Below are 71,159 nucleotides of genomic sequence, written 5' to 3'. Positions count from 1 at the left end.
AGATGCAGGTTGGATCCCTGGGTCGGGAAGATCCCCTGGAGAAGGACATGTCAACCCACTCCAATATTCTTGCCTGGACAATCGCATGGACAGAGGAGCCTGGCAGGCTGAGGTCCATAGGGTCATATAGAGCTGGACACGACTGAAGCAGCTTAGCACGCAGGCATGCACCTTGCTATAGAAACTGTGGGTCCCAAGGGTCAAGGTGTAGCTTTGCATGGTTGCACAACTCTTGGGACCCCATCATGTGGTGACCTGCTGAAAATGGAACTCATTGCAATTGTTTAGTGCGTGTGTGTGGTCCTGTGGAATAGCATTTTTCTACATTTTATTCTAGGTCTCCTCTCTGTTCTCTCTCTACTTCAGTGTGTATATGTCTATGTCTGCATCTCTGTGTCTCTCTCACTTATCTCTCCATCTCTTTGGAAGTCTCTGTGAGTGCAGATCTCTCCGTGTTGTTTTCTCTTCTTTTAGTTTTTCAATTTTGACTCATCCTTGCTTCTTTAGCCTCTTAATTTCTCTAAATTGTTTCCTATCTCCTGGATTCTTCTCTTAACCCTCTGTTCTGTTTCTACTTGGAGAAAGATTGGGAGAGCTACCTCTATGCTGTTGTTCATCTGGCAAGCAGTGTGACCACAGCCAAGTGACAAACTCCTTGAATTTCAGATTCCCTCCCCATAAAAATAGGATAATGATCCTCTTCTAGAACCTTTCTCCCCGAGCTTCCTTGAGAAGGATACAGTGGGATGGCAATAGCAATACTAATGTCTGTCATTGCTGACATTTACTATATATCAGGTACATTATATCCATCACTTCACTTATCTCCCAAATTTTCTATGTGGAGGGTGGTAATCATTATATTTCACCTTTTTACCCAGGAGTAAGCTGAGAGTCCAAATGGTCTTACACAATGTTACACAACACAACCTGTATTCAAACCTACATCTTTGAAATGGCATTTGCATGGCATTCCGATAACAAGGTGACGCTCATAAAAACGCTGGAAAATCCACAGTGCCATTACAATGACAGTTATACCTTAACACGGACAGCTAATCGTATCTTCTCCTTTGTTTCTTTTCCTAATCCTCGGTGAAAGTTTGCCTCTAAGGAAAGTGAAGACTTTGCGAGAAACCCTGAGGGAAAAAAACTTGCTGAACAATTTCCTGGAGGGACAAGCTTACAGACTGTCCAAGAGAGACACCGAAATAGCCACTCACCCCCTGAGGAACTTTCTGGATGTGAGTTTGTTGGGAGGATGGTTCTCCTCACCGCCCCCTGGTGCTCTGGGCTAGCACTGCTACCTCTTCTGGCCATGGCAGGTGGGAATTTTGGGCTGGGGCTCCTGCAGGAGGCAGAAACACTGGGCAACAGGGACCCCATTCCAGAGGAGAAGGCATTCTCATCCTCAGCTCTTGGTCTGTGGTGACTGGGCCCAGCAATGACCAGGTGGCAGATAAACATCCATTTCTGTGTCAAAGATGTGTCGTTAGTCTGACAGAGATTGTTCCTTCTGAAATAAGTGAGCCACTCAGTTACAGATGAAGGGTGAGCCATCTCTGGTCAAAGGATAAAGCCAACTGCAAAGCAAGAGTGAATCCCCAGGCAAAAGAATTCAGCTTCCACAGATGCAAGAATCACAGCAGTAAAAAGTCACTGACTGCCTAATCCATGTAAGGCATAAGAATCTGACAATGTGGTTATTCTTATTAGATTACAAAAAAGGGCATATTTTGTCTTCAAGATTGTGCAGGCTAGCCTGAGAGAAAGGCAAAGAGTAAGTATATGTCAGATGAAAGGGTCAGCTGTGTGGTGTTGATTGGATGTGTCCTGAGTTTAGAGGGAGTGGCTGGGATTGATCAAGGAGGACCTCCTGGAGAAGGAGGTGCTCAGGCTGGGTTTGAAGAGACTAGAGAGCTTCTCAGATGAAGGCACTAGGACTTCCCTGGAGGTCCAGTGCTTATGACTCTGGGCTTCCAATGCAAGAGGTACTTTTTCAACCCCTGGTCATAGAGAGAATATCCCAGATACTGTGTAGCACAGGGAAAAATATCAAATCCTCAGAGAACAAAGGCTGTGAGCTGCATGGTGGTTGGAAAGTGATCTCAGGAGACATGTGACACCCAGAGGGAGGCAGCAGTGGGGGAATCGAGGGGAGCCAGATCTGCACTAACCCACCCCTCCTGGTTCCCATAGATTGCCTACGTGGGGACCATCGCCATTGGAACACCCCCTCAGGAGTTCCAGGTCATCTTTGACACAGGCTCAGCTGACTTGTGGGTGCCTTCCATCACTTGTGAAAGTCCAGCCTGTAGTGAGTACAAACACCCCCCAACCCACCCACCCTTTCCTTGCCCTGACTCTCCCTTCTCCACCCTTGGCACCTGACTGACACTCATTTCTTGTGTCTGCAGAAACACACAAAACCTTCAATCCTCAAAATTCTTCCAGCTTCAGGGAAGCAGGCCAGCCTGTCACCATCGTCTATGGAACTGGGCTAATTCAGGGATTTCTTGGCTCTGATACCGTTCGGGTAATGTGGAAACAAAAGCTGAGTCAGGACTGACTATGGAGTGACCACTGCTTTCAAAACAGATACAGGACCAGCTGGCAGGACCATCCTACCCTAACTCCCATAGACATTGGCCATCTTACCCACAGGATCCTGTCCCTGGGGAGACGTCTCCATAGTGACACACAAACAAATGGATTAGCTAACCCAGAGAGTGGCTCGGGCTGTGGACTTGCAGCTCCTCTGCCCATGAGCAGCTCAGGGTTCATTTTGCTGGGAGCCAGAAGAGGGGGAGAGAAATCACCGGCTTTTATATTCTCAGACTGTGCCGGGCACTGCCGTGGTAATAACTTGCTTAAAGCTTCAAAAACCACACACAGCAGATGCATTGATTAGCTAATGATACAGATGAGGAAACTGAGGTGCAGACAGCAAGAGCCTTGCTGAGATCACACCTGTGGTAAGCAGTGGAGAAGGGCTGGCTTGTCAGGACTGAAGCTGGTGGTGGGTATTTGGGGAAAGGAAAATACTGATCAGGGGACCCTGGGTGAAGTCAGGAATTTCAGATATCCAGTGCAGATAAGCAGGAGGCCAGAGATGTAGGGGGGCCTGATAAGTGTGTTCTCAAAGTATGGGCCCTTTGGAAGTCTAATAAAACCTATGGCCTTCCTCCCCCAAAGTACCTGAGTAGTTCGCCTCTCTCTCTTATTCTCTCTCTCATACACTCTCACACAAACACACAGATACCCCCAAAAGGGTATTTCCCAGGCAGGAATTTCACAAGAACCCTGCCAGAAACATTGTATAATGGACTTCTGTATTTCTGGCCAGATGCAGAATCCAAAATATGTTACCATCAATCCAGTCCATTTCTGTCATCATTTCATAGAGACGCCAGAGAATGCTCTCTTGTTCTTTACTCATTTTGTCCATAAGGGGGCACCATTGGGTCCTGGCGGGACTTTGGCTGTCCCACTGGTACAGAAGCCTTGAGGCCAATTTGACTCATTCAGAAGGTGTTTTTGAGAGGGGCAGAAGTTTTAAAATCCATGGACCCACATAAATGGAACCCAAATTCCCCTCCCAGCTCGGTCTAACCATCTGAGGTCTACCAAGGACACAGAAAGTCCTCACAGAAAGTTCTCTGCAGAGCTAATGGCATTTCTTCCTCAGCCCAAGCCTAGGCCCACTTACCAAACGTTTATGTGAGAACACTCTTCTCGCCCACAGATCGGGAACTTCGTTAGCCTTAATCAGTCATTTGGCCTAAGCGTGGTGGAATTCGGGTTTGATGGTGTGCCCTTTGATGGCGTCCTGGGCTTGGCCTTCCCCTCCATCAGCATCAAAGGTGCCATCCCCATCTTTGACAACTTGTGGTCCCAAGGTGCCTTTTCTGAGCCTGTCTTTGCCTTCTACTTGAGCAAGTAAGTCTGAGCTGGAAAATCCCTCTCTCCAAATTAGTTGTCAAATCCTTTCAGTTGTATGAAAATGATGCAACAATTGATACAGAAGTATCCTGGGAGATAGACTAACCCAGGATAACTATGGCCCCAGGTCCCCACCTGGCTTCACCACTGGCTTTTATAAATAAAGTTTTATTGGAACACAACCATGCTCCTGAGTGCAAGAGCCAGGGCTTGGTGTAGGGGTTGAGTGAAAAGGAAGACTAATGCAAGGTGTCAGGATATGAGTTGGAAGAAAAGGCAACAGGATATGCTGATGAATTTGACATGGAAGGCAAGAGAGGGATGGTGGAAATCTTTCCTTCCTCACTAACATTTCACTGAGCACCCAGGACCAGCTACACAATTTGCAGGAGCCAGTGCAAAAAGAAAGTGTGGGATCCAAAACAAAAGTGTTGGACTCCATTTTGAACAAGTATTGGGAATTTCAAGACAACGAGAGCAGAGGTGGGGGCCCTGCTGTGTGTGGGGCCCAAAGGACAGCACAGGTCACAGGCCAGTGAAGCCAACCCTGTGTGACTTGAAGCCACACCCTTAGTGCCTCAGGCCTTGATGTTTCTGAAAAAATACAGGCTGGACAAGGGGGAAGCCAAAACCCTTCAGCACACTGTCTTCTGAGGGTATCTCTGAGCACTGAGGTCACAGGAGGTCCAGGGCCTCTTCTGAAGACTGAGTGGGTGGAGCCCGGCCAGGTGGCCCAGCTCCTCTGTGCCACTCATTAGCCAGTGACCGACCTTGGTCTGGTTCTCAATCACTCCTAGCCTCGATTTCTGCATATGTAGATGGGGACCTTATTAGGGCCTTGATGGTGGATAAGCACAGCTCTCAGACAGTGCTGTTGTTACTGTCCTCTAAGGATCCCCCTCCCTTCTCTCTGCAGAAGCAAGCCGGAGGGCAGTGTGGTGATGTTTGGTGGGGTGGACCACCGCTACTACAAGGGAGAGCTCAACTGGGTACCAGTGTCCCATACTCGCCACTGGCAGATAAGCATGAACCGGTAAGCCTCTCCCTCTGAAGGTCATCCCAAATGATGCTCCCCTATCTGTACACAGACACAGGCAGACACACAAATGCACTCCCAGACACACAGTCAACAGGCATACACACCACCCACAAGGACACAGACAGACACACAGACACTCATGCAAAGATACAATAGGCACAGATAAACATGCATACCCAGCTAGAGACACGAGTACACACAGAGCCACGTATTAACACACGCATAAACAAACACAGAAACATATAGACCCACAAACCACACATGGGTTCATAATCAGCCCAGGCCTGCTGACCAGGTCTCTGAACAGGGTCCCTCACAGGGTCCAGAGAGGCCTGTGCAGCTGCGGGAGGACTGCACCCCTGAGTGTGAGGTGGGAGGCATAGTTATAGGACTTTACAGGGTGGTGAAAAGAGGATCAGGAAGAATTTCCTCAGCCTGAACAGAGCTGTGATAAGATGACCAACTGTCCAGGGCAACAAGGGACCAAGGAAGTTCTCAGTATAGAGAAATGTCAGTTTAAAATCAGGGAAAGTACTGAAGAAATGGGGAAATCTGATCTCCTTAGGGAGAAGCTAGCCAGCAGTGGAGACAGGATGGCCACAGTCTTGGGACCTGAATGCCACTCATAAAAAGAGACACGCCATGTCCCAAGGCACACAGTGGGGCAGAGGCTATAACTGAGAGAATTGGGAAGGTGGGATCCAGGAGTGGATTGAGAACAAGAGGCAATTATTGATGAGATTCTGTGTTCTACCCTCAGATAAAATCTTACCTGTCCTTTGAGGTTCTGTGTCTAGTCAGGTATTGGCTGATCAGGGTCTCAGTGTCTGAACCCAGGGAGGGGGTGCTGCTCAGAGACACCCTCTCCCAGGGCAGCCGGTCTCTCCCACCCTTATGAGAATCTGCTGCCGCAGGAACCTCCATCTTCACTGTGTGTTTGACCCATTGTTGGTGAGACATCAGATATACCTGTCTGGATGGTCTCCATTCATTATTTTCACAGTCTTCTTTCACTCATCCAACAGACAAATATTGTGCATCCACTGTATGCCAGGCACTTTAGGGACGCGATGAGAATAAATCTCGCCCTCACATCTAAGAAAGCAAATTGCAAGAAATGACACACAAACATAGTGAATTGTCAGTTTGGTACATGCTAGACATGAGCAAGGGTCTACAAAGAGTGACCAAGACAGGAGACTGATACAAACCGGGGGAAAGACATCCCTGAAACCATGACAGTTAAGCTGGAATCTGGAAGATGAGGAGAAATTAGCTAGTTAAAGGGGAGGGTGCTCTTCTAGGAAGGAAGACCAGCTTGTGTCAAGGTACAAAAGAGCCTCGAGTATTCAAGTACTGCTCAAGGATATCAAAAAAGGTGCTGTGATCAGAGAAAAAGAAAAGTCAGGGCAAGAGATGAAGCTCTGTTCAGGAGACAGTCAGGGAGGGGGCAGCTGTGAGGGAGGGAGCTCACAATTTCTTCAAGGAGGGAACGTTCTGCATGACCCTGATGCCCGCTTTGTCCTACTGTCTCTCAGCACCACCATGAACGGGGAAGTTGTTGCTTGTTCTCGTGGATGTCAGGCCTTTGTGGACACCGGATCAGCATTGATCTGTGGCTCAACAGAAATAGTCACCAACATCCACAAACTCATGAACGCCAAGCCCGAGGGTTCTGAGGTGAAGGGTCATGCCACAGGGTCACTCCCAGTCTCCCCACATAATAAGGATCCTCTGGGCCAACCTCTCTCCTTCTCTCTAACAGTATGTGGTTTCATGTGATGCAGTCAACACCCTGCCTCCTGTCATCTTCAACATCAATGGCATCGACTATCCACTGCCCCCTGAAGCCTACATCATCAAGGTGAGCGGCCACCCCTGAGGGCTGGATCTCTAAATTGGGGTTTGCAGGAACCCTTGGGCTACTGCTGGGAGGAGGGCACCCTCGGCAGTCCAAGCCACACCATTGCAGATGCCACTGAGCCCCTCTGGCTGGGCCAGCACCTCCCACAAAATCAACCGCTTGAGAGTGGAGGACGGTCTGGGATATCCGTCCTCCTGAAATAAATGTGGAGATACCACTCCATGCTGGCATGGTGGGAGTCACAGGGAGAGGGGAACACTAAGGTCTTCTGCCCTCATAGATGTTCAGTTCAACTAGAGCCCTCAGATGCAGGAACACGGAAAGTCAGCTCTAGTGATCCCTAAAATAGGACATGTGACGAGGGGGCTTGGCTGGTGGCGGTGCTGTGTACTGTCCCACCATAATGATTAACAGTCTCCCTTTCCTTCTTGAAATTTTCCCGGTTACAATAAATTACATGGCTACCTTAGATGTTGACTGCAACTTCCCCTTGCTAAGCCCCAGTTCCCCCTCTGTGAGTCGGGCTGCCCGACCCTTCTGTGGGGAGGTTGGATGCTAAGGTGAATAAAGGGCACACAGTGCCTGCTCAGACCTGACACAGGGTGGAGGCTTCACGCCAGCTCCCTCTGGGAGTTCAGAGCAGGCTGTCGGGCTCAAAGACGGCTTTGAGGAAGAGAGGGAATTGCAGTAATTCTAAAACCCCTGATTCATGGCTCCATAGGGAGACCTGCTTGGGTCTAGGCAAATCTGCCCTGGATTCCATGCAAATGGAAACCCACGGTGCTCTGCAAAGGGACCCTGGGGACTTATTAGGGGTGATGAGGGCTATGAACCGACCAGTGGGGATGGAGACCTGAATAAGTCACCCAGCCAAGCCTGGACTGGCTGAAGGGTGAGTGTCAGTCCAAACATGCTTCTCAGAGGGCCTGAGCGACGTCTTAAAGAATGTGTTGTGAGCACTGCTTTGAATATATTTAACAGGCATAACCAACAGGGAGCTACTGTATAGCACACGGAACTCTGCTGAATGCAAGGTCCAGCCTGGATGGAAGGGCGGTCATTGGGACAAATATACATGTATATGAATGACTGAGTCCCTTTACTGTCCACCTGAAATTCAAAATATTGTTTATCAGCTATACTCCAAAGCAAAATTAAAAGTTAATAATAAAAAAAAAAGAACAGGTTTTGGGGATCCAGGAGAAGAACAGGCATTCTCTGCAGAGAAAATGAGGAGCAGGAGTCAGAAGGAAAGAAACAGAGAGTGTCAGGGGAACCAGGGACGCTCTTGTTCTTTTCTGGAAAACAGTATTGCAGTATGGCTGATCGGTGTTGCCTTAAGTTCTGCTGCACAGATAAGTGCTTTAGCTGTACATATACAAATATACACATTCTTTTTCATTAGTTAATCAATAAATATTGAATATCGTTCCTTGTGCTATAAGTAGGACTTTGTGGCTTATCATTCCTCTGTATGTTACTTTGCATCTGATCATTCCAAACTCCCAATCCTCCCCTCCCCACACTCCTGCCATATGGAAACCACACGTCTTGGCCCTTTTTGTTTTTGGATGAACCCTCATATCCCAAGGTGCTGAGAAAATCACCTGATACATACCAAAAGAGGGAAATGAAACCAAGAAGTGTGCTAGGACTGGATATTGAGGAGGGGGTTGCAGGTAAGCTCACAGGCTGACTGGTGTGTGTTTCTACCTCCCCCAGGAAAAAAGCTCCTGCGTTAGTGCCTTTTACGGGGGTCTAGAAGCTATCTCTCCAGACAACTGGCTCCTGGGTGACGTCTTTCTGAGGCAGTACTTCTCGGTTTTTGATCGAAAAAATGAAAGGATTGGTTTGGCTCCGGCAGTGTAAATGCGTGGACTGGTTCAGGAATCAGTCAGGCCTCTCCTAACACACACTCACTCACACAAGGGCACTCCTGCCCAGCAATGCTGGTGAACTGTGTTTGGTGCTCTGCAAACCCTAGTCTCAGCAATGAATAAAATGTTTCACTCTTAATGGTGCTAAAACAAATGGGTGCCTCTTTTTGGGTCTGGGAGCTGCATCATAATCAGGCAGGATCTAGAACCAAGTCTGAACCACTAGGGAGAGGAGCTCAACTCCAGCTGGTTTCAAGGAAAGGGGAGACTTTTCAGAAGAACACTGGAGATCCTGTACATAGGAACCAGAGCAGGTAGAAAGATCTCAATGACTGGACCCAAAAAATCAGAAGTCATCAGTTCTCTCTCACCCTCGCTCCTTCCCCTCTCTCTTCTTTGATTGTCTTAGCCCGACAGCTTTCTTCCTTAAGGCTTCTACACCTACTGAGGGAGACCAGGGCTACCTGCCCTAGGGTTTTATATCCCTAAGGCACCTAACCCATAAGGGAAGTAGCTCAGAGACTTGAGGGTTCAAGGGAGAGCTCTGACTAGTCCACCTCAGATGACATATTTGTATGGTATCTCCCATTTTCTTGAAGAGATGTCTTGTCTTTGCAACCTATTGTTCTCCTCTGTTTCTTGCACTGTTCACTTAAGAAGGCTTTCTTATCTCTCCTTGCTGTTCTCTGAACGTCTGCATTCCTTTGGTTTTAACTTTCTCTTTTGTGTTTGCTTTCACTTCTCTTCTTTTGTCAGCTATTTGTAGCCATCCTCAGATAACCACTTTGCCTTCTTGCATTTCTTTTTCTTGGGGATGGTTTGATCACTGCCTTCTGTACAATGTTACAAACCTCCATCATTAGTTCTTCAGGCACCCTGTCTACCAGGTTTAATCCCTTGAATCTATTTGTCACCTCCACTGTAAAATCATAAGGGATTTGGTTTAGGTCATACTTGAATGGTCTAGTTGTTTTCTCTAGTTTCTTCATTTTAAGTCTGGATATTGCTTGCTTCTCCCTACACAATTAGTAGCAGATCACCACCCTCCATCCCTGGTCGAAGCAGAGCAAAACCACACAATTTGGGAACTGATATCCTGAGTTTCCGCTTTGACTCCTCATATCCCGAGTCATGTGACCTTGATCAAGTCCCTTAACCTCAGTTTCCTCATCTGGAAAGTGGCCATCATGATGATAATTCCACCTTGGAGACTGTATGTGTGCCTGGGAGGAGCGAGTAGCCGTGAGAAGGCTTTTTGAATTCCTGAGTCTGGAACAAATATGAATTATGCTGCCTCTTGTGCTGGCACTCTTCTGTTTAGAGACAACTCCCGCCATGCCCAGGGCTCAATGTGAGTCAAGCAAAATGACTGCTTTTCTGAACGAAGACAGGGAACTCTGACTGAGCCAGCACTTCTGTTTTCCTGGCTCCACCAGGAGCTAAAGAGCTGGCTCGCTTACTCCCCTCCTCATACTTACCAGCCAACCTTTCCTTGCCAAATACTTCTAGCCTAAAATCACACGGCAACGAGTGCTGTAAAGGCTTTTGGTCTCCTGTCAGTTCCCCACATCTCCTAGGTAGCACAGGAAGCTGTTACTTTGGCAACCTGCAAAGTCCAATCTCAACCTGTTAAATGGAAGTGTCCCCATTCGGCCCCTCATGTCTAGAACACCGGCAGTTACCTTAGAAACCTTCCAACGCCTGCTGGTTAGTGAGGAAATACGTGTGAACCTGAACTAGCTTTCTTTTCCAAGGGTGATTCCAAACATGCAATGAAGTAACCAGATAGTTAGTCATCTAACTACCCACAGGACTTATCAAAAGCAAAGCACCCATCATGCATTTGTCACTTGCCTCAAAACATCATTGAAATGATCTGCTGCAACAATTTGAAACACTGGCATGTACACTCCAGAAGGAAGACTGTTTTAGATTTCTTTCTTTCTAAGGAGTTTCTGGGGTTGGGATTGCAATTGGAAATCTCACCACACCCCAGTGCTAAATAGTTAACATGGCATGAAAGACAGAAAATCTCATTCAAGGCTTCAGAACTCATATTCTGGATTGAAACCCAAGGTTGACCTTTTACTAGCTACAGGACCTTGGACAAAGTATTCAGCCTCTTAATTTGTTTCTTAGTGATAAAATGGGATTAATTCTGTAACAGAATTCGCTCTTTCACAGACCTTAGCAGGTGGCCATTGCTGTGCACCATTGGCCCTCACCGTGTTACCAGGCAACTGTTGCCCCAAGACCATTAGTGATCTTGCTCTGCCATTGGTTGGTGCTGCAAGTGGCCCCTCCCCAAACAACCAGCTGTCTATGAACATTGCTTAATTAATTCAGCCTACAGTGGATGGAGAGTTGGTTCTCAGGCTAAAGTGAGATAAGAGTTGGATCCCATTCTTTACCTGGGACCCTCCAGCCTCCCTGGCCTTGGGCCAATGGGTTAGCTGCGGTACACAGGGAACCAGCTTGGGGGTATCCTACAGGGCTCCAGAGTCCTCACCAAGGTCACCCTTGGTCCTGAGTCTGGCCACAAGACAGTGGTGAACATCTCCCCGCTTCCTGTCTCGGGAACCTAAGAGCAGTGGCAGTCTGCCTGGGTCACAGTCTGCAGGACTTGCCCATCCTGCAGACGGGCAGGCGGTGGAGCTTGAGGGTCAGTTGGGTCCTGGGAGCCTGGCTCTGTCAGCAATAGCAGCTGGGCACATATGGGGATGTAGCCCTGAGGGAGCAGAAAATTAGGATCTGGTTCCTCTTAACTAAGACCGGGACCTTAGAAGGAGAAAACTGTGCCTTGGGACCATGCCCTTTCATTTCACAGTGGAGAACATTTGTTTGGTAGAGATTTACAGGGACATCATTACCTGCCCAAGACCTGACCTCAGGAACAAAAGATATGACACCAAGAAGTTTGCAACAACTAATCATACCACAGAAAATAAGAAACCAGTCCAGAGCTTCCTCAGATCTACTCTTGACTCTGGCGGGAATCTACAGAGGCCATCACCACACAGGTGAAAGGTGGCAGTACACTTTTAGTGCCACAGTGAGCTCTTGATTCATTTCCTTCCTAGTGCAGGATGCCCACCAGGCCCTCCAGCAGCTGCCTGCCTGACTTTTGCAGACTCAGCCCTCTCCAGGTCTCTTCCACATCCCACAGTAAAGTCTAGAGAACAAACACAGTCAAAGCTCTCATATCCTCCCAAAAGCAGTTTGTTTGCTGTTTTTTGTTTTTTTTCAAACAGTCTTTGGTAACATGTTCAAAATCTTGAGTTCTTTGGTTTGGGACTGAAGGATCTGTACCAGAGAACCGGGAACCTCCCCTTCCAGCTAAATCTTTCTCCACTCCCACATGAACGACAGGCTTCACTGGACACTCTGTTCTCACTGTTGTTGTTCAGTCACTAAGCCGTGTCCAACTCTTTGTGATTCCATGGACTGTAGCACGCCAAGCTTCCCTGTCCCTCATTGTCTCCCGTAGTTTCCTCAGACTCATATCCATTGAATTGGAGATGCCATCCCACCATCTCATCCTGTCACCCCCTTCTCCTGCCCTCAATCTTTCCCAGCATCAGGGTCTCTTCCAATGAGCTGGCTCTCCCATCAGTTGGCCAAAGCGCTGGAGCTTCATCTTCAGCATCATTCCTTCCACTGAATATTGTTCTACAGCTCCCAAAACAGCACTCATGTTTCCAATCACCTGATAAATATTAAACATGGATAAAGATGAATAGGAATGGGATCTTGTCCTCTGGAACTCCCAACACTGCTGCTCCGGCCTTTGCTGCTACCATTCCCTCCCCTTGGCCTAGAATTTCTTCCCAGTACCTTCTTCAGGTTGAAATGGCCTGCTGACCCATCCCTGTTAGCTATCCAGGAATTGTTCCTTCCTCATTCCCTAAAGATGTCTTCCTGTTCTCTGATGGTCCTCGGTGTAAACACATTCCAACTACTATGTAGGAATCAGCATGTTTCTCCAGAAAGACGGGGGCTCCCCAAGGACCCAACCCATTTCCCCCATCATGTCTACACCCCTGCATGGAGGTCAGTGCCTAGCATGCACAAGGGACTCAGTGAGTGCTGACTGCAAGGGGACCTCCATTTTGGCAGACTTAGAGGAGCAAAGACCGTATTTATCCTCTTGCCTCAAACAACTCCAAACCAGACAAACTGAAGCGTTAGCTGTTGTACATCAAATGTCAGGCAGCAGAGAATGGATTCCTGAGACGGGGAAGCAACTGAGGTGAGCCTTCCAATTGCTCCAATGCTAGACAGAGTTTCCAACACATGCCACAGGGAGGGGGTATCCAGGAAGAGCCAAACAGTCTCCCCAGATTTGGAAACAAAGAGTTGGGACTCTAGTTAGTTAGAGTTCATAGGAGAAAGCATGCAAAACAAACCATAAACTTTTTAAAAACACAGTGGGAAAAAATGAATTTTGTGTCAGAGAGCTTTGAAACAACTTTAAGAATCCTATAATACATGCAACTGGAACCCCACAGGAAGTTAAAGATAAGAGAATAAAGAAAAGAACTGCAAAACTATTGGCCAAAAATTTTCCATATATGATGAAAGCTTTAAACCCATAAACACAAAAACTCAATTAACTCAAGTACAAGAAATATGAGAACTACACCAAGGCACATCATAATTCATTCATTTAAAACAGGCAATGAAAGAAATGTAGCCAGAAGGAAAAAGAGATACATAATAAAAAATAAATAAATAAATAAGAATGACAGCAGATTAGGCACATGAAACAATGTTAGTCAGAAGGTACTGGCACCACATTTTAAAATGCAGACAGATACACAATTGATTCAGAATTCTATACCCAAGAAAGATCCATTTCAAACACAAGATAAAATAAAGACTTTTGCAGACCCAAAAGCTGCAAGAATTCTTCACCAACAGACCAATGTAATAAGAAATGTGTTTAAAAGGCCTCAAGTCAGAAGGACTTTAAAAGGTAGTGGAAATCTGAATCTATGGAGGAATGCAAAGCACGTGAAATGATAAATATGTAACATATATTTAAAAGTATATATATATATATATATATATATATATATATATATGGATTTCCCCAGAGGCCTAGTGGTTGGGAATCTGATTTGCAATACAGGGAACACTGGTTCAATCCTTTCTCAGAGAATTAAGATCCCACATGCGACTGAGCAAGTAAGCCTGCATGTCTCAAATAGAGAGTCTATGTGCTGCAACTACTGAGCTTGCCCTCCTCAAGTACAGAGTCCCTGTTTTACAAGGAAGATTCTGCATGCCATAGCTAAGACCCAACACAGGCAAATAAAGGAATAAATCATTTTTTAAAAGAGATTTTTCTTATTCTACATGTAAAGTAATAGATCACTTGATGATAGACTGTGGCAAGGTAAAGAGACATTGAGTGTGAAAGTGTCTATTAGTCGTGTCTGACTCTTTGTGATCCCATGGACTATAGGCCACCAGGCTCTTCTGCCCATGGGATTTCCAAGGCAAGAATACTGGAGTGGGTTGCCATTTCCTTCTCCAGGGTATCTTCCCAACCCGGGGATCAAATTCAGGTCTCCAGCATTAGAGGAAGATTTGTTTTACCATCTGAGCCATCAACTAGAGCCTGAGCCATCACCTAGAGCCAGACATCCTGGAATGAGAAGTCAAGTGGGCCTTAGGCAGCATCACTACGAACAAAACTAGTGGAGGTGATGAAATTCCAGTTGAGCTATTCCAAAGCCTAAAAGATGATGCTGTGAAAATGCTGCACTCAATATGCCAGCAAATCTAGAAAACTCAGCATTAGCCACAGGACTGGAAATGGTCAGTTTTCATCCCAATCCCAAAGAAGAGCAATGCCAACGAATGTTCAAACTACCACACAGTTGCTCTCATCTCACATACTAGTAAAGTAATGCTCAACATTCTCCAAGCCAGACTTCAAGAGTACTTGAACCATGAACTTACAGATGTTCAAGCTGGTTATAGAAAAGGCAGAGGAACCAGAGATCAAATTGCCAACATCTGTTGGAATATTGAAAAAGCAAGAGAGTTCCAGAAAAACATCTATTTCTGCTTTATTGACTATGCCAAAGCCTTTGACTGTGTGGATCAAAACAAACTGTGGAAAATTCTTGAAAAGATGGGAATACCAGATCACCTGACCTGTCTCATGAGAAATCGGTATGCAGGTCAGGAAGCAGAGATTAGAATGGTACATAGAACAACAGACTGGTTCCAAATAGGGAAAGGAGTTCATCAAGGCTGTATATTTTCACCCTGCTTATTTAACTTATATGCAGAGGACATCATGAGAAATGCTGGACTGGAAGAAGCACAAGCTGGAATCAAGATTGCCGGGAGAAATATCAATAACCTCAGATATGCAGATGACAGCACCCTTATGGCAGAAAGGGAAGTGGAACTAAAGAGCCTCTTGATGAAAATGAAAAAGTTGGCTTAAAGTTCAACATTCAGAAAACTGTCATCATGGAATCTGGTCCCATCTCTTCATGGCAAATAGGTGGGGAAACAGTTGAAACAGTGAGAGACTTTATTTTGGGGGGCTCCAAAATCACTGCAGATGGTGAATGCAGCCATGAAATTAAAACATGCTTGTTCCTTGGAAGAAAACTTATGACCAACCTAGAGAGCATATTAAAAAGCAGAGACATTACTTTACCAACAAAGTTCCATCTAGTCAAGGCTATGGTTTTTTCCAGTAGTCATGTATGGCTCTGAGAGTTGGATTATAAAGAAAGCTGAGCACCAAAGAATTGATGTTTTTGAACTGAGGTGTTGGAGAAGATTCTTGAGATTCCTTTGGACTGCAGGGATGTCCAACCAGTCCATCCTAAAGGAAATCAGTCCTGAATATTCATCGGAAGGACTGATACTGAAGCTGAAACTCCAATACTTTGGCCACCTGATGCAAAGAACCAACTGATTGGAAAAGACCCTGATTCTGGGAAACATTGAAGGCAGGAGGAGAAAGGGAAGACAGAGGGTGAGATGGTTGGATGGCATCACTGACACAATGGACACGAGTTTGAGTAGGCTCCAGGAGTTGGTGATGGACAGGGAAGCCGGGCATGCTGCCGTCCATCAGGTCTCAAAGAGTCAGACATGACTGAAAGACTGAACTGAACTGAACTGAGCCATCAGATGAATAGCATGAATTTTTAAAACTACAATAAAAAAAAGTCATAGCTAATTAACTGATAAAGCATATAAAGGTATACAAGGAACTTCCCAGGTGACTCAGTGGTAAAAATCTGCCTGCCAGTGTTGGATATGTGGGTTCCATCCCTGATCCATGAATATCCCACCTGCAATGGAGCAGTTACACCCATGTACCACAGCTATTGAGCCTGTGCTCTAGCGTCTGGGAACTGCAACTACTGACTCCACCTATCATATAGCCCATGCTTTGCAACAGGAGAAATTAAAGCAATAAGAATCCTGCACACTGCAATGAAGAGTAGCCCTGGCTCATTGCAACTCGAGAAGCAAAAAATAAATAAATAAAACTATTTTTAAAAATAAATAGAAAATAAAAAGTGGACTGGATGGAAAGAATTGCAGATTAGACACTACATAGAAAAAAAATATCAGTGTACTTGAAGAAGCAACAGCAGAAACTATGCAAAACAAACCCTAAATTAAAAGAAGACTTGACGGGGTGAAAAACTAGTTATGTGTCAAGAGAGCGTTGAAATAATTTGAAGAATACTAAACTACAGGTAACTGAAGCCCCACAGGAACCTCATTTCCATTCCTTTTAATTTCTTTAGAAAATAACTGACTGTTTAAAGCAAAGATTGTAACAATATATCATGTGATTTATAATGGATGTAGAAGTGAAATGTGTGACAACAACAGCAAAAAGGCCAGGAGGGAGGGAATGAGAGTATTGCATGATTACGTTCTTATTCTACAAGTAAAGCAATAGAAGATCACTTGATGATCGACTGGCAAGGGAAAGATGCATGCCATGAATCTCAATACAGCCACTTCATAAAAAAGAGTTACAGCTAATAAACTGACAAGCGATATAAAAGGGAATCATAAAAACTACTCAAAGCAAAGCAGTCAGGGGGAGAATGAAAAATGGGAAGAAAGAACATGGGACAGATTGAAAACAAACAGCAAGATGATAGAATTAAACCCATCTAAAGCTAACCCCACAGATGCGAATGCAGATTGAAGACATAACCCAGGCCCCAGACGACAGCCGATCCCCATACACTGCACTCTAGAGCAGAAACAGAACCTGCCAGATACCGAGGCCCATGTGCCTGGGCACGTAACGGCAGAAAAAGTTTATATGGAACAGTATGTTAGAAGAATTCTATCATACAAAGAATACTCTCTGTTTATAAAGAACTTAAATTAGAAATCAGTGTTCACTGGACAGCAGAAGAATAAGGTGATAGCATAGTGCCGACCTTCCCTCTTTTACTACCCTAATTCTGCCCAGGAGGGAGCACATAAATTGGCAGAACTTACACATCTTCAGTACTAGACATACCTGACTGGCGTTATTTGTTTGATTTTCATGTTTCAGTCTCCCTTCTCCTCTCCTGTCTGCCCCATCTTAAGCCGCAGGGGCTACTCTTCTAAGCCACAGCTAAGTCACTCCATACAAATCTGTACGGTGTTTGCTGAGTCTCCCATAAACCAGTAAACCTTGTTTCTTCCTATTTTGTACTTCTGGTTCTTTTCTGCCAACCCTGGCTCTTGTCCCACCTCCTGGGATCCTGGTCTCTGTCACTTGCAGCTATGTTCCCATACACCAGGCCTCGATTACACCCAATGGCATTCCTTTTCAGAGTGGCCATCATACATGCAAAAAGAGAAAGACCAGGCAGCTCCTTACTCTCTTCTCTTGTTCGTTCACAACATACATTCACTGAAAACATGAGTAGCAAGTCTGTTATTTACACACCTTCAAGTTGAGGACTTTCAAAGACGTGAAAGTGCATTTGAATGTCCAAACACGTCAGTTAGTTCACAGGCCTGACACACATCGTTTTGGTTACATCCCTGACAAGATACTATGCTTTTATGTACTTTACTGCATAGAACTATATGGGGTAGAGTAGTACAGTATCATTCTTTCAAACCTACAATGTCTGAAAGGCCAGTTTTGAACACCCTTTGAAATGGAACTTGTTCATATATAGGGGACTTACTGTTCTGTAAGATGTGTGGATACAAAAGTGAACACACCATCTCCAGGTCCAAGGAAGTCACATTCCTGGTTGGCATATTCGGGGAAATATGAGTGCTCCCTACTCCAATACATCTCAGTCCTTCAGATGACCTTGATCAGGAACAAAAAATATTAAAATAGTAATAATCATCTTGCTCTTACCTGCTTCTAAAAAGTGTTGTTTAGCTGCTCAGTACTGGATTTTGTTATGCTGGTGGACTGGATGGCAAAGTGATGTGAACAGGAGTAAGGAAGGTGAGAGAAGGTCGGTCAAAATGTGAGGTAACAAAGGCAAGATATTTAAGAAGCTGAAGAATTGAGAGAGGTTTGGCCCTGAGTTGGAAAAGCAGTTTTCAAAACAAATTGGGTCATGTGATATGTATAATACCCAATTCAATCCTTAGAAGAGCTCTAGTGACGAGTTTGTCTTCTTCTTCTTTTTTTTTTTTCCTGGAATGCTGCTTGGATCATCAAGTAGTTTCTCACTTCTGCTCCTTCCTCTTGGCTCCCACATTATGCCCAGCAGTTCAGGCTGATCCATCCAGAAAGGTTTTGTTCTTTTAGGCAGGAGCCTAAAAACTGCCTAACTGTAACTGCCTACAAAATACTCTATTATCTGTTTTTCTTTCAAAACCAAATGTATTTTGTTATTAGGCAATGTGCCCAGTAGCTAAAAGACTGCATTTCCTAACTGCCAGTGCTCTTAGTCATGACTGGTGACTTGTGATATAGCAGACATGTAAGAGCGATTTCTTGGAAGGCTGCTTTTTCAAGGAGCTGATTCAGCTGGGAGACGAGTCTCTTTCCTTCCCTACCTTCTAGCTAAAGGCTGTCTTGTTTCCAGATGTGATGGCTGGAACTCTTGAAGCTGCTTTGGACCAATAAGTAACCTTGAAGATGGATACCATTCAAGGTCTGGCTGGCCCACCTCCCGATTTATTTCAGTGGGAGAAAAAAACATCAAGTTTATCTTGTTAAAGGTATGATTGTTTTAGTTTTTTGCAATGTGCATCCAAACTTAATCCTGATACTAGTATGTTTAGCCTTATTATTTTGTTGGGTTTAGTGATTGCATTTATATTTTGAATTTGTCTTATTTTTTATTTTGAGGATTGGTTCATAAAGTGCACATATACCTAAGTAGTATAAATGCAAAATTATTGTTAAAAAATTTTCTTACAGACTTTGTAAGAATCTGGATATGTCCCCTTCCTTTAAGGGCATAACCTTTGTAAGAATCTGGATATGTCCCTTTCCTTTAAGGGCATAACCAGAAGTTATAAAATTACTTTCACTCATTTCTCACTGGCTACAATGAAGTCAGAGAAGCATTTTTAAGTGAAAGATAAGCTAGGAAATGAACAATAAGCTGGGTGGTTCTAGACTAGAAATTTAGTTATAGTTTTGTTACTAAATGAAGAAGGAGACAATTAAGAGTTCGAGTTATATTCCCCTCTTTCAGTGGAGAGAAAGTTACAGTATGAAAACATAAAATGCCCAAATCTCAATGTCTTAATAACTAAGATTTATTTCTCACTCACATCTGAGCTTAGTAGACAGGGAACTCTGTTCAACACTTACTTTCAGGGACATAAGTTGATGGAGGTTCCCTCCGGATGCAGGGGAAGGGAGTGTGAGGCCAGTTAGGCTCTGGTTCTTAAAGACTTCCATTTTGAAGTGATATGTCATCTCTACTCAAACTCCACTGGCCAATGGAACTTCCATGGTCATAACAAACCTGCGGGTGATGGGTATACAGAAGGGCAGGAGAATGTGATCCTACTGCAGAATATTCATGGTGAGTAACAAGGGCCACCAGCCTTCACTCATGTACCTGTGCTTTGCTCTTCTTTGGTTCTCCCCAGCCTGTTCCTTCATCACCTTTGGCCTGTTAATAGGGATTCAGACGAGATTAAAAGAGAGGACATATACTAGGCTACACAAATGTGGGGAAAACCAGAAAGGAAAGAAGAAAAGAAAGAATAAAAATTCAAACTCTGTAACAATATTTTTTTAACAGTAATTTTGCATTTATACTACTTAGGTATATGTGCACTTTATGAACCAATCCTCAAAATAAAAAATAAGACAAATTCAAAATATAAATGCAATCACTAAACCCAACAAAATAATAAGGCTAAACATACTAGTATCAGGATTAAGTTTGGATGCACATTGCAAAAAACTAAAACAACCATACCTTTAACAAGATAAACTTGATGTTTTTTTCTCCCACTGAAATAAATCGGGAGGTGGGCCAGCCAGACCTTGAATGGTATCCATCTTCAAGGTTACTTATTGGTCCAAAGCAGCTTCAAGAGTTCCAGCCATCACATCTGGAAACAAGACAGCCTTTAGCTAGAAGGTAGGGAAGGAAAGAGACTCGTCTCCCAGCTGAATCAGCTCCTTGAAAAAGCAGCCTTCCAAGAAATCGCTCTTACATGTCTGCTATATCACAAGTCACCAGTCATGACTAAGAGCACTGGCAGTTAGGAAATGCAGTCTTTTAGCTACTGGGCACATTGCCTAATAACAAAATACATTTGGTTTTGAAAGAAAAACAGATAATAGAGTATTTTGTAGGCAGTTACAGTTAGGCAGTTTTTAGGCTCCTGCCTAAAAGAACAAAACCTTTCTGGATGGATCAGCCTGAACTGCTGGGCATAATGTGGGAGCCAAGAGGAAGGAGCAGAAGTGAGAAACTACTTGATGATCCAAGCAGCATTCCAGGAAAAAAAAAAAAAAAAAGAAGAAGAAGACAAACTCGTCACTAGAGCTCTTCTAAGGATTGAATTGGGTATTATACATATCACATGACCCAATTTGTTTTGAAAACTGCTTTTCCAACTCAGGGCCAAACCTCTCTCAATTCTTCAGCTTCTTAAATATCTTGCCTTTGTTACCTCACATTTTGACCGACCTTCTCTCACCTTCCTTACTCCTGTTCACATCACTTTGCCATCCAGTCCACCAGCATAACAAAATCCAGTACTGAGCAGCTAAACAACACTTTTTAGAAGCAGGTAAGAGCAAGATGATTATTACTATTTTAATATTTTTTGTTCCTGATCAAGGTCATCTGAAGGACTGAGATGTATTGGAGTAGGGAGCGCTCATATTTCCCCGAATATGCCAACCAGGAATGTGACTTCCTTGGACCTGGAGATGGTGTGTTCACTTTTGTATCCACACATCTTACAGAACAGTAAGTCCCCTATATATGAACAAGTTCCATTTCAAAGGGTGTTCAAATCTGACCTTTCAGACATTGTAGGTTTGAAAGAATGATACTGTACTACTCTACCCCATATAGTTCTATGCAGTAAAGTACATAAAAGCATAGTATCTTGTCAGGGATGTAACCAAAACGATGTGTGTCAGGCCTGTGAACTAACTGACGTGTTTGGACATTCAAATGCACTTTCACGTCTTTGAAAGTCCTCAACTTGAAGGTGTGTAAATAACAGACTTGCTACTCATGTTTTCAGTGAATGTATGTTGTGAACGAACAAGAGAAGAGAGTAAGGAGCTGCCTGGTCTTTCTCTTTTTGCATGTATGATGGCCACTCTGAAAAGGAATGCCATTGGGTGTAATCGAGGCCTGGTGTATGGGAACATAGCTGCAAGTGACAGAGACCAGGATCCCAGGAGGTGGGACAAGAGCCAGGGTTGGCAGAAAAGAACCAGAAGTACAAAATAGGAAGAAACAAGGTTTACTGGTTTATGGGAGACTCAGCAAACACCGTACAGATTTGTATGGAGTGACTTAGCTGTGGCTTAGAAGAGTAGCCCCTGCGGCTTAAGATGGGGCAGACAGGAGAGGAGAAGGGAGACTGAAACATGAAAATCAAACAAATAACGCCAGTCAGGTATGTCTAGTACTGAAGATGTGTAAGTTCTGCCAATTTATGTGCTCCCTCCTGGGCAGAATTAGGGTAGTAAAAGAGGGAAGGTCGGCACTATGCTATCACCTTATTCTTCTGCTGTCCAGTGAACACTGATTTCTAATTTAAGTTCTTTATAAACAGAGAGTATTCTTTGTATGATAGAATTCTTCTAACATACTGTTCCATATAAACTTTTTCTGCCGTTACGTGCCCAGGCACATGGGCCTCGGTATCTGGCAGGTTCTGTTTCTGCTCTAGAGTGCAGTGTATGGGGATCGGCTGTCGTCTGGGGCCTGGGTTATGTCTTCAATCTGCATTCGCATCTGTGGGGTTAGCTTTAGATGGGTTTAATTCTATCATCTTGCTGTTTGTTTTCAATCTGTCCCATGTTCTTTCTTCCCATTTTTCATTCTCCCCCTGACTGCTTTGCTTTGAGTAGTTTTTATGATTCCCTTTTATATCGCTTGTCAGTTTATTAGCTGTAACTCTTTTTTATGAAGTGGCTGTATTGAGATTCATGGCATGCATCTTTCCCTTGCCAGTCGATCATCAAGTGATCTTCTATTGCTTTACTTGTAGAATAAGAACGTAATCATGCAATACTCTCATTCCCTCCCTCCTGGCCTTTTTGCTGTTGTTGTCACACATTTCACTTCTACATCCATTATAAATCACATGATATATTGTTACAATCTTTGCTTTAAACAGTCAGTTATTTTCTAAAGAAATTAAAAGGAATGGAAATGAGGTTCCTGTGGGGCTTCAGTTACCTGTAGTTTAGTATTCTTCAAATTATTTCAACGCTCTCTTGACACATAACTAGTTTTTCACCCCGTCAAGTCTTCTTTTAATTTAGGGTTTGTTTTGCATAGTTTCTGCTGTTGCTTCTTCAAGTACACTGATATTTTTTTTCTATGTAGTGTCTAATCTGCAATTCTTTCCATCCAGTCCACTTTTTATTTTCTATTTATTTTTAAAAATAGTTTTATTTATTTATTTTTTGCTTCTCGAGTTGCAATGAGCCAGGGCTACTCTTCATTGCAGTGTGCAGGATTCTTATTGCTTTAATTTCTCCTGTTGCAAAGCATGGGCTATATGATAGGTGGAGTCAGTAGTTGCAGTTCCCAGACGCTAGAGCACAGGCTCAATAGCTGTGGTACATGGGTGTAACTGCTCCATTGCAGGTGGGATATTCATGGATCAGGGATGGAACCCACATATCCAACACTGGCAGGCAGATTTTTACCACTGAGTCACCTGGGAAGTTCCTTGTATACCTTTATATGCTTTATCAGTTAATTAGCTATGACTTTTTTTTATTGTAGTTTTAAAAATTCATGCTATTCATCTGATGGCTCAGTTCAGTTCAGTTCAGTCTTTCAGTCATGTCTGACTCTTTGAGACCTGATGGACGGCAGCATGCCCGGCTTCCCTGTCCATCACCAACTCCTGGAGCCTACTCAAACTCGTGTCCATTGTGTCAGTGATGCCATCCAACCATCTCACCCTCTGTCTTCCCTTTCTCCTCCTGCCTTCAATGTTTCCCAGAATCAGGGTCTTTTCCAATCAGTTGGTTCTTTGCATCAGGTGGCCAAAGTATTGGAGTTTCAGCTTCAGTATCAGTCCTTCCGATGAATATTCAGGACTGATTTCCTTTAGGATGGACTGGTTGGACATCCCTGCAGTCCAAAGGAATCTCAAGAATCTTCTCCAACACCTCAGTTCAAAAACATCAATTCTTTGGTGCTCAGCTTTCTTTATAATCCAACTCTCAGAGCCATACATGACTACTGGAAAAAACCATAGCCTTGACTAGATGGAACTTTGTTGGTAAAGTAATGTCTCTGCTTTTTAATATGCTCTCTAGGTTGGTCATAAGTTTTCTTCCAAGGAACAAGCATGTTTTAATTTCATGGCTGCATTCACCATCTGCAGTGATTTTGGAGCCCCCCAAAATAAAGTCTCTCACTGTTTCAACTGTTTCCCCACCTATTTGCCATGAAGAGATGGGACCAGATTCCATGATGACAGTTTTCTGAATGTTGAACTTTAAGCCAACTTTTTCATTTTCATCAAGAGGCTCTTTAGTTCCACTTCCCTTTCTGCCATAAGGGTGCTGTCATCTGCATATCTGAGGTTATTGATATTTCTCCCGGCAATCTTGATTCCAGCTTGTGCTTCTTCCAGTCCAGCATTTCTCATGATGTCCTCTGCATATAAGTTAAATAAGCAGGGTGAAAATATACAGCCTTGATGAACTCCTTTCCCTATTTGGAACCAGTCTGTTGTTCTATGTACCATTCTAATCTCTGCTTCCTGACCTGCATACCGATTTCTCATGAGACAGGTCAGGTGATCTGGTATTCCCATCTTTTCAAGAATTTTCCACAGTTTGTTTTGATCCACACAGTCAAAGGCTTTGGCATAGTCAATAAAGCAGAAATAGATGTTTTTCTGGAACTCTCTTGCTTTTTCAATATTCCAACAGATGTTGGCAATTTGATCTCTGGTTCCTCTGCCTTTTCTATAACCAGCTTGAACATCTGTAAGTTCATGGTTCAAGTACTCTTGAAGTCTGGCTTGGAGAATGTTGAGCATTACTTTACTAGTATGTGAGATGAGAGCAACTGTGTGGTAGTTTGAACATTCGTTGGCATTGCTCTTCTTTGGGATTGGGATGAAAACTGACCATTTCCAGTCCTGTGGCTAATGCTGAGTTTTCTAGATTTGCTGGCATATTGAGTGCAGCATTTTCACAGCATCATCTTTTAGGCTTTGGAATAGCTCAACTGGAATTTCATCACCTCCACTAGTTTTGTTCGTAGTGATGCTGCCTAAGGCCCACTTGACTTCTCATTCCAGGATGTCTGGCTCTAGGTGATGGCTCAGGCTCTAGTTGATGGCTCAGATGGTAAAACAAATCTTCCTCTAATGCTGGAGACCTGAATTTGATCCCCGGGTTGGGAAGATACCCTGGAGAAGGAAATGGCAACCCACTCCAGTATTCTTGCCTTGGAAATCCCATGGGCAGAAGAGCCTGGTGGCCTATAGTCCATGGGATCACAAAGAGTCAGACACGACTAATAGACACTTTCACACTCAATGTCTCTTTACCTTGCCACAGTCTATCATCAAGTGATCTATTACTTTACATGTAGAATAAGAAAAATCTCTTTTAAAAAATGATTTATTCCTTTATTTGCCTGTGTTGGGTCTTAGCTATGGCATGCAGAATCTTCCTTGTAAAACAGGGACTCTGTACTTGAGGAGGGCAAGCTCAGTAGTTGCAGCACATAGACTCTCTATTTGAGACATGCAGGCTTACTTGCTCAGTCGCATGTGGGATCTTAATTCTCTGAGAAAGGATTGAACCAGTGTTCCCTGTATTGCAAATCAGATTCCCAACCACTAGGCCTCTGGGGAAATCCATATATATATATATATATATATATATATATATATATATATACTTTTAAATATATGTTACATATTTATCATTTCACGTGCTTTGCATTCCTCCATAGATTCAGATTTCCACTACCTTTTAAAGTCCTTCTGACTTGAGGCCTTTTAAACACATTTCTTATTACATTGGTCTGTTGGTGAAGAATTCTTGCAGCTTTTGGGTCTGCAAAAGTCTTTATTTTATCTTGTGTTTGAAATGGATCTTTCTTGGGTATAGAATTCTGAATCAATTGTGTATCTGTCTGCATTTTAAAATGTGGTGCCAGTACCTTCTGACTAACATTGTTTCATGTGCCTAATCTGCTGTCATTCTTATTTATTTATTTATTTTTTATTATGTATCTCTTTTTCCTTCTGGCTACATTTCTTTCATTGCCTGTTTTAAATGAATGAATTATGATGTGCCTTGGTGTAGTTCTCATATTTCTTGTACTTGAGTTAATTGAGTTTTTGTGTTTATGGGTTTAAAGCTTTCATCATATATGGAAAATTTTTGGCCAATAGTTTTGCAGTTCTTTTCTTTATTCTCTTATCTTTAACTTCCTGTGGGGTTCCAGTTGCATGTATTATAGGATTCTTAAAGTTGTTTCAAAGCTCTCTGACACAAAATTCATTTTTTCCCACTGTGTTTTTAAAAAGTTTATGGTTTGTTTTGCATGCTTTCTCCTATGAACTCTAACTAACTAGAGTCCCAACTCTTTGTTTCCAAATCTGGGGAGACTGTTTGGCTCTTCCTGGATACCCCCTCCCTGTGGCATGTGTTGGAAACTCTGTCTAGCATTGGAGCAATTGGAAGGCTCACCTCAGTTGCTTCCCCGTCTCAGGAATCCATTCTCTGCTGCCTGACATTTGATGTACAACAGCTAACGCTTCAGTTTGTCTGGTTTGGAGTTGTTTGAGGCAAGAGGATAAATACGGTCTTTGCTCCTCTAAGTCTGCCAAAATGGAGGTCCCCTTGCAGTCAGCACTCACTGAGTCCCTTGTGCATGCTAGGCACTGACCTCCATGCAGGGGTGTAGACATGATGGGGGAAATGGGTTGGGTCCTTGGGGAGCCCCCGTCTTTCTGGAGAAACATGCTGATTCCTACATAGTAGTTGGAATGTGTTTACACCGAGGACCATCAGAGAACAGGAAGACATCTTTAGGGAATGAGGAAGGAACAATTCCTGGATAGCTAACAGGGATGGGTCAGCAGGCCATTTCAACCTGAAGAAGGTACTGGGAAGAAATTCTAGGCCAAGGGGAGGGAATGGTAGCAGCAAAGGCCGGAGCAGCAGTGTTGGGAGTTCCAGAGGACAAGATCCCATTCCTATTCATCTTTATCCATGTTTAATATTTATCAGGTGATTGGAAACATGAGTGCTGTTTTGGGAGCTGTAGAACAATATTCAGTGGAAGGAATGATGCTGAAGATGAAGCTCCAGCGCTTTGGCCAACTGATGGGAGAGCCAGCTCATTGGAAGAGACCCTGATGCTGGGAAAGATTGAGGGCAGGAGAAGGGGGTGACAGGATGAGATGGTGGGATGGCATCTCCAATTCAATGGATATGAGTCTGAGGAAACTACGGGAGACAATGAGGGACAGGGAAGCTTGGCGTGCTACAGTCCATGGAATCACAAAGAGTTGGACACGGCTTAGTGACTGAACAACAACAGTGAGAACAGAGTGTCCAGTGAAGCCTGTCGTTCATGTGGGAGTGGAGAAAGATTTAGCTGGAAGGGGAGGTTCCCGGTTCTCTGGTACAGATCCTTCAGTCCCAAACCAAAGAACTCAAGATTTTGAACATGTTACCAAAGACTGTTTGAAAAAAAACAAAAAACAGCAAACAAACTGCTTTTGGGAGGATATGAGAGCTTTGACTGTGTTTGTTCTCTAGACTTTACTGTGGGATGTGGAAGAGACCTGGAGAGGGCTGAGTCTGCAAAAGTCAGGCAGGCAGCTGCTGGAGGGCCTGGTGGGCATCCTGCACTAGGAAGGAAATGAATCAAGAGCTCACTGTGGCACTAAAAGTGTACTGCCACCTTTCACCTGTGTGGTGATGGCCTCTGTAGATTCCCGCCAGAGTCAAGAGTAGATCTGAGGAAGCTCTGGACTGGTTTCTTATTTTCTGTGGTATGATTAGTTGTTGCAAACTTCTTGGTGTCATATCTTTTGTTCCTGAGGTCAGGTCTTGGGCAGGTAATGATGTCCCTGTAAATCTCTACCAAACAAATGTTCTCCACTGTGAAATGAAAGGGCATGGTCCCAAGGCACAGTTTTCTCCTTCTAAGGTCCCGGTCTTAGTTAAGAGGAACCAGATCCTAATTTTCTGCTCCCTCAGGGCTACATCCCCATATGTGCCCAGCTGCTATTGCTGACAGAGCCAGGCTCCCAGGACCCAACTGACCCTCAAGCTCCACCGCCTGCCCGTCTGCAGGATGGGCAAGTCCTGCAGACTGTGACCCAGGCAGACTGCCACTGCTCTTAGGTTCCCGAGACAGGAAGCGGGGAGATGTTCACCACTGTCTTGTGGCCAGACTCAGGACCAAGGGTGACCTTGGTGAGGACTCTGGAGCCCTGTAGGATACCCCCAAGCTGGTTCCCTGTGTACCGCAGCTAACCCATTGGCCCAAGGCCAGGGAGGCTGGAGGGTCCCAGGTAAAGAATGGGATCCAACTCTTATCTCACTTTAGCCTGAGAACCAACTCTCCATCCACTGTAGGCTGAATTAATTAAGCAATGTTCATAGACAGCTGGTTGTTTGGGGAGGGGCCACTTGCAGCACCAACCAATGGCAGAGCAAGATCACTAATGGTCTTGGGGCAACAGTTGCCTGGTAACACGGTGAGGGCCAATGGTGCACAGCAATGGCCACCTGCTAAGGTCTGTGAAAGAGCGAATTCTGTTACAGAATTAATCCCATTTTATCACTAAGAAACAAATTAAGAGGCTGAATACTTTGTCCAAGGTCCTGTAGCTAGTAAAAGGTCAACCTTGGGTTTCAATCCAGAATATGAGTTCTGAAGCCTTGAATGAGATTTTCTGTCTTTCATGCCATGTTAACTATTTAGCACTGGGGTGTGGTGAGATTTCCAATTGCAATCCCAACCCCAGAAACTCCTTAGAAAGAAAGAAATCTAAAACAGTCTTCCTTCTGGAGTGTACATGCCAGTGTTTCAAATTGTTGCAGCAGATCATTTCAATGATGTTTTGAGGCAAGTGACAAATGCATGATGGGTGCTTTGCTTTTGATAAGTCCTGTGGGTAGTTAGATGACTAACTATCTGGTTACTTCATTGCATGTTTGGAATCACCCTTGGAAAAGAAAGCTAGTTCAGGTTCACACGTATTTCCTCACTAACCAGCAGGCGTTGGAAGGTTTCTAAGGTAACTGCCGGTGTTCTAGACATGAGGGGCCGAATGGGGACACTTCCATTTAACAGGTTGAGATTGGACTTTGCAGGTTGCCAAAGTAACAGCTTCCTGTGCTACCTAGGAGATGTGGGGAACTGACAGGAGACCAAAAGCCTTTACAGCACTCGTTGCCGTGTGATTTTAGGCTAGAAGTATTTGGCAAGGAAAGGTTGGCTGGTAAGTATGAGGAGGGGAGTAAGCGAGCCAGCTCTTTAGCTCCTGGTGGAGCCAGGAAAACAGAAGTGCTGGCTCAGTCAGAGTTCCCTGTCTTCGTTCAGAAAAGCAGTCATTTTGCTTGACTCACATTGAGCCCTGGGCATGGCGGGAGTTGTCTCTAAACAGAAGAGTGCCAGCACAAGAGGCAGCATAATTCATATTTGTTCCAGACTCAGGAATTCAAAAAGCCTTCTCACGGCTACTCGCTCCTCCCAGGCACACATACAGTCTCCAAGGTGGAATTATCATCATGATGGCCACTTTCCAGATGAGGAAACTGAGGTTAAGGGACTTGATCAAGGTCACATGACTCGGGATATGAGGAGTCAAAGCGGAAACTCAGGATATCAGTTCCCAAATTGTGTGGTTTTGCTCTGCTTCGACCAGGGATGGAGGGTGGTGATCTGCTACTAATTGTGTAGGGAGAAGCAAGCAATATCCAGACTTAAAATGAAGAAACTAGAGAAAACAACTAGACCATTCAAGTATGACCTAAACCAAATCCCTTATGATTTTACAGTGGAGGTGACAAATAGATTCAAGGGATTAAACCTGGTAGACAGGGTGCCTGAAGAACTAATGATGGAGGTTTGTAACATTGTACAGAAGGCAGTGATCAAACCATCCCCAAGAAAAAGAAATGCAAGAAGGCAAAGTGGTTATCTGAGGATGGCTACAAATAGCTGACAAAAGAAGAGAAGTGAAAGCAAACACAAAAGAGAAAGTTAAAACCAAAGGAATGCAGACGTTCAGAGAACAGCAAGGAGAGATAAGAAAGCCTTCTTAAGTGAACAGTGCAAGAAACAGAGGAGAACAATAGGTTGCAAAGACAAGACATCTCTTCAAGAAAATGGGAGATACCATACAAATATGTCATCTGAGGTGGACTAGTCAGAGCTCTCCCTTGAACCCTCAAGTCTCTGAGCTACTTCCCTTATGGGTTAGGTGCCTTAGGGATATAAAACCCTAGGGCAGGTAGCCCTGGTCTCCCTCAGTAGGTGTAGAAGCCTTAAGGAAGAAAGCTGTCGGGCTAAGACAATCAAAGAAGAGAGAGGGGAAGGAGCGAGGGTGAGAGAGAACTGATGACTTCTGATTTTTTGGGTCCAGTCATTGAGATCTTTCTACCTGCTCTGGTTCCTATGTACAGGATCTCCAGTGTTCTTCCGAAAAGTCTCCCATTTCCCTGAAACCAGCTGGAGTTGAGCTCCTCTCCCTAGTGGTTCAGACTTGGTTCTAGATCCTGCCTGATTATGATGCAGCTCCCAGACCCAAAAAGAGGCACCCATTTGTTTTAGCACCATTAAGAGTGAAACATTTTATTCATTGCTGAGACTAGGGTTTGCAGAGCACCAAACACAGTTCACCAGCATCGCTGGGCAGGAGTGCCCTAGTGAAAGCGAGTGTGTGTTAGGAGAGGCCTGACTGATTCCTGAACCAGTCCACGCATTTACACTGCCGGAGCCAAACCAATCCTTTCATTTTTTCGATCAAAAACTGAGAAGTACTGCCTCAGAAAGACGTCACCCAGGAGCCAGTTCTCTGAAGAGGCAGCTTGTACAACTCCGTGAAAGGCACTAATGCAGGAGTTTTTTTCCTGGGGGAAGTAGAGACACACACCAGTCAGCCTGTGAGCTTACCTGCAACCCCCTCCTCAATATCCAGTCCTAGCACACTTCTTGGTTTCATTTCCCTCTTTTGGTATGTATCAGGTGATTTTCTCAGCACCTTGGGATATGAGGGTTCATCCAAAAACAAAAAGGGCCAAGACGTGTGGTTTCCATATGGCAGGAGTGTGGGGAGGGGAGGATTGGGAGTTTGGAATGATCAGATGCAAAGTAACATACAGAGGAATGATAAGCCACAAAGTCCTACTTATAGCACAAGGAACGATATTCAATATTTATTGATTAACTAATGAAAAAGAATGTGTATATTTGTATATGTACAGCTAAAGCACTTATCTGTGCAGCAGAACTTAAGGCAACACCGATCAGCCATACTGCAATACTGTTTTCCAGAAAAGAACAAGAGCGTCCCTGGTTCCCCTGACACTCTCTGTTTCTTTCCTTCTGACTCCTGCTCCTTGTTTTCTCTGCAGAGAATGCCTGTTCTTCTCATGTGTCCCCAAAACATGTTTTTTTTTTTTTTTAATTAACTTTTAATTTTGCTTTGGAGTATAGCTGATTAACAACATGCTGAGTTTCAGGTGGACAGTAAAGGGCCTCAGTCATACATACACATGTATCCTTATCCCAAAGACAGCCCTTCCATCCAGGCTGCACCTTACATTCAGCAGAGTTCCCTGTGCTATATAGTAGCTCCCTGTTGGTTATGCCTGTTAAATATATTCAAAGCAGTGCTCACAACACGTTCTTTAAGACGTCGCTCAGGCCCTCTGAGAAGCATGTTTGGACCGACACTCACCCTTCAGCCAGTCCAGGCTTGGCTGGGTGACTTATTCAGGTCTCCATCCCCACTGGTCGGTTCATAGCCCTCATCACCCCTAATAAGTCCCCAGGGTCCCTTTGCAGAGCACCTTGGGGTTCCGTTGGCATGGAATCCAGGGCAGATTTGCCTAGACCCAAGCAGGCCTCCCTATGGAGCCATGAATCAGGGGTTTTAGAATTACTGCAATTCCCTCTCTTCCTCAAAGCCGTCTTTGAGCCCGACAGCCTGCTCTGAACTCCCAGAGGGAGCTGGCGTGAAGCCTCCACCCTGTGTCAGGTTTGAGCAGGCACTGTGCACCCTTTATTCACCTTAGCATCCAACCTCCCTACAGAAGTGTCGGGCAGCCCGACTCACAGAGGGGGAACTGGGACTTAGCAAGGGGAAGTTGCAGTCAACGTCTAAGGTAGCCATGTAATTTATTGTAACCGGGAAAATTTCAAGAAGGAAAGGGAGACTGTTAATCATTATGGTGGGACAGTACACAGCACCGCCACCAGCCAAGCCCCCTCGTCACATGTCCTATTTTAGGGATCACTAGAGCTGACTTTCCGTGTTCCTGCATCTGAGGGCTCTAGTTGAACTGAACATCTATGAGGGCAGAAGACCTTAGTGTTCCCCTCTCCCTGTGACTCCCACCATGCCAGCATGGAGTGGTGTCTCCACATTTATTTCAGGAGGACGGATATCCCAGACCGTCCTCCACTCTCAAGCGGTTGATTTTGTGGGAGATGCTGGCCCAGCCAGAGGGGCTCAGCGGCATCTGCAATGGTGTGGCTTGGACTGCCGAGGGTGCCCTCCTCCCAGCAGTAGCCCAACAGTTCCTGCAAACCCCAGTTTAGAGAACAAGCCCTCAGGGGTGGCCGCTCACCTTGATGATGTAGGCTTCAGGGGGCAGTGGATAGTCGATGCCATTGATGTTGAAGATGACAGGAGGCAGGGTGTTGACTGCATCACATGAAACCACATACTGTTACAGAGAAGGAGAGAGGTTGGCCCAGAGGATCCTTATTATGTGGGGAGACTGGGAGTGACCCTGTGGCATGACCCTTCACCTCAGAACCCTCGGGCCTGGCGTTCATGAGTTTGTGGATGTTGGTGACCATTTCTTTTGGGCCATAGATCGATGGTACTCCGGTGTTCACAAAGGCCTGACATCCACGAGAACAAGCAACAACTTCCCCGTTCATGGTGGTGCTGAGAGACAGTAGGACAAAGCGGGCATCAGGGTCATGCAGAACGTTCCCTCCTTGAAGAAATTGTGAGCTCCCTCCCTCACAGCTGCCCCCTCCCTGACTGTCTCCTGAACAGAGCTTCATCTCTTGCCCTGACTTTTCTTTTTCTCTGATCACAGCACCTTTTTTGATATCCTTGAGCAGTACTTGAATACACCAGGCTCTTTTGTACCTTGACACAAGCTGGTCTTCCTTCCTAGAAGAGCACCCTCCCCTTTAACTAGCTAATTTCTCCTCATCTTCCAGATTCCAGCTTAACTGTCATGGTTTCAGGGATGTCTTTCCCCCAGTGTGTATCAGTCTCCTGTCTTGGTCACTCTTTGTAGACCCTTGCTCATGTCTAGCATGTACCAAACTGACAATTCACTATGTTTGTGTGTCATTTCTTGCAATTTGCTTTCTTAGATGTGAGGGCGAGTTTTATTCTCATCATGTCCCTAAAGTGCCTGGCACACAGTGGATGCACAATGCTTGTTTGTGGAATGAGTGAAAGAAGACTGTAAAAATAATGAATGGAGACCATCCAGACAGGTATATCTGATGTCTCACCAACAATGGGTCAAACACACAGTGAAGATGGAGGTTCCTGAGGCAGCAGATTCTCATAAGGGTGGGAGAGACCGGCTGCCCTGGGAGAGGGTGTCTCTGAGCAGCACCCCCTCCCTGGGTTCAGACACTGAGACCCTGATCAGCCAATACCTGACTAGACACAGAACCTCAAAGGACAGGTAAGATTTTATCTGAGGGTAAAACACAGAATCTCATCAATTATTGCCTCTTGTTCTCAATCCACTCCTGGATCCCACCTTCCCGATTCTCTCACTTAGAGCCCCTGCCCCACTGTGTGCCTTGGGACGTGGGATGTCTCTTTTTATGAGTGGCTTTCAGGTCCCAAGACTGTGGCCATCCTGTCTCCACTGCTGGCTAGCTTCTCCCTAAGGAGATCAGTTTTCCCCATTTCTTCAGTACTTTCCCTGTTTTTAAACTGACATTTCTCTGTACTGAGAACTTCCTTGGTCCCTTGTTGCCCTGGACAGTTGGTCATCTTATCACAGCTCTGTTCAGGCTGAGGAAATTCTTCCTGATCCTCTTTTCACCACCCTGTAAAGTCCTATAACTATGCCTCCCACCTCACACTCAGGGGTGCAGTCCTCCCGCAGCTGCACAGGCCTCTCTGGACCCTGTGAGGGACCCTGTTCAGAGACCTGGTCAGCAGGCCTGGGCTGATTATGAACCCATGTGTGGTTTGTGGGTCTATGTGTTTCTGTGTTTGTTTATGCGTGTGTTAATACGTGGCTCTGTGTGTACTCGTGTCTCTAGCTGGGTATGCATGTTTATCTGTGCCTATTGTATCTTTGCATGAGTGTCTGTGTGTCTGTCTGTGTCCTTGTGGGTGGTGTGTATGCCTGTTGACTGTGTGTCTGGGAGTGCATTTGTGTGTCTGCCTGTGTCTGTATACAGATAGGGAAGCATCATTTGGGATGACCTTCAGAGGGAGAGGCTTACCGGTTCATGCTTATCTGCCAGTGGCGAGTATGGGACACTGGTACCCAGTTGAGCTCTCCCTTGTAGTAGCGGTGGTCCACCCCACCAAACATCACCACACTGCCCTCCGGCTTGCTTCTGCAGAGAGAAGGGAGGGGGATCCTTAGAGGACAGTAACAACAGCACTGTCTGAGAGCTGTGCTTATCCACCATCAAGGCCCTAATAAGGTCCCCATCTACATATGCAGAAATCGAGGCTAGGAGTGATTGAGAACCAAACCGAGGTCGGTCACTGGCTAATGAGTGGCACAGAGGAGGTTAGAAGCTGGGCCACCTGGCCGGGCTCCACCCACTCAGTCTTCAGAAGAGGCCCTGGATCTCCTGTGACCTCAGTGCTCAGAGATATCCTCAGAGGACAGTGTGCTGAAGGGTTTTGGCTTCCCCCTTGTCCAGCCTGTATTTTTTCAGAAACATCAAGGCCTGAGGCACTAAGGGTGTGGCTTCAAGTCACACAGGGTTGGCTTCACTGGCCTGTGACCTGTGCTGTCCTTTGGGCCCCACACACAGCAGGGCCCCCACCTCTGCTCTCGTTGTCTTGAAATTCCCAATACTTGTTCAAAATGGAGTCCCACACTTTTGTTTTGGATCCCACACTTTCTTTTTGCACTGGCTCCTGCAAATTGTGTAGCTGGTCCTGGGTGCTCAGTGAAATGTTAGTTAGTGAGGAAGGAAAGATTTCCACCATCCCTCTCTTTCCTTCCATGTCAAATTCATCAGCATATCCTGTTGCCTTTTCTTCCAACTCGTATCCTGACACCTTGCATTAGTCTTCCTTTTCACTCAACCCCTACACCAAGCCCTGGCTCTTGCACTCAGGAGCATGGTTGTGTTCCAATCAAACTTTATTTATAAAAGCCAGTGGTGAAGCCAGGTGGGGACCTGGGGCCATAGTTATCCTGGGTTAGTCTATCTCCCAGGATACTTCTGTATCAATTGTTGCATCATTTTCATACAACTGAAAGGATTTGACAACTAATTTGGAGAGAGGGATTGTCCAGCTCAGACTTACTTGCTCAAGTAGAAGGCAAAGACAGGCTCAGAAAAGGCACCTTGGGACCACAAGTTGTCAAAGATGGGGATGGCACCTGTGATGCTGATGGAGGGGAAGGCCAAGCCCAGGACGCCATCAAAGGGCACACCATCATACCCGAATTCCACCACGCTTAGGCCAAACGACTGATTAAGGCTAACGAAGTTCCCGATCTGTGGGCGAGAAGAGTGTTCTCACATAAACGTTTGTTAAGTGGGTCTAGGCTTGGGCTGAGGAAGAAATGCCATTAGCTCTGCAGAGAACTTTCTGTGAGGCCTTTCTGTGTTCTTGGTAGACCTCAGATGGTTAGACCGAGCAGGGAGGGGTATTTGGGTTCCATTTATGTGGGTCCATGGATTTTAAAACTTCTGCCCCTCTCAAAAACACCTTCTGAATGAGTCAAATTGGCCTCAAGGCTTCTGTACCAGTGGGACAGCCAAAGTCCCGCCAGGACCCAATGGTGCCCCCTTATGGACAAAATGAGTAAAGAACAAGAGAGCATTCTCTGGCGTCTCTATGAAATGATGACAGAAATGGACTGGATTGATGGTAACATATTTTGGATTCTGCATCTGGCCAGAAATACTGAAGTCCATTATACAATGTTTCTGGCAGGGTTCTTATGAAATTCCTGCCTGGGAAATACCCTTTTGGGGGTATCTGTGTGTTTGTGTGAGAGTGTATGAGAGAGAGAGAATAAGAGAGAGAGGCGAACTACTCAGGTACTTTGGGGGAGGAAGGCCATAGGTTTTATTAGACTTCCAAAGGCCCCATAAAAGTGTTTGAGAACACACTTATCAGGCCCCCCTACATCTCTGGCCTCCTGCTTATCTGCACTGGATATCTGAAATTCCTGACTTCACCCAGGGTCTCCCGATCAGTTTTTTCCTTTCCCCAAATACCCACCACCAGCTCCACCGCTTACCACAGGTATGACCTCAGCAAGGCTCTTGCTGTCTGTACCTCAGTTTCCTCATCTGTATCATTAGCTAATCAATGCATCTGCTGTGTGTGGTTTTTGAAGCTTTAAGCAAGTTATTACCACGCCAGTGCCCGACACAGTCTGAGAATATAAAAGCCGGTGCTTTCTCTCCCCCTCTTCTGGCTCCCAGCAAAATGAACCCTGAGCTGCTCATGGGCAGAGGAGCTGCAAGTCCACAGCCCGAGCCACTCTCTGGGTTAGCTAATCCATTTGTTTGTGTGTCACTATGGAGACGTCTCCCCAGGGACAGGATCCTGTGGGTAAGATGGCCAATGTCTATGGGAGTTAGGGTAGGATGGTCCTGCCAGCTGGTCCTGTATCTGTTTTGAAAGCAGTGGTCACTCCATAGTCAGTCCTGACTCAGCTTTTGTTTCCACATTACCCGAACTGTGTCAGAGCCAAGCAATCCAAGAATTAGCTGAGGTCCATAGTAGATGGTGAAAGTCTGGCCTGCTTCCCTGAAGCTGGAAGAATTTTGAGGATTGAAGGTGTTGTGTGTTTCTGCAGACACAAGAGATGAGTGTCAGTCAGGTGCCAAGGGTGGAGAAGGGAGAGTCAGGGCAAGGAAAAGGTGGGTGGGTTGGGGGGTGTTTGTACTCACTACAGTCTGGACTTCCACAAGTGATGGAAGGCACCCACAAGTCAGCTGAGCCTGTGTCAAAGAGGACCCGGAACTCCTGAGGGGGTGTTCCAATGGCGATGGTCCCCACGTAGGCACTCTGTGGAGACCAGGAAGGGTGGGTTAGTGCAGATCTGGCTCCCCTCGATTCCCCCACTGCTGCCTCCCTCTGGGTGTCACATGTCTCCTGAGATCACTTTCCAACCACCATGCAGCTCACAGCCTTTGTTCTCTGAGGATTTGATATTTTTCCCTGTGCTACACAGTATCTGGGATATTCTCTCTATGACCAGGGGTTGAAAAAGTACCTCTTGCATTGGAAGCCCAGAGTCATAAGCACTGGACCTCCAGGGAAGTCCTAGTGCCTTCATCTGAGAAGCTCTCTAGTCTCTTCAAACCCAGCCTGAGCACCTCCTTCTCCAGGAGGTCCTCCTTGATCAATCCCAGCCACTCCCTCTAAACTCAGGACACATCCAATCAACACCACACAGCTGACCCTTTCATCTGACATATACTTACTCTTTGCCTTTCTCTCAGGCTAGCCTGCACAATCTTGAAGACAAAATATGCCCTTTTTTGTAATCTAATAAGAATAACCACATTGTCAGATTCTTATGCCTTACATGGATTAGGCAGTCAGTGACTTTTTACTGCTGTGATTCTTGCATCTGTGGAAGCTGAATTCTTTTGCCTGGGGATTCACTCTTGCTTTGCAGTTGGCTTTATCCTTTGACCAGAGATGGCTCACCCTTCATCTGTAACTGAGTGGCTCACTTATTTCAGAAGGAACAATCTCTGTCAGACTAACGACACATCTTTGACACAGAAATGGATGTTTATCTGCCACCTGGTCATTGCTGGGCCCAGTCACCACAGACCAAGAGTTGAGGATGAGAATGCCTTCTCCTCTGGAATGGGGTCCCTGTTGCCCAGTGTTTCTGCCTCCTGCAGGAGCCCCAGCCCAAAATTCCCACCTGCCATGGCCAGAAGAGGTAGCAGTGCTAGCCCAGAGCACCAGGGGGCGGTGAGGAGAACCATCCTCCCAACAAACTCACATCCAGAAAGTTCCTCAGGGGGTGAGTGGCTATTTCGGTGTCTCTCTTGGACAGTCTGTAAGCTTGTCCCTCCAGGAAATTGTTCAGCAAGTTTTTTTCCCTCAGGGTTTCTCGCAAGGTCTTCACTTTCCTTAGAGGCAAACTTTCACCGAGGATTAGAAAAGAAACAAAAGAGAAGATACGATTAGCTGTCCGTGTTAAGGTATAACTGTCATTGTAATGGCACTGTGGATTTTCCAGCGTTTTTATGAGCGTCACCTTGTTATCGGAATGCCATGCAAATGCCATTTCAAAGATGTAGGTTTGAATACAGGTTGTGTTGTGTAACATTGTGTAAGACCATTTGGACTCTCAGCTTACTCCTGGGTAAAACGGTGAAATGTAATGATTACCACCCTCCACATAGAAAATTTGGGAGATAAGTGAAGTGATGGATATAATGTACCTGAAATATCGTAAATGTCAACAATGACAGCCATTAGTATTACTATTGCCATCCCACTGTATCCTTCTCAAGGAAGCTCAGGGAGGAAGGTCTAGAAGAGGATCATTATCCTATTTTTATGGGGAGGGAATCTGAAATTCAAGGAGTTTGTCACTTGGCTGTGGTCACACCGCTTGCCAGATGAACAACAGCATAGAGGTAGCTCTCCCAATCTTTCTCCAAGTAGAAACAGAACAGAGGGTTAAGAGAACAATCCAGGAGATAGGAATCAATTTAGGGAAATTAAGAGGCTAAAGAAGCAAGGAAGAGACAAAATTGAAAAACTAAAAGAAGAGAAAACAACTCGGAGAGATCTGCACTCACAGAGACTTCCAAAGAGATGAAGAGTTAAGTGAGAGAGACAGAGATGCAGACATAGACATATACACACTGAAGTAGAGAGAGAACAGAGAGGAGACCTAGAATAAAATCTAGAAAAATGCTATTCCATAGGACCACACTTACATTTATACAGGTTGTCCAATAAACAATTGCAATGAGTTCCATTTTCAGCAGGTCACCACATGATGGGGTCCCAAGAGTTGTGCAACCATGCAAAGCTACACCTTGACCCTTGGGACCCACAGTTTCTATAGCAAGGTGCATGCCTGCATGCTAAGCTGCTTCAGTCGTGTCCAGCTCTATATGACCCTATGGACCCCAGCCTGCCAGGCTCCTCTGTCCATGGGATTGTCCAGGCAAGAATATTGGGGTGGGTTGCCATGTCCTTCTCCAGGGGATCTTCCCGACCCAGGGATCCAACCTGCATCTCTTACATCTCCCACATTTGCACAGGGGTCCTTTACCACTAGCACCACCTGGGAAGCCCAAGGCTAAAGAAGCAAGGGTAAGTACCTATAACAAGGTATTTATCAATAAGTAAGAGTTGAACTTTAAGACTATCAGGGAAATGTTCCATTTCTTTCTAACCCAGAAAGGAAGAGGATGCGGCTTACAGTCCCCATACTTACATGACTATGCACTCTGAGAGGGCCACCAGCCCGAGGAGCACAAGCCACTTCATGCTTCTTTCCTGGCTCCAAGTACTCAGGGAAGCTTTAGTTCTTTAGCATGCAGTGGTGACCAGGAGCTTCTGCTTATATGTGCTCTAACCTGCCCTAATTGTCCCCTTTAGGCCACTAATGGATCTGATAAAAATACAAAGCTCTTGATAAAATTTTTATCTTCATTCTTGACCTTGGGGAATGGTCTTAGAAAATTCTCAGAATTCAGGGAATTCTACTGTGATCTCTTCCTTGAGGCTTGGCTGGAAAACCAAAGTGAACCGCATGGACATCTAAGGCATGGAGAAACTTGCCATCGTGGAGAAAATTACTGTTAAGAACACCATAAAAATCAATACTAGGGGCCATGCTCGACATTCATGATCTCCTGTGGTCTGCCTCGCAACTTCAACTTCCTGAGGTATGGTTTGCTGTCCTCGTTGGAGAACTGATTGCTAGAGGAAAAGAGGTCAAATGGAAAAGTGAAGACTTCAGAGGCAGCCCAGGGACATATGAGTGGCTTTAGGTAGTGGGTCTAAGAAAAGTTTACGAATCCACATGGAGAAACCAAAACTGGGATAATTTTAGCATTCCACTCTTTGATTAGAACAAATTAAATGTATAAAAAGTATATGCAAAACAGAAAAAGAGACACAGATGTACACAACAGACTTGGACTGTGTGGGAGAAGGGGAGGGTGGGATGTTATGAGAGAATAGCATTGAAACAAGTATACTATCAAGGGTGAAACAGATCACCAGCCCAGGTTGGAGGCATGAGACAAGTGCTCAGGGCTGGTGCATTGGGAAGACCCAGAGGGATGGGATGGGGAGGGAGGTGGGAGTGGGGATCGGGATGGGGAACACATGTAAATCCATGGCTGATTCATGTCAATGTATGGCAAAAACCACTACAATATTGTAAAGTAATTAGTCTCCAACTAATAAAAACAAATGAGAAAAGAAAAGAAAAGAAAAAAAGAGTCAGAAATTCAAACTACTAATAGACAACATCTCATTTGTCTCTGTGACAGATTGCTAGGGTACTAACACCATTCTGAGAGCTGAGAAAGGAAAATAATCATCAATATTTATGCCATATTTTTTGTATGTAGCATATTCCATGTAACCAGAAGTAGTTTAAGGAATCTTATTTTTATAGAAGAATTCCAGAAATTAAAACAGAAGGAGTGGTAGAAACAGGAAAGCACTATTTTGCAGCATCCTCATGAAACAATGGATCTGGGCAAAGGTCATCAATGGATGCTAAAACCACGCGTGAAAGGTAGAAAGGGGAGTATACAATGGATGCGTGAAGCTGGCAGCCTCAGGATCCACTGCATTTCAGCATCTCTCAAGGTGAGGCATCTAGAAATACTGAGACTCTTTAAGTATCACCTTAAGATATATATATCTGCATATGAAATATTGCAATAAAAATTTTTGAACTCAAGTCTAGGTCTACCTATGAGTCTCCAGGGAAAAACACAGATCAAGATACAGAGAAGCAATCCTCTAAACCTACAATCCCCCACCTTTTGTCACAAGGGGCTGGTTTCCTGGAAGACAATTTTTCCACAAAAATTGGTAGGGAAATTATTTCGAGATGATTGAAGGATATTTCACTTATTGTGCACTTTAGTTCTTTTATTACTACATTGTGATATGTAATGAAATAATTATACAGACCATCATAATGCAGAATCAGTGGGAGCTCTGAGCTTGTCTTCCTAAAACGAGACTCTCCCATCTCTGGGTGATGGGAGAGTGATGCGGAGCAGCTGTAAATACACCTGAAGCCTCACTCACTGGCCTGCTGCTCACCTCCTGCTCTGCAACCTGATTCTCAATAGACCAAGGGATGGTATTGGTCCTGCTGCCAGTGTTGTGGATCCCTGCTCTAAACCCAATTCTTGGGACATTCTGTAAGACAAACCATGTCACTTCCTCCCAGTTGTTGAACAAATAAATGGCTTTAAAATTGGGAGAGAGAGAGTTATTTAGTCTTAAAAGAGAACAACTTAAAAGTGAAACATATGAGTACATTCTTTCAATAAACTGTGAAAAGACATCTGCTTTTAGAGAATCAGGGAAATCTGAACATGGGCTGGATATTAGATGTTAATTTTATTTGGAACAAAATGCATTGTGGTTATCTATATTTTGTGAGATGGTAACCTTTTCCTTAAAATACTTCAGCAGAGATGAATAAATAGCAAAAGAAAAAAGAAATTAAATGACGGTCTGTCTTGATTTGAAAAGAGATCTGCATAGCTGCTATAGATTGAATTCTGTTGCCCACAATTCAGACGTTAAATCCGTAAGTCCAGATGTGATGGTATTAGGAGGTAGGGTCTTTGGGAAGTAATTAAGTTGATATGGGTTTTTGATGGTGGGGCCCTCATGATGGCATTAAACACTTCCCCCCTTTTTCTCTCTTATTCTCCCTCTTCCTCCATCCCCTCCCCTACCACACATAAGAACATAGAAAGAAGAGAACTGATGTAAGTCAAGAAGTGTATCTTCACCAGAAACCTGACTGTCCACCACCTTGACTTGCACTTCTAGCCTCCGCTCTATGACAACCTGTGGGACTCAGAGGTTAGTTTTGTAGTTATTGATGCCAAATGATGAAATACAGGGTTCATGATACTATTCTTTCTTATTTATATTATGTTTGACATCATTTTGTAATCAATTTCCAAAAGGTGCATTTTGAAGGCTCTGTCTTAGTGGTACTTTGCAGGGCCCAAGAAAAGCAGATTCAGGCAGGCCCCCCAATGAAAGAGTGGTTGGAGACCCACCTGCTCTTTATCCAGCTCTTCGGTCATCTGATCCCCATCCTCCACACCCAACAACCCCACCCACACCCCCATCTGCACCCCACTGCTAACCTGCTTGTTCATCCAGCTGGAGACTCTAATGAGCCAGGTCAGGGCCTAGAGGTGGAAGGAATGGGGATGTTTTTAGAATGAACTGGGCAGCCCCCTTCCTGGTTTTCTCTTCTTTAGTGTCATCTGCAGGTGAGGGAGAGGGCCTGGGTATGGAGGGAGCCACTAGTGGGGCTCTGGGCACATTTGGAAGGAAAGGGAGGAGGAGTTCATAACCCAGGAGCCAAGACGTGGGCAGATTGCTCAGCATCCAGGAGGGAGGAAAGAAGCACTGGGAAAAGAATGGTGCCAACCAGACGGACAAATCCACCCAAGTCTTCTGGTTAACCTTACTGGAGGTCATGTTCTTCTTGCTGGAATTCCTGCCCTGGACATGAAGGGGGTAGAGCCGTACTCACTGTTAATGAGTCATGGGGAGAGGGACAGCTTCCTCCAGGGGCCCTTTGATTCCACTCTAACTATGGGCATCATCCCAAGCTGGGCAGCAAAATGGCAGCTCATCCAAGCATTTAAAATACTTCCTAATTTATCTAAGCGTCCTGGCAGGTCTTGTGCCCAGAGTTCCTTTCAGAGAGCCAGTTCATCAGCCCAACTCGGGTTTCTGCAGAGGAAACTACAACCTTCCCAGTTGGTAACTTCTGACTTATAGCTACCTGATCTCATCCCCTAGAACCCAAATGGTGGTAAGTTCCAGGGGGCAAGGCGTCTAAGATCCTTCATCTCATAGCAGCCATGTGGTAAATAGTCTTCCACTCCCAGTCCTGAGTCCAGGATCCATGGATATCACCAGGCAGTCATGGCCCCTGCCCACTAGATGCAGCCTCAGCATCCTTGGTAACAGATACCTCTGAGCCACTTGTCCACTGATTGACATTGAGCTTGAGTCTGGAACACGTGTTCTGGAGCAAGTCCAGTCTCCCTCACCCAAGAGATGGGAAACTGAATCCTGGGGTGTATGAATCACTCTAAAGCTGCAGGTAAGTTAGTGAAGATCTGGCAACCAGGACCTCTGGTTCTCAGGCCAGGAGACCTCCAGGAAGGGAAAGATGAGAGAAAGCTCAATTGCATCCACTGCTAGGCCGCTCTCAGAGGTCTGCAGGCACCAGAGTGGAAGTTCCTTTCCCATTGTCCCTCAAGTCTGACTGTGATTCTATCAGAACACCTGCCTTCTTGTAGCAGCAGGAAAGCACTATTGGGGGCGTGTTCTGCTAGGTTCCAGGCACAGTGGGGAAGCACTAGCTGGAGTGTCCCCAGGAAGCAGTCATGCAGATGGTGCCTGACTCACTCCCAGCTCTGCAGGCCCAGAGCTTCTGCTCCTCATTCACACAACACCGACCCTCGGGACACTGGGCACATGGATCTGCATTCACAGCAAGCAGCATTCCATGTTCAGCCTCTGAGAACTTAGATGCCGTGTCTTACTCTTTCCTCAGGGAACCCCTGGCTGAGTGAGGTTTGAATTGAGACAAGCCTATAATCAAGGGACTTGTTCCCTCTTTGATGCTCAAAAAAGATCTTGGAGGTTTGAATGTCTTGAGAGCGGGTGAACCAGTCATGTTCTTGGGGGACTTTGCTTTATGGAACTGGTTGGAGGAAAAGGACAGACACTCAGGACAAGGCTGGACATCTCCGGGTCTCAGCTGGTTGTGAGTTGAGTTCCAGCCACCAGACTTCAGGGTCAGGAGCTGATCTTATTCACAAGCCACCTTCAGAGAAGGAACAGGAGAAAGATTTTGCCCAGAGAGCAGTGTCGTCAGCCGACCAGAGGATCACACAGGGCAAGATGGGACAAGAGGTTTTGTTTGTCTCTTGGCTCTATCAGTTCCCTGGAGTTTCCACCCCTGAGGACAAGCACACAGAGATAGCCAGAGTCACTGGTGATGCCCCTGGGAATGGATGCCCCTGGTGATAACCAGCCTGTGTAATTGGCCCTAGGCCCAGGGCTGACTCAGCGCTCTGACAGCACCAGGGTCTCCCTTCTGGGGAGCATGAGATGGTTCATCACTGGTAACTCACAAGTGAAGTATATAACGAGGTCCTGGTTGGTGACTTGTGCCCAAGTTCCAAGCATTAAAGCAATATTGGAAGTGGAAAAGTAGCCATTCATTAAGCTTGATTACCTTGGGCCTTTACAGTGACTATTTCTCACATCTAGAATGTTTTCCTCCCAGCTTTTTGCATTGCTGGCTTCGTCTCAGCATTTAGCATCATCTCAAATGTGTCTCCCTCAGGCAGGCCTTCCCTGGCCACTCTAATCTCACAAGCACAGAGCCTGATCCATTCAAAGAGCCCATAGACACTGACTGCATCTCCCTCTGCTGTTCATGGGCACCTTTAGAGCTTGCAATTATTGAAAGCAGTTGGAGCTGGGCTCCTCTCACTAGTGGTTCAGACCTGGTTCTAGATGCTCCCTGATTATTATGCACCTCCCAGACCCAAACAGAGGCACCCATTTGTTTTAGCACCACTAAGAGTGAAACTTTTTATTCTTTACTGAGAATAGGGTTTGCAGAGCACCAAACACAGTTCACCAGCATCGCTGGGCAGAATTGCCCTAGGGAGAGTGAGTGTGTGTTAGGAGAGGCCTGACTGATTCCTGAACCAGTCCAAGCATTTACACTGCCGGAGCCAGGCCAATCCTGTCATTTCCTTGATCATAAACAGAGAAATACAGCCACAGGAAGACATCACCCAGGATCCAGGTCTCTGAGTTGTTATCTTCCTCTGTGCCCCCTTGAAAGGTGCTAAAACAGTGGCCTCGAGAATCCTGGGGGAGTCAGAGACACACACCAGTCAGCCTGAGCCCTTACCTGCAGCTGCTCTCAGTATCCAGACTCAGCACACTTCTTGGTTTTATTTCCCTCTTTTGGTAAAGTATCAGGTGATTTTCTCAGCAGCTGGGGATGTGAGGGTTCATCCAAAAACGAAAAGGGCCAAGACATGTGGTTGCCATATAGCAGGGGAGTTGGGGATGGGAGGATGGGAAATTTAGGATTATCAGAAGCAGAGCAATACACAGAGGACTGATAAACCACAAAGTCCTAGTGTATAGCACAAGGAACTATATTCAGTATTCACTGATAGAACTGTAATGAAAAGAAAAAGAAAAAGAAAATATATTTTTGGATGTGTGTAACTGAGTCAGTTTGCTGTGCAACAGAACTGAAGGCAACACTGAAGATCAGCCACACTTCAATACAATTGTTTAGAAAAGAACAAGAGTGTCCCATAGTCCTCCTCACTCTGCTTCTTTCCTTCTGAGTCCTGGCCCAGGTTTTCTCTGCAGAGAATGCTGGTTCTTCTCCTGCATCCCCACAATATTTTTTTGTTTAACTTTTACTTTTGTTTTGGAGTATAGCTAATTAACAATATTTTGAGTTTCAGGTGGACAGGAAAGGGACTCAGTCATACATATCCATGTATTCTTGTTCCAAAGACACCCCTCCCATCCAGGCTGCCACATAACATTGAGCAGAGTTCCCTGTCCTACTCCGTAGCTTGTTGCTTGTTATCCATCTTAAATACATTCATAGCAGTGCTCACAACACATTCTTTAGGACTTCGCTCAGGCCCTCTGGGGAGATTCCTTGGACCCACACTCACCCTCTTTGGCCACTCCAGGCTTGGATGGGTGAAGTACTCTGGTGCTCCACCCCCACTGGTTGGTCCGTAGCCCTCATCACCACTAATCTGCTCCCAAGGCCCATTTGAGAGGACCTTGGGATGCCATTTCCATGGAATCCAGTGTAAATTAGCCTAGACCCAGCAGGTCTCCTTATGGCTCCATGAACTGCGGGGTTAGAATTACTGAAATTCCCTCTCTTCCTCACAGCCTTCTCTGAGCCCATCAGCCTGCTCTGAACTCCCACAGGGAGCTGACATGAAGCCTCCATCCTGTGCTGGGGCTGAGCAGCCACTGTGCGCCCTTTATCCACCTTAGCATCCAATTTCCCACCGAGGGGCCTTGTACTCTAACTCAGAGAGGGGGAACTGGGCTTAGCAAGGGGAAGTTGCAGCCAGGAACTAGGGTAACCAAGCAACTTATCATTAAAACCAGGAAAACTTTGAGGAGGGAAGGGAGACTGTTGATTTATGCTGGGACAGCACACTGGGACGGTCCCCAGCCATTCTCCTTGTCACATGGCTTATTTCAGGGACTGCTGGAGCTGACATTCCGTGTTCATGCATCTGAGGGTTGAATTGAAGGATTCAATTGAGGATTGAATTGAAGCTGTCTGTGGACTGAGGACCTCAGTGTTCCCCTCTCCTTATGACTCCCACCATGCCAGCATGGTGTGGCGTCTCCACATTTATTTCAGGATGATCAGTGTCCCAGATGGGCCTTTACTCGCAAGTGGTTGGTGTTGTGGGAGGCTCTGGCCCAGCCACAGGGGCTCAGGGGCTCAGCAGCATCTGCAATAGTGCGAGATGGCCTGCAGAGGGCGCCCTCCCCCCAGCTGCAGCCCAAGGGTTCCTGCAAGTTCCAATTTGAGAATCACACCTCAGGGTTGTCCCCTCACCTTAAGGATGTAGGCTTGAGCTGGCCCTGCGTACTTGATGCCGTTGATGATGAAGATAAGAGAGGGTAGGGTATTGACAGCAAAACACGAAACATAGTGCTGTTAGAGAGAGGGGGAGAGAGGTTGGCCCTGGATGTCCTTGTTGTGTGTGGAGACTGGGAGTGACCCTTTGGCATAACCCTTCACCTTGGAAGCCCGTGGTGTGGCCCCGTCAGCTTCTGGATGTTATTGACCAGCATTGTTGGGCCAACGATCAGTGATGTCCCAGTGTCCCCAATGGCATGACATCCACAAGAACAAGCAATGACCTTTCTTTTCATGGAGATGCTGAGACATCAGGGCAAAGCCGGTGTCAATGTTCCTCTGAATCTCCCCAGAGCTGCCCCCTCCCCTACTGCCTGTTTCCTGAACAACTCTTCATCTCTTGCCCTGACTGTTCCTTTGCTCTGATCACAGCACCTTCCTTAACATCCTTGAATGCAGTACTTGAATACACCAGGCTCTTTTGTACCTTGACACAAGCTGGTCTCCGTTCCTGGAAGACCCTCCTCCCCTTTGAGTGGCTAATTTCTTCTCATCTTCCAGATTCCAGCTTAACTGTCATGGTTTCCGGGAAGTCTTTCTCCCAGTGTGTATCAGTCTCCTGTCTTGGTCACTCTCTGTAGACCCTTCCTCATGTCTAGCATGTACCAAAGTGACAGTTCACTATGTGACTGAGTCATTCCTTGCACATCTGCCTTCTCAGATGTGAGGGAGAGTTTTATTCTCATTGCCTCACTAGAGTGCCTGGCACACAGTGGATGCCCAGTGTTTGTCTGTTCAATGAGTGAATGAAGACTGAAAATAATGAATGAGGATCATCCAGAGAGCTGTATCCAGTGTCGAACAAAAATGGGTCAAACACAAAGTGAAGATGGAGGTTCCCAGGGGCAGCAGATTCTCAGAGGCGTAGGGGAGACCGGCTGTCCTGGGAGAGGGTGTCTCCCAGCACTGTTCACTCACCCAGCTCAGACACTGAGGCCCTGGCCAGGTGATAACTGACTAGCCCAGGGGAACTCCAAAGGAAAGGCCAGCATTTGTCTGAGGGTGTTACACAGAAACCCATCAATTATTGCCCCTTGTTCTCAAGTCATTTCTGTATCCCACCTTCCTGATTCCCTCAGTTATAGCACCTGCTGCACTGTGTGCCTGGGGTAGGCAATAGGTAGCTATGGCTACATGGGGTGTCTTTTATTATGAGTCGCTTGTAGGTCTCAGGACTCTGGCCAACCTCTCTCCACTGCTGACTAGTTTCTCCCTAAGGAGACCAGACTTCCCCATTTGTTCAGGACTTTTCCTTTTTTTAAACTAACATTTATATGTACTGAGAACTTCCTTGGTCCCATGTAGCTCTGGATAGTTGGTCATCTTATCATAACTCTGTTCAGGCTGAGGAAATTCTCCCTAATCCTCTTTTTACTACACTGTAAAGTCCTCTAACCATGTTCCCCACCTCACACTCAGGGGTGCAGTCCTCCCCCAGCTGCAAAGGCCTCTCTGCACCCTGTGAAGCACCCTGGTCAAAGACCTGGTGAGGAGACTGGGGTGATTATGGATCCATGGGTGGTTTGTGTATCTTTGTGTTTGTGTGTTTATTTGTGTGTATATTCCTTTGTGGCTCTGTGTGTGTGCTTGTGTGTCTCTGACTGGCTATGCATGTTTATCTATGCCTGTGTGTGTTTTTATGTGTCAGACTATGTGTTGATATGTGCCTGCTTGTGTATTTGTATGTGTCTTGTGTCTGAGGGCAGGAGGAGAAGGGGGCAACGGAGGATGAGATGGCTGGATGGCATCACTGACTCAATGGACATGGGTTTGGGTGGACTCCAGGAGTTGGTGATGGACAGGGAGGCCTGGCGTGCTGCAGTTCATGGGGTTGCAAAGAGTCGGATACGACGGAGTGACTGAACTGCCTGACTGACTGTGTCTGCATGTGTTGTTGTGGGTGGTATATATGTCCGTTGACTGTATGTCTGCGAGTGCATTTGTGTGTGTCTACCTGTGTCATTGTATAGATGTGGGAGCATCGCTTGAGGTTACCCTCAAAGTGAGAGGCTTACCGGTCCATGTTTACACACCAGTCACCTGCTTGGGTCAATGGTATCCAGTTGAGCTCTCCCTGGTAGTAGCCTTTGTCCACACCACCAAACATCTCCACACTGCCCTTCCCCCTGCATCTGTAGAGACAAGAGAGAAGGGGAATTTTGGGGGACAGTAACAACAGCACTATCAGGGCTGTGCTTGTCCACCCATCAAGGCCCTAATGAGCTCCCTATTTACAGATGCAGAGATTGAGCTTAGGAGGGATTGAGAACCAGGTTGAGGCTGGTAACTGGCTAATGAGTGGCACAGAGGTTAGAAGCTGAGTGACCTGGCCAGGTTCCACCCACCCAGGCTTCTGCAGAGACCCTGGACCTCCTGAGACCTGAGTGCTCAGATATACCCTCAGAGGACAGTGTGCTGAAGGGTTTTGGCCTTCCCCTTGCCCAACTTGTCATTTTTCAGAAAAATCAAGGACTGAGAGCACCAAGAGTGTGGCTTCTGGTCACCCAGGGCTGGCTTCACTGGCCTGTGACCTGTGCTATCCATGGGGCCCCATGGTTAGGGTCCCCACCTCTGCTATCCCTGTCTTGAAATTCCCAATACTTTTTGAACAAGGGCTCCCACACTTCCATTTTTCACTGGCTCCTGAAAGTTGGGCAGCCAGTATTTGGTTCCCAGTGAACAGACAGTGAGGAAGGAAAGATTTCTGCCATCCCTCTCCTTCCTTCCATATCAAATCCACCAGCAAATCTTGTTGCCTTTTCCTCCAACTTGTATCCTGACCCATTCCATTGGTCTTCCCCTTTCCTCACCCCTAGACAAAGCCACTTCTCTTGAGCCCAGGGGCACAGTTGTGTTCCAATAAAACTTTATTTATAAAAGCCAGTGGTGAAGCCAGGTGAGGCCCTGGGGCCATAGTTATCCTGGGTTAGTTTATCTCTCAGGATACTTCTGTATCAAGTGTTCTATAATTTTCGTGCAACGGAAAGCATCTTACAGTTAATTTGGAGAGGGGCTTATCCAGCTCAGACTTACTTGCTCAAGTAGAAGGCAAAGACAGGCTCAGAAACAGCAGCTTGTTTCTTCAGGTTGTCAAAGATGGGGATGGTTCCTATGATGGACATGTCAGGGTAGTCCAAGCTCAGGAGGCCATCAAAGGGTGTATTGTCAAACTTGTTTAGCTCCAAGCTTAGGCCAAATGGCTGGTCAGTGCTAACAAGGTCCCCAATCTGTGGAGAAGAGAGTATTCCCACATAAAGATTTAGGAAGTGGGGCTGGGACTAGGCCGGGGTGCACTGCCATTAGATCCTCAGAGAAGAACTGAGGCTAAGCTGTGTCCTCGATGGACCTCAGATGGTTAGAGCATGATGGGAGGGAAAGTTGGGTTCTATTTGTGTGGGCTGTGGATTTTAAAACATCTGCTCTTCTGTCAAATTGGCCTCAAGCCCTCTGTCCAGGTGGCGCAACCAAGAGACTCAGGTCAGTACACAGTTGTGCCCCTTTCAGGACAAAAAGAGTAGAGAGCAGGAGAGCCTTCTACTGGCGTCACTATGACTGATGACAGAAATGGACTGAATTGATTGCAATGTATTTTGGATTCTGCATCTGCCCAGGATGGCAGACGCCAGTTACACAATGTTGCTGGCAGGGTTCTTATGACATAACCTCCTGGGAAATACACTTTGGGGATATGTGTGTCTTTGTGTGAGTGTGTATGGGAGAGAGAGAGTAAAAGAGAGAGGGGAACTACTGTGGTAATTTGCGGGAGGCAGGCCGAAGGTTTTATTAGACTCTGAAAGGCCCCTGGAGTGAGAAACCATTTATTAGGCCCCACAACATCTCTGGCTTCCTTCTTTCCCAGCCTGGATATCTCAAGTGCTTGACTACCCCCAGGGTCCCCAGATTAGTTTTATCCTGTCCCCAAACATCTTACATCAGCTTCAGTCCTGACAAGCCAGTCCAGCTCCAACGCTTACCTCATATGTGACCTCAGCAAGGCCCTTGCTGTCTACACCTCAGTCTTCTCATCTGTATCATGAGCCTATCAGAGTACCTGCTGTGTGGGGTTATTGCAGGATTAAACAAGTTATTACCATGAAAGTGCCTGGAACAGTCAGAGAATATAAAAACGGGTGATATTTTCCCCTCTTCTTGCTCCCATAAAAATGCACCTTGAGCTGCTCATGAGCAGGGGAGCTGCAAGTCCACACCCCAAGGCACTCTCTGGGTTAGCTAAGCTGGGACTTTCTCTGTCACCACAGGCACTGTCTCCCCAGGGACAGGATCCTGTGGGTAAGATGGCCAATATCTATGGGAGTTAGAAAAGGATGGGTTCTGCCAGCTGGTCCTGCAACTGTTTTGTAAGCAGCAGTCACCCCGTAGTCAGTCCTGACTCAGTTTCTGTTTCCACATTACCCAAATGGAGTCATAAGCAAGAAATCCCTTCATTATCCCAGTTCCATAGATGATGCTGAAGGGCGTGTTCATATCCTGATAGGTGGAAGACTCGTAATATTTGAAGGCATTGCGTGTATCTGCAGACATGAGAGATGAGGGTCATACAGGTGCCAAAGGTGGAGTAAGGGGTGTCAGGGAAGTAAAAGATGGATGGATTGGGAGGTTCTTGTGCTCACAACACAATGGACTGTTGCAAAAGATGGAGGGCACCCACAAGTCAGATGAGCCTGTATCAAAGATAACCTGAAACTCCTCAGCGGCTGTGCCAATGGTGATGTTACCCACATAGGACTACTATGGGGACCAAAAGGGGCTTGGTCAGTGCAGACTTGGCTCCCTTTGATTCCCACACTGCTTCCTCCCTCTGGGTGTCACATGTCTCCTGAGATCACTTTCCAACCACTGTGAAGCTCACAGCCTTTGTCACAGAGGTGCCTGCATTTGTTTTTTTCTGTGCTATGTGGCATACAGGGTATTAGCCCTGTGATCAGGCTTTGAAGCAGTACCTCCTGCATTGGAAGCCCAGAGCTACAAGCACGTGACCCCAGTGAAGTCCTAGTACCTTCATTTGAGGAGCTCTCTAGTCTCCTCTTCAAATCCAGCCTGGGCACATCCTTCCCCAGGAGGTCCACCTTGATCAACCCTAGCCACTCCCTCTAAACTCAGACCATATCCAATCAACACCACACAGCTGACCCTCTCATTTGGCATGTATTTACTCTTTACCTATTTCTCACGCTGGCCTGGGCATTCTTGAAGGCAAAATGAGTCCTTAAAAAATCTAATAAACATAACCACAGTGTTAGATTCCTATGGCCTGACACAGATTAGGGGTTCAGTAACATTTACTGCTGTGGTTCTTGCATCTGTGGAAGTTGAACTCCTCTGCCTGGGGATTCACTCTTGCTTTGCAGTTGGCTTTATCCTTTGACCAGAGATGGCTCACCCTTCATCTGTAACTGAGTGGCTCTCTTAGTTCAGAAGGAGCAATCTCCCTCAGACTAATGACACATCTTTGACACAGAAATGGGTGTTTACCTGCCACCTGGTCATTGCTGGTCCCAGTCACCACAGACCAAGAGTTGAGGATGAGAATGCCTTCTCCTGTGGGTGGGGTCCCTGTTTCCCAGTGCTTCTGCCTCCTGAAGGAGCCCCAGCCCCAACATCCCACCTGCCACCTCCAGAAGAACTCCAATGCTAGGCCACATCCCAGGCAGCATGTGGAGCACCATCCCCCCAACACACATCAAGGAAGTTCCTCATGGGTACAGAAGTTATATTTGAGTTATCAGTAGAAATCTGGGACAGTCTATAAGCATGTTCTTTCAGGAAACTGTTCAGCAGTTTTTTTTCACTGAGAGTTTCTCCCATGGTCTTCATTTTCGTTAGAAGTATTCTTTCACCAAGCATTGGGGAAAAAAAACAAAGAAGAAGCAACAATTAGCTGTGTCTGTTAAGGTATAAATGTCATTGTAATGGCACTGTGTACTTTCCAATCATTTTTATCAGTCACCTTATTATCAGAATTTTGTGCATGTACCATGACAAAGACATACGTTTGAATACAGGTTCTGTTCCATAATCTTTGGTAAGCCATATGACCATGTGGTGTCTCAGTCTCTCCCTTGGTCAAAAGGTGGAGTGTAACAATTCCCACCCTCCAAATAAAATATTTGGGGGATAACTGAAGTGATGGATATAAAGTGAAGTGAAGTGAACTCGCTCAGCCATGTCCAACTCTTTGCGACCCTATGGACAGTAACCTACCACGCTCCTTTGTCCATGGGATTTTCCAGGCAAGAATACTGGAATGGGTTGCCATTTCCTTCTCCAGGAAATCTTCCCAATCCAGGGGTTGGACCCAGGTCTCCCACACTGTAGGCAGACACTTTACTGTCTGAGTCACCAGGGAAGTCCGATGGATAAAAAGTACCTGATAAATAGGAAGTCTCAACAATGAAAATCATTAGCATTGCTGTTGCCATCCCACTATATCCTTCTCATCCCACTATATCCTCTTTTTACAGGGGAGGAATTTGAAATGCAGGAAGATTGTGAGTTGGCTGTGGTTACACTGCTTGTCAGATGTAAAACAATGTTTAAGCAGCTCTATCCTTCTCCATGTTGAAATAGAAGAGAGGGTTGAAAAAAGAATCCAGGAGATAGGGAAGAAAATAAGGAATTAAGAGGCTCGAGAAGGAAGGACAAGACAAAAGAAAAATTAAAAGGAAAGAAAACAACACAGAGAGTTCTGCACTCACAGAGGCTTCCAAAGAGATGGAGACATAGGTGAGAGAGATACAGAGATGCAGACATAGGCATATACACCGAAGCAGAAAGAGAACAGAGAGGACATGTTGAATAAAATGTAGAAAAGTGCTATTCTACAGGACCACACCTACATCTGCACTAGCTGTGCACTGAACAATTCCAAGGAGTTACATTTTCAACAGGTCACAACATAACTGGACCCCAAGAGTTGTGCAACCATGCAAATCTATGCCAAGACCCTGGGACCACAGTTCCTATAGCAAGGTACTTGTCAATAAGTAAGAAATGAACTTTAACACTGTCAGAGAAATATTCCTTTCCCTTCTAATCCTGATGGGTGGAAGAATAATCAGACAAAAAGAAAAATCACAGAAAGGAAAATGATGCGGCTTACAGTCCCCATACTCACATGACTATGCACTCTGAGAAGGCCACCAGCCTGAGGAGCACAAGCCACTTCATGCTTCTTTCCTGGCTCCAAGTACTCAGGGAAGTTTGGGTTCTTAGCATGTAGTGGTGACCAGGTGCTCCTTGTTATATAAGCTCTGACCTGCCATAATTGCCCCCTTTAGGCCAAAAATGGATTTGATAAAAATACACAGCTCTCAGTAAAATCTTACCTCCGTCAGTGTCCTTGGTGAGTGGAGTTTGAAGGTTCTCAGAATACAGAGAATTATACTGTAATCTCTTCCTTGTCACTTGCCTGAAAAACCACACTGATCTGCATGGACATCTAAGAGTAGGGGAAACTTGCCAACTTGGAGAAACTGCTAAGAACACCATAAAAATGAATATTAGGGGCCATGCTACCATTCATCATCTCACGTGGTCTTCCTAGCCACTTCATGAGGTGTGGTTTGTGGTCCTCAGTTGAAGAGGAGATTGCTAGGAGGACAAGCTATCAAATAGCAAAGTGAAGACTTCAGGGACACCCCAGGGACATACAACTGGCTTTAGGAAGTGGGTCTAATGGCAGAGATCAGGGGCACCTGTGATGTCAGTCTGCATCAAAGATTTAGGGCAGAGCAGTACTTCAATTGCATGGTTTCAGTATTGGAAGAAATGTCCACAAGATATTTTATATCATCCAACAAATGTACAAGGAAGAACTGTGTGCTGGGTTCTGAGTTAGAGGCTTCAAAGTCAAAGTTGATCAAGACAAAAGTAGTCTTTATTTTCTGCAAGCTAGCGGTCTAGTTCTCACAAACTCATGGCACCAGGAGGCAAGAGAAATGATAGTAGGGCTAGTGGCCATGCTGGACCCTGGGCAGCACAGGCCTGACCACTGGCAGCAGCCTTTCCTCCACTTCAACCATGCTGGAAAGCAGGCCAGTTGGCCATGTTTTCAAGAGAATCAGAAGGTTGGATATTTATGTACAATATATTGATTTTAATGTTAGCAACTAATTCTTGCCCCCACTCCACCCCCGGAAGAATATAGTGGGAACGTAACCTCCACAATGGTGTGCTGAGTTCAGCCTTCATTCCATGCAGTTTTATTATTGGCCTAGAGGTGGGAGTGCAGTTGGGATGGAGAGGGATTTAATTCAAGTTAGGTGATTTAAAAAGAGACTGAATGCATACTAAACATGTTAGCTTTGTGGGGCCCCAAGCGATAATGACCAGGGAGCAGCACCTGCCCCGCGATGGTCCGTCTCACTCTGACCCAGCGGCTGGACCCCGCGTACGTGTCGATCCCGCCCGCCCTGAGGTCTCTCGGGGAAGCCGGCGGCCCCGGCTCAGCCCAGCCCTGCGCTCAGCATCTCGTGAACACTAAGGAGCCTGTGCTTCGGAGTCTCCCCGCACAGCGGCCAAGCTCCCGCCCCCCGCCCGGGAGAGCCCGCAGCTGCGGCCGCGCCTGCTTCCTGTCATGACCTCAGGAAATAAATTTCCTTGACTTTATAAAAATAAACAAATAAATAAATTAATTAAACATGTTAGTTTTCTTTTTATTTACAAAGAAAGATCACTGGGGACATATAAACTGACAAATTTAACTGCTGAAGATAAATAATAGATATATTTCTGATAAAATTTCCCAGTAGGGTATATACAGTGAAAAACTTTGTCTGCCAAAACAAACATACAAAAAAATAATTTTGAAATGTCTTACCAACCAAAGAAGACAAAACTATTGCAGCCAAGGTAAAGATGATCATATTTTATGACTCCTTCCAGGACTCCCAGGGCCTATTCTTGCATGATACCTATTCAGGACTGTCCCATGGGTAAAACAGGAACCTCTCCTGGTCACCAGGTGTGTATAGACGGGGCAGTGTGTCTTAACCCTCATTTTTGCACATTGTTCAAACTCAGTTTTGGTGGTTAAATCCCAGCAGAGGGAATATGACATCATCTGACAAATGACATACATATATGCCCTTTGAACTGTGGTGTTGGAGAAGACTCTTGAGAGTCCTTTGGACTGCATGGAGATCAAGCCAGTCAATCCTAAAGGAAACCCGTCCTGAATATTCATTGGGAGGACTGATGCTGAAGCTGAAGCTTCAATACTGTGGCCACCTGTTGGGAAGAACTGACTCATTGGAAAATACCTTGATGCTGGAAAAGATCAAAGGCAGGAGGAGAAGGGGATGACAGAGGATGAGATGGTTGGATGGCATCACCAACCACTGATTAATGGACATGAGTTTGAGTGAGCTCTGTGAGTTAGTGATGGACAGGGAAGCCTTGCATGCTGCAGGCCCTGGGGTCACAAAAGTTGGACATGACTGAGGAACTGAACTGAACTTGCCTTTTAACTCAGCAATTCTACATCTAGGGATGTATCCAAAGGGTACTCTGGTGAAAATAGAAAAAGCCATGTGAACAAACTATCTACTGCATATTGTTCTTAAAAGTAAAATATCAGCAAGGTACCAGAAGTGACCATCCACAGGGAAATGTGGAATAAGGCACAGGGCATCTCAACAACTGGGTATAATGTAGATGGAGGGAGGAGTGGATTGGGTGACTTCTTCAGAGTGCACTGTTTATTTAGTTTTTAAAAGAAGAGAGTTCAAAAAGGTTCTTATAGTTTGTTTCTTCCATATACACATATATGTCTATTTTCATTTAGAACGAGTAGGAAAATTAACCAAAAACTACTAAAATGTAATTTATGGGTGAGGGACAGGGGAGTGAGATTTTTCTTGTTTTATACTTTGATATCCAATGATGCAAATGTGTTACCAAATCAAGAGATAGATAATCACATCAGTTAAATTGAGGACAAAGCCTAATAAGTATAATTGTATCAGGTTGGTGACTAGCTGCACATAACAAACATTACTTAAGTGGCTTTAAAACTCAGAATTATGACTACATTCAGAGTGGAATATCTTCTAAGGACGAATAAAATTACTGGCCATCTAAAACAAAACCAAAGAAAACCAAAAGAAAAAAAGGAAAGGAATCTGAAACTATATTCGACAACTTATTGTTGCTGATATTGCTTCTATTATTGTGACAGCATCATATATATGTTATAAGTTAAAGCAAGTCAGTAATTACAGCTAATGTTCTGAAGTAAGACTTTCAGTGGTTAGAGAAAAGAGGTTCCCACATAACATAAAGAAGCTTAATTAAAACCCTGCTGTCTTACATCTTGAACTGAAATCATAAGTGCCAGGAGCCAGCACACAAGATCCCACCCATGACAAGGTCATGAGGAGAAGACCTGACAAGCAAGGTAGATCAGGACTTCAGGGATTTCGAAAAGCTGCCCCAGCGCTCACCTTAAAGATGATCTCTGTCTTTCTGATGCTTGCTATATTAGACTACTCCCTAATTTCTGTGACACAGGTAGAAGGCCTTCCCCGATCTCTTTCCAAACAGAATCAACTTAGAACTTTAGTTAATATGTCCCCTGGCTGGTGGTATCCTATAAGATTATCCAGGATGAAAGGAGTATTTCAATTTAGACCCGTTTGCTGGCATTCTAGCCTGCTTGGCGAATGCATACTAATGCACATGACTGCTCACAACACCTTAATCATAAACAGCATAAAGAACCTGATCACACAAAAGGCCCTAATAGGCACAGAGCCCTTCGGGAGTGAGGAAACCCTATTAGAGAACACAAAAATATTATTCTAACAGTGGTGATAGTTAAATATTTAGAAAAATAAGAGTTTAGAATTGTTAATTTTAACCAGGAATGCTAAACAGGGTCTGCCTCACCGGAGCTGCAGAGTCTTTGTGTGGTAAACCTTTCAGATAAATTTAACTGATAACTTCTGCAAAAGGACTGACCTTTGTGTTCAACAAAGAATAGATTATGGAAAACAGCTTTGCATTCACCTAGGTCATAAAATGTCAATAGGCCCCAAGGCCAGAAGATAATGTACAAGACTCTCACAAGCCCAGGCTGGATGCATGAGACAAGTGCTCTGGCCTGGTGCACTGGGAAGACCCAGAGGAATCGGGTGGAGAGGGAGGTGGGAGGGAGGATCGGGATGGGGAATACGTGTAAATCCATGGCTGATTCATGTCAATGTATGACAAAAACCACTACAATATTATGAAGTAATTAGCCTCCAACTAATAAAAATAAATGAAAAAAAAAAAAAAAAGAAGTGTGCAGAAAACACTCTGGTTTTGTGAAGGACAAGCTGATGTAATATTAAACTATCTTCCTCTTAAAAATGCACTAACTTAGAATATAAAAGCTACGGTAAAAAATAAAGATTTGCCAGACTCTGCTGCACACCCTGAGTCTGGTCTCTTGCTCTTTCTCTCTCTCTCTCTCTCACCAACGCCATTCATCCTGAGGGTACCCCTGGATCCTGATGAGGCTGGACCACGGCACATAAGTTTGTACCAACTGATTATATTTCTTTTTATTTTTCTTAAGGAATATCTCTACTTCCTGCTCTGACCACTGTAAAGCCTAGAAACAATGACAACTTGATAGCAATGACTATCCTGAGGTCTAACAGGTAGCCTCTAAATGCATTTCCCACTAGACAATCCATGGATTCTTAACGAGACGTGCGATTTCAGGACTGGATAAAGAAATGCACCAAATTATCTTGGGAATCTTGAAAGACTAGAAAGTTGAGGGACTTCAAAGACCAGTGGGGCCTGGACAGAAAGCTTAGGAATTCATATGGAGAGGCCAGAAGTGGGACAATTTTAGCATAAATGGCAATCGATTGAAATAAATTAAATGCATAAATGTCAGAAATTTCAAATGGCAATGTTGTTGTTCAGTTGCCCAGTCATGTCCAACTCTCTGTGACCCCATGAGCTGCAGCACGCCAGGCTTCCCTGTCCCTCACCATCTCCTAGAGTTTGCCCAAGTTCATGCCCACTGCTTGGTGATGCCGTCCAGCCCTCTCATCCCCTGACTCTTTCTTCTCCTTCTGCCATCAATATTTCCCAGGATCAGGGATTATTCCAATGAGTCAGTCTTTGACACAGGTGACCAAAATACTGGAGATCCAACTTCAGCATCATTTTTTCCCAATGAATATTCAGGGATGATTTTGCTTAAGATTGACTGACTTGATCTCCTTGCTGTCCAAGGGACTCTCAGGATCCTTTTTCAGCATCACAGTACAAAGTCATCAGTTCTTTGACACTCTGCTTTCCTTACGGTCCTGCTCTCACAACCATATGTAGCCAGTGGGAAAACCATAGCCTTGACTATATGGACCTTTGTCAGCAGAGTGATGTCTCTGCTTTTCAACACACTGTTTATGTTTGTCATAGCTTTCCTGGCAAGAACCAATCGTCTTCTGATTTCATGATTTCAGTCACCATCCACAGTGCTTTTAGAGGCTAAGATGAGGAAATCTGTCACTGCTTCCACCTTTTCCCTTCTATTTGCCATGAAGTAACAGGGGTAGACCCCATGACCTTAGTTTTTTAATATTTAGTTTTAAGCTGGCCAAAGGTGTCCAAATGTTAATAGACAACATCTAGGTTGTCACTGTGACAGACTGCTAGGGCACCAACTCACCATTCTGAGCACTGAGAAAGGAAAATTATCATCAATATTGAAGCTGTTTTTGTATCTATGAAGCACATTTCATGTAACTACAAACAGTAAAAGGAATCTTATTTTTATGGGAGAATTTCAGGAATTAAATTCAAAGGAGGGATAAAAACAGGAAAGCACTATTTTGAAACATTCTCATGAAGTGGTTCTAGGCAAAGGTCTACGATGGATGCTGAAACCATAGTGAAATGTAGAAGGGGATGTTCATAATGGATTCCTGAGGTTGGCACCATCATAACTCACTGCATTCAAACATCTACCAAAGTGAGGCAACAGGAAAATATGAGCCTCTTGAAGTAGTATCATAAGAGATATATATCTGCATATGAAATATTCCAATAAAATTTTCTGAGCTCAAATACAGATCAGACATCCTGGAGTGTGAAGTCAAGTGGGCCTTAGGAAGTATCACTATGAACAAAGATAATGGAGGTAATGGAATCCCAGCTGAGTTGTTTCAAATCCTAAAAGATGATGCTATAAAAGTTCTGCACTCAATATGCCAGCAAATTTGGAAAACTCAGCAGTGGCTACAGGACTGGAAAGGTCAGTTTTCATTCCAGTTCCAAAGAAAGGCACTGCCAAAGAATCTTCAAACTATTGCACAATTGCTCATTTCACACGTTAGCAAAGTAATGCTCAAAATTTTCCAAGCTAGGCCTCAACAGTACATGAACCAAGAAATTCCAGAAGTTCAAGCTGGATCTAGAAAAGGCAGAGGAACCAGATATCCAATTGCCAACATCCATTGGATCATAGAAAAAGCAAGAGAATTCTGGAAAAATACCCACTTCTTCTTCACTGACTACATTAACCTTTGAACATGTGTATCACAACAAACAGGAAAATTCTTAAAGAAATGGGAATAATAGACCTACTTATCTGCCCCTGAAAAACCTCTGCAGGTCAAGCAACAGTTACAGTTGGATGTGGAACAATGGGCTGGTTCCAAATAGGAAAGGAATACATCAAGGCTGTATATTGTCACCCTGCTTATTTAACTTATACGCAGAGTATAACACAATATGCTGGGCTGGATGAAGAACAAGAAATATCAATAACCTCAGATATGCAGATGACACCACCCTTATGGCAGAAAGTGAAGAGGACCTAAAAAGCCTCTTGAAGAAAGTGAAAGATGAGAGTGAAAAAGTTGGCTTAAAGCTCAACATTCAGAAAACTACCATCATGGCATCTGGTCCCATCACTTCATGGGAAATAGATGGGGAAACAGTGTCAGACTTTAGTTTTTTGGGCTCCAAAATCACTGCAGATGGTGATTGCAGCCATGAAATTAAAAGATGCTTACTCCTTGGAAGGAAACTTATGAACAATCTGGATAGCATATTAAAAACCAGAGACATTACTTTGCCAACAAAGGTCCGTCTAGTCAAGGCTATGGTTTTTCCAGTGGTCATGTATGGATGTGAGAGTTGGACTGTGAAGAAAGCTGAGCGCCAAAAAATTGATGCTTTTGAACTGTGGTGTTGGAGAAGACTCTTGAGAGTCCCTTGGACTGCAAGGAGATCCAACCAGTCCATCTTAAAGGAGATCAGTCCTGGGTGTTCATTGGAAGGACTAATGCTGAAGCTGAAACTCCAATACTTTGGCCACCTGATGTGAAGAGTTGACTCATTGGAAAAGACCCTGATGCTGGGAGGGGATTGAGGGCAGGAGGAGAAGGGGATGACAGAGGATGAGATGGCTGGATGGCATCACTGACTCGATGGACATGAGTTTGAGTAAACTCCGGGAGTTGGTGATGGACAGGGAGGCCTGGCATGCTGTGATTCATGGGGTCACAAAGAGTCGGACACGACTAAGTGACTGAACTTAAACTGAACTGAAGTTGTCACGGGGTTTAGATGGTGGGGCCGCCATGATGAGATTAGCCTCTACCTCTTTTTCTCTCTTCTCCCTTTTCCTCCTTACCCTCCCACACCACATGTGAAAACATAGCAAGAAGAGAACTGATGCAAGTCAAGAATGTCTTCACCAGGAACCTACTGTCCACCACCTTGATCTTGCATAGTCTCCAGTCTATGACATCCTGTGGGACTAAGAGTAGCTTTGTAGTTATTGATGCTGAATGATGGAATACAGGGTTCATGACACGATTCTTTCTTGTATTTGGCATGTTTGAAACCATTTTGTAAGAAGAAATTTACAAAATGTCCATTTTTTTTCACTTTATTTTTATTAGTTGGAGGCTAATTACTTTACACTATTATAGTGGTTTTTGCCACACATTGACATGAATCAGCCATAGATTTACATGTATTCCCCATCCTGAACCCCTCTCCCACTTCCCTCCCTATCCCATCCCTATGGGTCATCCCAGTGCACCAGCCCTGAGCACTTGTCTCATGCATCCAACCTGGACTGGCAATCTGTTTCACACTTGATAATATACATGTTTCAATGCTATTCTCTCAGATCATCTGACCCTCGCCTTCTCCCATAGAGTCCAAAAGTCTGTTTTGAAGTTTCTGTCTTTAGTGATACACTGTGGAGCTCAAGATAGCAGATTCAGGCAGGCCCCCAGTGACAGAGTGGTTGGAGATACACATGCTCATTATTCCAGCTCTTCTCCTGTCATCTGAAAACTGTCCACCACACCCGACAACTCTACCCCCACCACTATCTGCATCTCTACTCCTCTGCTAAGCTGATTAGTCATCCAGCTGGAGATCTTGATGATTCAGGACAGCGTCTGGAGAAAGAAGGAATGTGGTCACTATTAGAAAGAATTAACTGGACCGCCCCCTCCCTGGTTTTCTCTTCTTTAGTGCTATCTGTAGGTGATAGGCAGGGCCTGGGTGGGGAGGAAGCCAAAGTGGGGCTGTGGGGGTAGACTGAAGGGAAGGGTGGAGGAGTTCACAACCTCGTCACCAAGAGGTGGGTAGGTTGCTCAGGACCTATGAAGGAAGAAGCACTGAGAAAAGAGTGGTTCCTACCAGAGGGCAAGACCTGCCTGGGTCTTCTGGTTAAACTTGCTTAACTTGCTTGCTTCAGGACACTTCCTTCCTGCTGGAATTCCTGCTCCAGACATGGAGGGGATAGAACTATACTCACTGCTAGTGAGTCACAGGGAAAGTGTCAGCTTTCCCCAGGGGCTCTTTGATTCCACTCTAACTGTGGGCATCATCCCAAGCCAGAGAGCAACATGGCAGGTCATCCAAAAGATGACCTATTCAAAAAAGTATTTAAAATACTATGAAATGTATCCAAGAATCTTCTTGCATCTTGTGTCCAGAATTCTTTTAGGAGAGCTGATTCATCAGCCCAATGTAGGTTTCTGCTGAAATCTACAACCTTCCCATTTGATAACTTCTGACTATATAACTACCTGATCTCAACCCACAGAAACCAAGTGGCAGAAAATTCCAGGGGGCAAGGCCTCAAGGTCCTCCGTGTCACAGCAGCTGTGTCCAAGTGGTCTACCACTCCTTGTTCTGAGACCAGGATCCATGGACATCACCAGGCAGTCATGGCCCCCTTCTTACCAGATGCAGCCTCAGCATCCTTGGTGACTTGCACCTCTGAGCCACTTGTCCATTGATTGACATTGAACTTCAGTCTGGAGCAAGTGTTCTGGAGCAAGTCCAGTCTCCCTCATCCAAGAGGTGGGAAAACAAACCCTTGGGTGAATGACTCACTCTAAGGCTGCAGGTGGGATTGGGAAGTACTGGGGCCCAGGTCCTCTGGTTCTCAGGCTGGGAGAGCTCCAGGAAGTGAAATGTCATCAACTGCATCTACTGCTGCACAGCTCTCAGAGGTCTGCAGGCACCAGAGTGAAAGTTCCTTTTCCTTTGACCCACAAATCTGGCTCTGATTCTATAAGCGACCTGCCTTCTTGGAGCTGGTTCTGCTGGGTTCCAGGCACAGTGGGGGCAGCCCCAGCTGGAGTAGCCCCTGGAGTCCATCACGCAGGTGGTGCCTGACTCACTCCCAGCTCAGCAGCCCCAGAGCTCTGGCTCCTCATTCACACAACACAGACCCTTGGGAAACTTGGTCAAATCGACCTGGGTTCACACCAAGGAACATTTACTTCTCAGACTTCTGGCAACTTAGATGCAGTGTCTTCCTCCTTCCTCAGGGAATGCTTGGCTGAGTGAGATTCAGGTGGCTGCGGCTAACCTGGATTTAAGGGATGTGTTCCTTCTTTGATGCTGAAAAAAGACCTTGGAGCTTTGCAGGCTTTGAGAAGGGGTGAACCAGTCATGTTCTTTGGGGACTTTGATTTATGGACCTGGTTGGGTAAGAAAAGACACAAAACACAAGGCTGGGCTTTGCTGGGTCAGCTGATTGTGAGTTATGTATCAGTCACCAGGCTCCAGGGTCATTTGCTAATGTTAGTCACAGGCCACCTTTGGAGAAGGAATAGAGGAAAGGGATTTTTGGCAGAGAGCAGTGTGGTCAGGGCGCCACAGGATCACACAGGGCAAGCTGAGAAAAGAGCGATTCCTTGTTTCTTGACTCTATCAATTCCATGGAATTTCCACCCCTGCGGACAAGCAGGAATACACATAAGAACTATACAAATAAGATGTTCATGACCCAGATAACCACAATGGTGCGATCACTCACCTAGCCCCAGACATCCTGGAATGTGAAGTCAATGGGCCTTAGGAAGCATCACTACAAGCAAAGCTAGTGGAGGTGATAGAATTCCAGTTGAGCTACTTCAGATCCTAAAAGATGATGCCATTAAAGTGCTGCACTCAATATGGCAGCAAATTTGGAAAACTCAGCAGTGGCTACAGGACTAGAAAATGTCACTTCCATTCCAGTCCCAATGAAGGGCAATGTGAAAGAATTTCCCTCATCTCACATGCTAGCAAAGTCATACTCAAAATTCTCCAGGACAATGTGAAAGAAATGCCCTATCAATTTCACTCATCTCATATGCTAGCAAATTAATACTGAAAATTCTCCAAGCTAAGCTTCAACAGTACCTGAGCTATGAACGTTCAGAAGTTCAAGCTGGATTTAGAAAAGGCAGAGGAACCAGATATCAAATTCCCAACATCCATTGCATCATAGAAAAAGCAAGAGAATTCCAGAAAAACATCTTCTGCTTTATTGATTGAGCCAAAGCCTTTGACTGTGTTGATCACACAAACTGGAAAATTCTTCAAGAGGTGGGAATACCAAACCACCTTACCAGCCTCCTGAGAAATCTGTATGCAGGTCATGAAACAACAGTTAGAACCAGACATGGAAAAACAGACTGGTTCCAAATCGGGAAAGGAGTACGTCAAGGTTGTATATTGTCACTCTGCTTATCTAACTTATATGCAGAGTACATCATGTGAAATGCCAGGCTGGATGAAGCACAAGCTGGAATCAAGATCGCCAGAGAAATATCAATAACTTCAGATACACAGATGACACCACCCTTATGGCAGAAAGCAAAGAGGAAAAAAAGAGCCTCTTGAAGAAAGTGAAAGAGGAGAGTAGTAAAGCTGACTTAAAACTCAACATTCAGAAAACTAAGATCATGGCATCTGGTCCCATCACTTCATGGCAAATAGATGGGGAAACAGTGGCAGACTTTATTTTCTTGGGTTCCAAAATCACTGCAGATGGGTACAACAGCCATGAAATTAGAAGACGCTTACTCCTTGAAAGAAAAGCTATGGCCAACCTAGACAACATATTAAAAAGCAGATACATTACGTTGCCGACAAAGGTCTGTCTGGTCAAAACTATGGTTTTTCTAGTAATCATATATGAATGTGAGAAATGGACTATAAAAAAGGCTGAGCACTGAAAAATTGATGTTTTTGAACTGTGGTGTTGGAGAAGACTCTTGCGAGTCCCTTGGACTGCAAAGAGACCAACTAGTTATTTCTAAATGTAGTCAATCCTGAATATTCATTGGAAGGACTGATGCTGACGCTGAAACTCCAATACTCTGGCCACATGATGGGAATAACCGATTCGTTGGAAAAGACCCTGATGCTGGGAAACATTGAAGGCAGGAGGAGAAGGGGATGACAGAGGATGAGATGGTTGGATAGCATCAGCGACTCGATGGACATGAGTTTGAGTAGGTTCCTGGAGTTGGTGATGGACAGGCAAGCGTGGAGTGCTGCAGTTCATGGGGTTGCAAAGAGTCGGACACAAATGAGTCACTGAACTGAACTGAGGACACATCATTCAAAGTGCTGAGCTGGATAATCCCAAGCAGGAATCAAGATGGCTGGGGGAAATAACAACACCAGATATGAAGATGTTACCACCCTAATGGCAGAAAGGGAAGAGGAACTAAAGAACCTCTTGATGAGGGCGAAAGAGAAAAGGAAAAAGCTACCTTAAAACTCAACATTCAAAAAACTAAGATCATGGCACTCAGTTCCATCACTTCATGGCAAATAGATGGAGGAAAAGTGGAAAGAGTGGCAGATTTTATTTTCTTGGGCTCCAAAATCACAATGGGCCTTGACCACAGCCATGAAATTAAAAGACACTTGCTCCTTGGAAGTAAAGCTATGACAAACCTGGACAGTGTCTTAAAAAGCAGAGGCATCACTTGGCTGACAAAGGTCTGTAGTGTCATAGCCATTGCTTTTTCCAGGCGTCTTGTACAGATGTGAGATTATAGAATGGGGAGCATCAAAGAATTGGTGTTTTCGAATAGTGGTGCTGGAGAAGATTCTTGAGAGTCCCTTATAGAGCAAGGAAATGAAACCAGTCAATCCTAAAGGTAATCAGTCTCTGACCCCTGCTTTCCCAGATGAGGCCTCCGCCGAGGGTGTCCAGGTGGGAAGAACCGATGCTTCCACTGCAAAAGTGCCTAACCATGGCAGCTCCAACCAAACGGTTTGTAGCACCACCCCTGGAGGAAGCTCAGAAAGGCTGAAGCCTCTGTGTACCCTGGGTACCCCGATATATGAGTTGCATTCTCCCCAGCAGAGTTGGAGGCCACGGAAGGGGCATTTGAGCCCTGCAGGAGGAGGACGGCTCAGGGATCCCAGGGGCCAACGCTTGCCAAGTGGGACTGGACAGGACACAGCAGGCATGTGTGGCAGAGAGCTGGTGACTGAGGTGTGGGGACAAAAACAGACCCTTTCAGTATGATGGACTCACACAGAACCCCTGGAGCAGAAGCCCACTGCCAGTGTTCACCTGAGATGGGATGATTAGAATGTTTTCATTACCCTTTATAATTCCTCTGAATGAGGAGTTGGTGTAGTTGGTGGTGGAAGAGCCATAAACTCTTTTATGGTCTAGACCATCCCCCAGCTACTATCTTTGAGGCTACAACTACCAAGCTCCAGTCACGTGGTTCTGCAGGAAATTGACAATCATGTGTGCTGCTGGGTCAGGGCCACACGACCATGTAAAGCCACTCATAGGACCCCATGACACTGCCAGGATGGTTGGTCTCCAGTTGGATGTGTGATCTGAGGTGGGCCATTCAGAACACTCCCTTGAACCATGATGTTTCTGAGCTTTTTTCCTTATGGGTTAGATGACTTCAGGATATAAAACCCTAGGGCAGGTAGCTCTGGACTCCCTCACTAGTTGTAGAAGCCTTAGGGAAGAAAGTTGTCAGGCTAAGACAATCAAAGAAGAGAGAGGGGAAAGAGCGAAGGTGAGAAGGAGAGAACTGATGCCTTCTGATTTCTTGGGTCCAGTCACTGAGATCTTTGGATCTGCTCTGGTTCCTATGTCCCAGATCCCCAGAATCCTTCCAATAAGTTCCCTGTTTCCTTGAAGCCAGTTGGAGTTGGGCTCTTCTCAATTGTGTCTCAGACTTGGTACCAGATCCTTCCTGATCATTATGCACCTCCCAGACACAAACAGAGGCACCCATTTGTTTTAGCACCATCAGGAGTGAAATCTTTTATTCTTTACTGAGAATAGGGTTTGCAGAGCACCACATAAAAAGTTCACCAACATCCCTGGACAACAGTGCCCTAAGTGTGAGCCAGTGTGTGTTTGGAGTGGCCTGATTGATTGCTAAACCAGTCCAAGCATTTACGCTGCCCGAGCCAGGCCAATTCTGTCATTTCCTCGATCATAAACAGAGAAATACAGCCTCAGGAAGGCGTCACCCAGGATCCAGGTCTCTGCGCGTTTAAAAAAATTTTCTGTGCCTCCTTTAAAGGTGATAAAGCAGCGGCCTTGAGAATCCTGGAGGAGTCAGAGATACATACCAGTCAGCCTGAGCCCTTACCTGTGCCTCAGTTACTGACCTTTACTTTCAAGTGGTTGGTTTTGTGGGAGGCACTGGCCCAGTTACTGGGGCTCAGGAGCATCTGCCATGTTGTGACATGGCTGGCAGAGGGCACCTTCCTCCCTGAACCAGCTAAAGGGTTTCTGCAAGTTCCTTTTTGAGAACCAACCCTCAAGGTTGTCCCCTCACCTTGAGGATGTAGGCTTGAGCTGCAACTGGGTAGTCGATGCCGTTGATGGTGAAGATAATAGACGGCAGGGTATTGATGGTAAAACATGAAACGTAGTGCTGTTAGAGAGAGAGGGAGAGAGGGAGAGAGGTTGGCCCTGGAGATCCTTGTTGTGTGTGGAGACTGGGAGTGACCCTGTGGCATGACCCTTCACCTGGGGCGTGGCGCCGATGAGCCTCTGAATGTTAGTGACCATTCTTGTTGGGCCTTGGATCAGTGATGTCCCGGTGTCCACAAGGGCCTCACAGCCACCAGAACAACCAATAAGCTTTCCTTTCACGGAGATGCTGAGAGACAGTGGGACAGAAAGAGCACCAAGGTCACTCTGAGTCTCCCCAGAGCTGCCCCCTTCCCGACTGTCTTCTGAACAGCCCTTCGGAGATGTCAAGCCATCATCTCTTTCCCTGACTCTTTTCCTTTGCGCTCGACATGACACCTTCCTTGACATCCTTGAATGCAGTACTTGAATACACCAGGCTCTTTTGTACCTTCCTTCCTAGAAGACCCCCCTCCCCTTTGACTAGCAAATTTCTTCTCCTCTTCCAGATTCCAGCTTAATTGTCATGGTTTCAGGGAAGTCTTTTCCTTGGTGTACATCAGTCTCCTGTCTTGGTCATTCTCTGTAGACCCTTCCTCATGTCTAGCATGTACCAAAGTGACAATTTGCTACGTCTGTGAGGCATTTCTTGTGCATCTGCCTTCTCACATGTGAGGGCAAGTTTTTTTCTCATCACGTCCCTAAAGTGCATGGCCCAGAGTGGATGCACAATGCTTGTCTGTTGAATGAGTGAGTGAAGACTGTGAAAATAATGAATAAGGACCATCCAGAGAGCTGTATCCAGTGTCGAACAAAAATGGGTCAAATACACAGTGAAGATGGAGGTTCCCTGCAGCAGCAAATTCTTATGGGGTGGGGGAGACCGGCCGCCCTGGGAGAGGGTATCTCCAGCACTGCTCACTCACCCAGCTCAGACACTGATGCCCTGGCCAGGTGATACCTGAGTAGCCCAGGGGACCTCCAAAGGACAGGTCTGAGGGTATTACAGAGAATCCCATCAATTATTGCCCCTTGTTCTCAAGCCATTCCTAGATCCCACCTTCCTGTTCTCTCAGTTACAGCACCTTCTCCACTGTGTGCCTAGGATAAATAATAGGTAGCTAGGTTAAGTGGGGTGTCTTTTATTATGAGTCGCTTTCAGGTCTCAAGGCTGTGGACAACCTCTCTCCACTGCTGGCTAGCTTCTCCCTAAGAAGACTAGTTTTCCCCATTTGTTCAGGATGTTCCCTATTTTTAAACTGACATTTATATGCACTGAGAGCTTCCTCAGTCCTGTGTAAACATGGACATTTGGCCATCTTATCACAGCTCTGTTCAGGCTGAGGAAATTCTCCCTGTTCCTCTTTTCACCACTCTGTAGGGTCCTCTAACCATGTCCCCCACCTCACACTCAGGGGTGAAGCCCTCCCCTAGCTGCGCAAGCCTTTCTGGACCCTGTTAAGGACCCTGGACAGAGCCCTGGTCAGGAGGCCTGGGGCGATAATGAATCCATGGGTGGTTTTTGTGTCTGTGTGTTTCTGTGTTTGTGTGTGCATTTGTATGTGGTTCTGTGTGTTTGCTTGTGTGTCTGTCTGCCTATGCAATGTATGTCTGTGTGTGTGTTTGTATGTATCTGCTTGTGTGTTTATATGTGCTGGCCTTTGTGTTTGCATGTGTCTGTGTGTCTGTATGTGTCATTGTGGATGGTGTATATGTCTGTTTGGTGTATGTCTGTGAGTGTATTTGTGTGTGTCTGCCTTGTGTCTGTGTACAGATGTGGGAGCATCACTTGGGGTGACCTTCAGAGGGAGAAGCTTACCGGCTCACGTTTACACGCCAGTCACCCACTCGGGACAATGGTACCCAGTTGAGCTGTCCCTTGTAGTAGGCTTTGTCCACGCCACCCAACATCAACACACTGCTGTTCATCCTGCGTCTGTAGAAAGAAGGAAGAGGGTGATCTTTGGAGGACAGTAACAGCAGCACTGTCAGAGCTGTGCTTCAGCACTCATCAAGGCCCTGAAAATGTCCCTATATACAGATGCAGAAATTGAGTCTATGAGTGACCGTGAACTGGACCAAGGTCAGTTACTGGCTAATAAGTGGCACAGAGTAGGGTAGAAACTTTGCCACCTTCCCTGGGCTCCACCTACCCAAGCTTCTGAAGAGTTCTGGACCTCCTGGGACCTGAGTGCTCAGAGATACCCTCAGAAGACAGTGTGCTGAAGGTTTTGGCTTCCCCTTGCCTCAGCCCAGAAAAATCAAGGCCTGAAAGTGCTAAACGTGTGGGTTCAGGCTCACTCAGGGTTGGCACCGCTAGCCTGTGACCTGTGCTGCCCATAGGGCCCCCACACTCAGTAGGGGATCCCACCTCTGCTCTCCCTGGCTTGAAATCCCAATACTTGTTAAAAAAGGATTCCCACACTTTAGTTTTGGGCCCCACACTTCTGTTTTGCACTGGATCCTGCAAATTGTGTAGCTGGTCTGGGCTCCCAGTGACATGTTAGTGAGGAAGGAAAGATTTCCACCATCCCTCTCTTTCCTTCCATTTCAAAATCATCAGTAAATCTTGTTGCCTTTTCTTCCAACTCACATCCTGATACCTTGCATTAGTCTTCATCTCCACTCACCCCCTACACCAAACCACTGCTCTTGAGCCCAGGAGAATGGTTGTGTTCCAATAAAATTTTATTTATAAGGGCCAGTAATGAAGCCAGGTGGGGCCCTGGGGCCATAGTTTTCCTGGGTTAGATTATCTCTCAGGATACTTCTTTATCAAGTGTTCTATAATTTTCTTGCAACTGAAGCATCTTAAGCTAATTTGGAGAGAGGGCTTATCCAGCTCAGACTTACTTGCTCAAGTAGAAGGCAAAGACAGGCTCAGGAACAGCACCTTGTTTCTTCAGGTTGTCAAAGATGGGGATGGCTCTTATGATGGACATGTTGGGGTAGTTCAAGCCCAAGACGCCATCAAAGGGTAACCCGTCAAATCCATACTCCTCCAGACTTAGACCAAATGGCTGGCCAGTACTTACAAGGTGCCCAATCTGAGGGAGAGAAAAGTGTTCCCACTTACAGATTTGTGAAGTAGGGCTAGGACTGGGTTGGGGAGCACTGCCATTAGATCCTCAGAGAAGAACTGAGGCTGGGCTGTGTCTTTGGTGCACCTCAGACGGTTAGAC

The 71,159-nt window shown here is 45.5% G+C and overlaps 3 protein-coding genes and 1 pseudogene across 3 annotated transcripts in view; 1 reads left to right on the top strand and 3 right to left on the bottom strand.

Annotated features, from left to right (window-relative positions):
* Positions 1 to 8,714, top strand: part of LOC122704829 (pregnancy-associated glycoprotein 2-like) — a 9,003-nt gene extending 289 nt beyond the window's left edge. The window contains exons 2-9 of the mRNA XM_043919875.1: positions 1,103 to 1,244; positions 2,200 to 2,317; positions 2,418 to 2,536; positions 3,746 to 3,939; positions 4,859 to 4,975; positions 6,520 to 6,661; positions 6,747 to 6,845; positions 8,568 to 8,714. Coding sequence (XP_043775810.1) covers positions 1,103 to 1,244; positions 2,200 to 2,317; positions 2,418 to 2,536; positions 3,746 to 3,939; positions 4,859 to 4,975; positions 6,520 to 6,661; positions 6,747 to 6,845; positions 8,568 to 8,714 — 1,078 coding nt within the window. The remainder of the gene's footprint in view (positions 1 to 1,102; positions 1,245 to 2,199; positions 2,318 to 2,417; positions 2,537 to 3,745; positions 3,940 to 4,858; positions 4,976 to 6,519; positions 6,662 to 6,746; positions 6,846 to 8,567) is intronic.
* Positions 8,715 to 30,347: 21,633 nt separating this feature from the next.
* LOC122704827 (pregnancy-associated glycoprotein 2-like) lies at positions 30,348 to 39,355 on the bottom strand. The gene is made up of 9 exons (XM_043919861.1): positions 39,267 to 39,355; positions 37,812 to 37,953; positions 36,739 to 36,856; positions 36,520 to 36,638; positions 35,135 to 35,328; positions 34,087 to 34,203; positions 32,401 to 32,542; positions 32,217 to 32,315; positions 30,348 to 30,494 (listed from the first exon to the last, which is right to left on the bottom strand). Exons 1-9 carry the CDS (start codon positions 39,317 to 39,319, stop codon positions 30,348 to 30,350), a joined length of 1,131 nt encoding a protein of 376 aa, XP_043775796.1. The 5' UTR covers positions 39,320 to 39,355.
* A 5,448-nt stretch (positions 39,356 to 44,803) lies between these two features.
* Positions 44,804 to 53,981, bottom strand: LOC122704819 (annotated as a pseudogene).
* A 13,531-nt stretch (positions 53,982 to 67,512) lies between these two features.
* Positions 67,513 to 71,159, bottom strand: part of LOC122704813 (pregnancy-associated glycoprotein 1-like) — a 7,396-nt gene continuing 3,749 nt past the window's right edge. Inside the window, exons 5-9 of the mRNA XM_043919842.1 lie at positions 70,831 to 71,024; positions 69,797 to 69,913; positions 68,095 to 68,227; positions 67,901 to 67,999; positions 67,513 to 67,668 (exon numbers count right to left, since the gene is read on the bottom strand). Of these exons, the coding sequence (XP_043775777.1) occupies positions 67,513 to 67,668; positions 67,901 to 67,999; positions 68,095 to 68,227; positions 69,797 to 69,913; positions 70,831 to 71,024 (699 nt within the window). The remainder of the gene's footprint in view (positions 67,669 to 67,900; positions 68,000 to 68,094; positions 68,228 to 69,796; positions 69,914 to 70,830; positions 71,025 to 71,159) is intronic.

This window comes from Cervus elaphus, chromosome 2, assembly GCF_910594005.1.
Source record: "Cervus elaphus chromosome 2, mCerEla1.1, whole genome shotgun sequence".
Taxonomy (NCBI): Eukaryota; Metazoa; Chordata; class Mammalia; order Artiodactyla; family Cervidae; genus Cervus; species Cervus elaphus.
This window is presented reverse-complemented; position numbering and strand designations above follow the sequence as displayed.

Coding starts and splice junctions, on each gene's coding strand:
- LOC122704827 (XM_043919861.1), bottom strand. CDS start 39,319: ATGAAGTGGCTTGTGCTCCTCGGGCTGGTGGCCCTCTCAGAGTGCATA. Junction 37,954..39,266: donor CTCTCAGAGTGCATAGTCAT/GTAAGTATGGGG, acceptor CCTCGGTGAAAG/TTTGCCTCTAAGGAAAGTGA. Junction 32,316..32,400: donor CCAGGCCCGAGGGTTCTGAG/GTGAAGGGTCAT, acceptor TCTCTGTAACAG/TATGTGGTTTCATGTGATGC.